The 72089-nt window shown below is 38.7% G+C and overlaps 1 protein-coding gene and 1 long non-coding RNA gene across 2 annotated transcripts; both read left to right on the forward strand.

Annotated features, from left to right (window-relative positions):
- The first annotated feature begins 9778 nt into the window (after positions 1-9778).
- SLC30A1 (solute carrier family 30 member 1) lies at positions 9779-17221 on the forward strand. Its single transcript, XM_051998440.1, has 2 exons — positions 9779-10496; positions 12166-17221. Exons 1-2 carry the CDS (start codon positions 9863-9865, stop codon positions 13074-13076), a joined length of 1545 nt encoding a protein of 514 aa, XP_051854400.1. The 5' UTR covers positions 9779-9862; the 3' UTR covers positions 13077-17221.
- Positions 17222-33918: 16697 nt separating this feature from the next.
- On the forward strand, positions 33919-36074 carry LOC127559859 (uncharacterized). Its single transcript, XR_007953217.1, has 2 exons — positions 33919-34111; positions 35701-36074. It is a non-coding gene; the product is annotated as an uncharacterized LOC127559859 (long non-coding RNA).
- The last annotated feature ends 36015 nt before the right edge of the window (positions 36075-72089 follow it).

Genomic DNA, 72089 nt, shown 5'->3' on the forward strand with positions numbered 1-72089 from the left:
TGGATTTGGAGTCAGGAATACCTGAGTTTAAATTCTGCCTCAGACCCATATTATCTGTGAGACTCTAAGCAAATTATTTAAACTTTCTCTGGTTTAGTTTCTTTATATGTAAAATGAGGATAATGATAGCATCTACCTCACAGGGTTGTTGTAAGGACCAAATGATAATACATGTAAAGCGCTTTGCAACCTTATATAAATGCTAGCTACTTATTATGATGATCTACTCATTAGTCAGCAAGAGGCAGATGGTAGCTTCTCACCTCCCACCCACTCTACTGCTGTTACTGCATTTCAAATATTTAAACACCTTTATTCTTCTAGTCTTTTAGAATCTCTGTCATTACTGGAGTAGTAATGCCTGATGAAGAAGGCATTTCCTGTTAGGTAATGAATGAGAAGTTTGAATTAAGGGACCCTCAACCTTGCTAAGAGCCTTCAGCCAACTCAAGTTATTAAGGAACCTCAGGCACTTTGGCTATTAATAAGAATGTTGAAAACATGACTAAAAACCGCAAAATAATTATCTCCTTGTGGACTTAAAAAAAAAAAAAAAAAAAAGCAAAAGCAAAATGTTTATTTACAGCTGGAATTTGATCAATTTAAAGAATTTTTTTTTTTTCCTGCAAGGACAAGACAACTAATTTGCAAGGATGAGAAATACCCTTTTCAGTGGAATGTTCTCTGTGAAATAAGGCACTTTTCAGGATTGGCTAAGAAGGATGCAAACTTTTGCATCTAATTAACAGGCTCTCAAAAGCAAGATTCTAACTTTTGGGAATTATGAAAGAATGAAAGGGAAACAATGGATAAACGATTTGCAAACAAATTATTAGCAAGACAGTGAAAAAATTCAAATTAAGGGATTAGAGATAGGAGTAAAACCTGTTAAACAAAGACTTAAAGTAAAAATTCTTTCTCTTACAATTCCTAGCATTTTAACAGTCAGCAGGGATTTACAAAGAGGAATAGCAGCCCCAAATAAAGTAGACTTCCAAAATTTAGGGACAAAATTAAATCAACTTTTCAGATAATTTGTAAACTGTGTGCAGCTGATAAAAACCAAACAAAACCCAAAGTTCCAAATCTTATCCAGTTGTCTCCATTGAGGCTGTCTCACAATTTAGACCAGGCTGGCTCTGAAATTCCATCAAGACTATTATTAGGCTTTTTTTCTTTTTCTCTTTTAGTCTGCTTATTATCTTTATGACTATTAACAAATGATCTTTCCTCTTTGGATCTCAGTTTCTTCATCTGTAAAGTGAGGGGATAGGACAAGATGATTTCTAAGATCCTTTCCACGTATAAATCTATGATCCTCTATGGCTGGTATCTCCAATGCTGACTGGCAACTCTCTGTAGAGAGTTGACTGGGGTGCTCCTTTGAGTGTAAATGAACTTGCCCAATTTGCATGGTTAGTATGACTTAAAGGTATTAACAGGAATTCAAATCTTCTTGTCTCCAAGATCTTCTATCCACCATGCCAGGCTACCTCTCTATTTAATCATTATTAAGTAATAAATGTTATAATAAAATATAACACATAATTTAATAAATATAAATAAAACATAAATTAACTAAAATATAAGCAATATGAAATATGCTGCAATCTAATTAAAAGTAACAGGTGTGAACTACAGCCATAAAGAAAAAGTGATTAGGTGTGTCAAACAACCATCATTTGTTAAAGGACTGAATATATGCCAAAAATTGTGCTAAGAGCTAGGGTTAAAAAGAAAGCAACCTCCTCCCCAAATCTCAGTAATCCTTGACCTCAAGCTGTGTCTATTTTAAATGTAACATGTCCAGTTTAATATAACATATAAATAACTAGGTAGACACATTATACAGAGAGAATGAAGGATCTGTATGGAGTTGGCAAATAGAAAAATCAAAGAACAAGAATTTTCCAGTTTGATTCCAGCGCTGATTGTCCACGGAGAAAGGGCTTATGTAGGGAGGAAAATACCCAGTTTCCTCATCTGTAAAATGGGGTTGATGATAACTTTACCCACACAACAACCCTGGAAGGTAAATAAAGTTAGATGTTTGTTAAGTACTTTGCAAACCTTAAAGCACATAAATGCTATTACTAGCAAGCTCTTATTACTGTATGATAGAAATCTCAAGAATTAACTTTTTCTCCTCTAATCCTTTGCACTATGCAACTTTCTGCTTTGTAATATGTTGCCCTAAATGGACCAGACCATTAAGAATTACTGTCAGTTATCTCATAGGATAATGGCTGGGAGGGATCTTAGTAACCATCCAGTCCAAATGCCTCATTTTACAGATAAGGAAACTTCTGCTCAGAGAGTTGAACTGATTTTGCTCCAGATGATTCAGGTTGTAAACAACAGAATTAGAAAGTGAGTCTTATCTATTTCTTTTGATTCCAAATCTTATACCTTTTGTAGGACTCCATATTGCCTTCCTTTGTCTCTCTACTTCTCACCTCTTTGAACCACTTCTATAAAAATGACACTTAGGATTCTAAACTAGATAGATAGCCCAGTCAAGGATGTAAGGGTTGTAAGAGAATCCTAGGAAGAGGTCATTGTTTCCAGCTTTAACATATTATTAGCTTTGTGATAGGGGTTGTTAATTTTTTTGAACTTCAACTTTTCATAATATTAGAACTTGACAAGGATTTTGTCGGTTATGTGCCATGTAACCTTTAAACTACTAGAAAAGTTTGAGTAATTATTGTCTCCCTCATTTTATAGATGAGGAGATTGAGGTACATTAAGGTTAATGACTTGCTTAAGGTCACACAGTTAGAGACTAAGATGAGACTAAAATTCAGGCCCAGTCTCCCAGTTCCCAAGTGTCTTATTCTTTTATTATATTCTACTGAAAGACACTATTTTTCTCATGTGATGGTGTACATAAAAAAAAAACTTGTATATAGGCATGTAAACTAGAACGACTTACGGAATGTCCCTAAAAACTGACAACTTAACCTTCGACATTACTTTTCTATTTAACATCTTTTGTATTGTTATATACACTGAGGATTTCTGTGTGAATCAATCCCTTTAATATTTATAATACTATTAGATGCTTGAATGCACATGTTTCATTTTCACACAATGTGTAGGCTAACACTTCTATTTACCCTTACCTGGAATTCTTTGGTTTAAAACATAAATAAAAACCTTTTGTTTCAGGCTTTTCATTGAACATTCCACTCTGTTATTCCTGTTTCCCCTTTGTAATGAACACTGTTTCCTGCTTTGACCCATTTTTTTCTTATGGTTTCCCTTCTAAATGCCTTTGTGTTTTTTCTGTACTTTGTTATTTTATTGTTACTTGTTTGTTCTTTCAGTCCAGGGCCTATTCCCTCTGGGGACAGCCAAAACTCAAATGGTGACCTTTAGGTCTGGTGGCCTGAGATGTGTGTTTACAACTGCCCATGTGCCCTTCAAAAAGAGAACCCTTACCAACTGACCCTCAGAAACTTTCTTTCCATGCAATTTAATGGTCAAAAGTAGAATTTTTAAAGACTGCTTCAATTAACACCCCAAATTTAACTACTGTGTAATTTTCCAAGGAGTTCTGAGGTTTTCCATGGTTTTGTCTTTCTCTACAACAGCTTTTCACTTTTAGTAGTTGTCATCCTAGGATTCAGATTTTTTTTCTTTTCAGTAATACAATCTTTTTAAATCCAGTACCAAAATTTCCATCCAACTGATCACTTGACCAGGTGGGCAGTATAGTGGCTCCCAGAACTCAAGTAATAGGGTTCTCATACATTTTTGTTTGTTTACAGTCAGTAGGTCAATACACATTAAGTGCCTACTATGTGCCAGGCACTGTGCTAAGCATTGGGGATACAAAAAAGAAGCAAAAGGCAGTTCCCACCCTGAAGGAGCTCACAATCTAATGGGAGAGACAACAAGTAAAACAATATGCAAAGAAGTTATACACAAGTAGGAAATATGGGAGAGGGGAAAGCCCTAGAGGTAAGAGGGGTTTCTGTAGAAATAAGATTTTATTTGGAAAGCCAGACAAGGAGGGAGAGCATTCCAGGCATGGAGAATAGGCAGAGAACATGCCTGGAGAAGAGAAATGGAGTGTCTGCTGAGATTCAGGAGAACACTGAAGCCCAGAGGTTGTGAAATAATTCTGATAAGTATGGACAATCTGTTCATCCAAAGGGGCAGTTTCTTTTTCCAAAAAATGGAACATTCCCCTCATATTTTTTGGGTGATGCTTAATGAGTTTTCAGTAAGTTAAGGAAAAGTCAGAGAAGAAAATGGGCCCTGGGAACCCTACTCAACCAGGAGGACTGCTCAGTGTTATAATGAATTGAATTACTGGTTACTTTGAAAGTAATCTGGCTTTTAACATATTTGGGCTGTGTCAATGAGACAACTATCTGACAGGCAGTAAGCTAAGTGAGCTAGGATGTAGGGCTGTGGCTTCACAAATTTTAGTGAGAACTCTTTTTAACACAAGTCAGCAAGAACCTGCTCTGCAGTTTATAATCTTAGAGAGTTGCCTAGAGCACCTGATAATTTGGGTGATTTCCCAGTACATATTGGCGCAAGATCTGAACCCAGGTTGGCATTCTAGGCCACATATTTTTAGTGTGCTTTTTTTTTGCCCACCTCAGGCCAAATGATCAATAGGACTGATTGAAAAGAGAGGAAAGAGCACTGGAAGTGAGGGAAGAGGGTTTGGTCTCCAATCCTAGCCTTGCCAGTGACTACCTGGTTGACCTTAGGTAGGCTGTTTACCTCCTTGGGCCTCATTCATCACCTGTTAAATTAGGGAGTTGGACAAATGGAGATCCTGAATATCTGGAGATCTATCATCAGAGGACATGGAGGCAGCCAATCGCTTAGTGTTAATCAACCTTTTCTATGGGTCCGATCCTGTGCTAATCACTAGGGAAGCAAAGAAAGGCCCAAAATGCCATCACTGCCACCAAAAAATAGCCCCTGCTCTCGAGGAGCTCACAATCTAATGGAGGATTCAACATGCAAACGACTATGTACAAATTATCTAGAGTGTACATGATAAATTGGAAGCAGTCTTGAAGAAAGGCACTAAAATGAAGGAGACTGTGTAAGGCTTGGTAGCGAGTGGAGGGAGCCAGGGAAGCCAGGAGGAAGAGATGAGGAGGGAGATGTTCTGGTGAAGAGGCAGACAAGCATTCAGGAAACTGCTAGGAAATGAACATCACTTAATGCAGAGTGCAGGATGGTGAAAAAAGGCTGGAAAGGTAGAAAGGGATAAGGTTATGAAGGATTTTATAAATGAGAGGACTGTATATTTGAATCTGAATGGAGTTTATTGAATAGGAAGGACAGACCTTCATTTTAGGAAGATCAATTTGATGGCTGAGTAAAGGCTGGATTAGAGTGGGGAAGAGATTTATAAGTCAGTGAAAATACCTAGCAGGCTTTTGCAATAGTCTAGATGTGAGAGGGGCCTTGACCCAGTGTGGTGGGAGTGTGAAAGGAGAGAAAAGGGCCTCTAGCAGAGAAGCCCTAGCGTATCTATCTAGTAGGGAGGAGTTTCTACTGATCTTGATAAATATTCAGATATAGGGTGTGTTTTATCAGGAATGTGATAGTCACATTTCAGAAAAGTCCAGAAGTAGTCAACAAGCACTTTCCTAAATTATTAGGTACCAATTATTATGGTAAGTGCTATGAAGTTAGAGAAAGGCAAGAACATGCATTTTCCCTTCATGAGAATTCATTCTAGAAACTACATTGAAAATGGAACTTAAGGAGATTGACAATTGAATGAAATTCTATATCTAGGAGGTGTGAAGTATATAAGCTCAAACTTTTGTGTGTCTTTACAAGTTTAATATTCTTTCAGTTTAATTTTTTTTGGAAGGGTGTTACTCATTTCCTAGGTTTTCTTTTTTGTTTGTTTTTGTTTTTTGCTTCTCGTAACTGCTCTGCCCAAACTTACCTCTTTGCCTAGAGGGTCCAGGTTGCCTTAAAAGAGAACTTTTAATTAATGGTTCAAAACCCCTTGCTAGAATCTTGGGACAGTATCAGTAATAACCAGCAGGAAGACTGGACTGGGCCTTTGCATGTCAGGTCATAATATCCCAGAGGCAGGTTTTATTATAACTACAATAAATAGGAGGAAAGGGCTGGGGAGGAGGGAAGGCATAAAAGTCCATAATCTGCTTACTATGACCCTAAAACTCATGCAATCTCTAAAGGAGTATTTCTGGGAATTAAAAACATAGTTCTAATTAAGACCCTTTCTAGGGATACAACTTTCTAAGTTCCACAGACAAATCCCTTTCTATCTCTTTTTTTTTCCTAGGGTTTCCCCTCAGACACTCCTCAGAATTTGCATTTCAATTTGATTTGATTCAATTCAACAAACAGTTATTACCCCATTACTAGACACAGGATGATGTAGTCTGTAGAATGCTGACTGGAATCAGGAAGACCTGAATATGAATTTCACCCCAGACATTCCCCTTCCTTGTGACTCTTGGTAAGTCATTTAAACTCAAGCCTCAATTTCCTCATAAAAATGTGGATAATAATAGCATCTACTTCAAAGCTATGTTGGAAGGATCAAATGAGATGTTAACTGTGAAGCACCTTGCAAGTCTTAAACCACCACATAAATGTTATGCACCGTTATTATTGCTATTTACTAGTTTTTTAAAACAACGTCTTAGTTCCTGACCTCTAGGAGCTTAAAATCCAATATGGAGGATAAGTCCTAGACAATACAAATAACATAAGTTAAAATGGGATTCAGACATAGAAGTCAAGCAGAATCACAATAAGATTAGATAACTATATGTAGGACAGATTGGGGAAAGTAGAGATCAAATTACTAAAACTTATCCTTTGAACTTCAGCATCTTCACAGACCAAATGATTTCTGAGTCCCTCTTGAATTTAAATATCGCAGTTTAAAAGAGACAATCTAGATGAGAACTGACAAGGCCCTGAACATTTAATTCACTTCATTTCCACATTCATTAAAATACTACGGATAGAACATTTTACTCTGTTATAATAGCTAGCATTTATATAGGGCCCATAATGCGCCAAGCACTTGTTCCTAATACTTTCCAAGTACTATGCAGCACTGGGAATTCAAAGGCAAATATGAAATCATATTCTACTTTCAAGGAGCTCACCCAGAAAATGTAACTTGGAAACAAATAATGTTATCCTGGAAGAATCCTGAATCTAAAGTTAGGAAATCTGGGTTCAAATTCCACCTCTGATGACTACTACCTGTGAGATGTTGGGCAAATCTCTTCATCTCTGTCTATAAAATGAAGGGGTCTCTAGAGTCTCTTTAGGATCTATGATCCTAGGGTAATTGGGGGAAGCAACCATTACAGATGGAAAAGGCTCAGAGCTGAGCCAACAAGGAAGTTGAAAACAGAATGGAGGTGGCTAGAGAAGCACGGTTGTGGGGTGTGAAGAGAGTGGAGAAATATTGTGGAAGGGGAAGACGTAGCCACTGATTAGATTTGGGAATGGGATCCTGTGAGGGACAGAGCAGAGCCAGAGGATTGGGGGTTCCAGCTTGGATAACTGAGAAGGTGGTGGTAACAGCAACAGAAGTAAGGCAGTCAGGGTGAAGGGAAGCATTAGGTAGAAAGGTAACCAACTTCCTTTTGGAGAGGATGCCCTGCCCTGAGACAAGAGGGGTTGGAATTCTTGTTATATCTCCAGGCCCTTGCACAGTCCCACAGTCCCTTGCATAGAGGGGGCATGTGATAAATGCTTGTTGAAATGAAGTCCCAGCAATTGGTCCCCAGCCTATGCTCGCTTGGATCTACTTTAAAATCAAGCTGAACATATGAACAAAACCAAAATCGATTACTTGTCTTACCAAAAAACTCGTTAGATCCATTTAGAAGACAGATTTATAAACTTATGGAATTTTTATCAGGAAGGTAATTAGATTGGGGTCTGGGAGCCTGGCTGCCTTTCACCTGCATGATTTGGAGTAGCTTCACCTCTGAACCTCAGTTTCCTCCCCACGACAAATGAGAGGGTTGAATGAGGCCAGAGGATTGAAGTAGCAGGATTTAGTAGCAGGAAGTCATCTGGACAAAGTGTTTCATTTTATAGATGGGAAAGCTGAGGCCCCGAGATAAAAATGGCTTGTCTAAAGGTGGCGCGCGCGCGCGCGCACACACACACACACACACAAAGTGTTTCATTTTATAGATGGGAAAGCTGAGGCCCCGAGATAAAAATGGCTTGTCTAAAGGTGACGCGCGCGCGCGCACACACACACACACACACGCACACACACACACACACACACACACACACAGTGTTTCATTTTATAGATGGGAAAGCTGAGGCCCCGAGATAAAAATGGCTTGTCTAAAGGTGACGCGCGCGCGCGCGCACACACACACACACACACACACACACACACACACACACACAAAGTGTTTCATTTTATAGATGGGAAAGCTGAGGTCCCGAGATAAAAATGGCTTGTCTAAAGGTGGCGCGCGCGCACACACACACACACACACACACACACACACACACACACACACACACACACACACACACACACACACTTCTGGCTTGCACCCAACAAGTCTTAACACTCTTTCCTGTTAGTTTTATACTTTTTCGGTCCTTTTCCCAGAACATTTCTGTCCAAACGTCCCTAATCTGCTAGGTCTCGGGCGGCATCCAGACTCGGAGCCCCCACTTATTACAAGTCTCCCTCCGCAGCCCAGGAGAGAACAGTGCTGCTTCGGACTGACAGCGACTGCCCTGCCCTTTCCCACGTGGACCCGGGTTTGGAGGACCAAAGTCTAGCGGTTGCCTTGGGAGATATTATACCCTGCGTGAGGAAGAGAGGATGAAGACACGAGTATCCCGGGCGCTGGGACGCCAGGACACCCGGGGCGGCCACAGCCCATACCCCGTCTGGAAGATTCCCATAACCCACCCTTGTCCCTCCCACTGCACCCGGCCTTATTCCACACGCCCCCCACGCCACCGGCTGCACCCGGCAACCCCAACCCTACACCCGGCGCCGGGAAGGGAAAGCCCCGCCCCCATCAATTCGAGCAGCCACTCCGCCCCCCTCCCGCCCCTCGAAGCCGTCACCCAATAGTCAATTCTGGAGGGCGGGGCAAAGTGGCTGTCGTGAGGACAGACTGGCGAATGAGAAAGAGGGTGGGCGGGGCGCCGGGGACAGTGTCACGCACGGGTCCGTGTGAAAACGGGGGTTCCGAGTGCAAAGCAAAGTTTTTTTGTAAACCGTCTGCAAAGGCGGGGGGGTGAGAAGAGAACCCGAGACGGGGCCGAGTGCAGCCGCCGCCTCCTCCTTCTCCTCCTTCTCGCTTCTTCTCCTTGCTGCCGCCGTCGTCTCTTCCTCCACTCCGGCTCTTAAGCTCGTCAGTCGCCAGAGCCAGACCGAGGATTCGCGGAATCGAGGAGCCCGCAGTCCGGAGTCCCCGCGGCCACAGATGCCCGGCCCCCTCTCCCGGCGCGGAGCTGCTCCTCACCCGGCTTCGTCGCTGCCTCAGCCCCCGCCCTCTTCTCTCAGCTCGGCTCCGGGCGCCGGCTTCGGCTGCCTGTCGCCTCTGCCACCGCCTCCCTGGAAGGGGGCGCCGAGTCTCGTTTGGGTTTCAGCTCCGGCTCCTCCTTGGGCTCCGAGGGCATCTTGAAGCGCTCCGCCGGGCCCCACACTGTTTTCCCTTCGGCCCGGAGGATCTCGGCGGTAGTAGTTGAAGGAAGGTCGGTTCCCTCGGGCTCCCGGCCGGGCTTATTACCCCGCAGGGTCACCGACACCGGCGAGGCTCCCCTGCTTGCCCGCGGGTTCGGCTCTAACCGCGTAGGGCCCATTTCGGACTTGTCAGATCCCGCAGCCATGGGGTGCTGGGGTCGGAACCGGGCCCGGCTGCTGTGCATGCTGTCGCTGACCTTCATGTTCATGGTGCTGGAGGTGGTGGTAAGCCGGCTGACCTCGTCGCTGGCGATGCTCTCGGACTCGTTCCACATGCTGTCCGACGTGCTGGCCCTCATCGTGGCCTTGGTGGCGGAGCGCTTCGCTCGGCGGACCCAGTCCACACAGAAGAACACGTTCGGCTGGATCCGGGCCGAAGTGATGGGGGCCCTGGTGAACGCCATCTTCCTGACCGGCCTCTGCTTCGCCATCCTGCTGGAGGCCATCGAGCGCTTCATCGAGCCCCACGAGATGCAGCAGCCGCTAGTGGTCCTCGGGGTCGGCGTGGCCGGGCTCGTGGTCAACCTGCTGGGGCTTTGCCTCTTCCACCACCACAGCGGCTACGGGGGCGGGCCCGGCGCGAGCAGTCGCAGCCACAGCCACTCCCACGGGGGGCTCGGCCACAGCCACAGCCACAGCCTTGGCAAGGTGAGCCGGGGCAAGAACAACCGCAGCGGGGGCAACAACAGCAACATGACGGACAGCGAGCGGGCCGCCGACGGCGAGGAGACCAACAACTTGGTCATCAGCTCGAACGGAATGAAGATGGACCCGGCAGGTAGGAAGGGGGTAGGCAGGGGGCCCAGGATTCGCCGTTCCCCCACGCCCCGGCCGGGGGAGCGGGACGAGAGGGGCCAGCACCGCCCCCTGCTGCTGGGCGAAGACGCTGCCGCCTCCGGCCCCTTGCTTTCCCCCACGTGGAGAGGCTTGACATCCCGGGTCTGCTCGGCACACACCCCCTCAGCCTGGGAGGGGTGGCCCCCGGGGTGGCGTGGAGCGAAGGAAGCCTCCGGGGCCCAAGTTTTCCTTTCTTTAGGAAGGCGCCGGACTGACCCCCTCGGGCTGAGCAGGTCAGCCCTTTTTGCGTGCGTGGGGGAGTCACTGCCCTCCCGAAGCTCGCGTTCCCCTGGGTAGTGCCAGCAGCGAAAGACTGCGGGCGAGGGAAAGGATAGATAGTAAATGGGTGTAACGTGGCTGGCAAAGGCCTCTTGGACCAGGGATTTTTAATTGAGTAGGTAAAGGTGGGAGAAGAAGGGAAAAGTAGTCCAGATGTTGGAGCTGGGAAGAGGGACTTCAGGAGGGAGACAGTGCCCTGTGCCAGCCATTGCAGAGAATTCCAGTGTTACTGAATGGTGGGCTCGAGGTCCACCCTGGCTCTGGGAGTACAGGAGGGAAACGGATACTGACAGCTGGGTTATCTCTAGGACTTAACTCTGACAGTAGTTAGTCCTGAACCAAGTGCCGGGCTGGTGGTGATAGGTTTTGTAAAACCTTTGGGGGATGGTGGCTTATTTCTTTCTGGCTGATGGGCATTTTAATTTTCCATACTTCCTGGGAACAGAGCTAACTCTTAACAGTTAGCTTTTCCATTCAACAAGCATTTGGTTAAAGGTTTTTATTAATTTTTTTTAAATGAATGACGTGATTAAGTTCATCCCTAGTCCTCTTGGGAGATCATGTGTTGATTGTCAGTGTGTTAGGGCCCAATTCAGTGATTTCAAAATCAATCTAAAACAAAAGCCATGATTTCTCATCCATTTAAATTATGGAAATTAGTCATTGAAAAAAATGGAGTTATTTAATTCAATCTTATGTGGATTTCTTCCCACTCCCAAATAAGATTAAACTGCCCAAGTATACTTCTTTAGTAGATTTTACCTTTTAAATAGAATCAGAGAAAATTTCAATATATATGGCTTTGCAATTGTTAATTATTGTCAATTTCCCAGTCTCATTAAATATCCTATTTGAATAAATTACACAAACCGAAATTGGTTTTTTAAACTCAAAATATCAAAAAATTGTAAATGACCACGAGGGGAAAAACCAGCTGAAATTGAGTGTCTAATAGTCACTATCTTAGTGGGTTATTCCTATAGTTAGAATTAAGTCGAATTTATAGTGCTCAGATTTAGCTTTTTTTTTTTTCTTGCAAGTTTGCAGAGATCTGTACTAAACTTTTTTTTTTTTTTTGCTAACGGAACTTTTCTTTCCTCTTTATAAGGGAGACAATTAATTTGACAATTTAATAAGTACCCATTCAAAGAAGCTGTAGCCAAGATTAAGTCCACCCATTTTGTATCACTTTACCTTCTAGAGGAACTAAAAACCAACTGGCTGTCCTTAGTTTTGATCTTACCCCCTCCCCCAAAAAAGCAGTTCTAAGAATACAACTTTGGTGTGAATATTTTCTAAATGTGTGGTAATGATTTTGCATCTCTTTGTAGAGGAACAAGCCAGAGACGGTGCAATGGATGTGCAAGTTAATGGGAATCTTATTGGTGATGATTCGGACAATTTAGATTCCGAAGATGAAGAGAATAGTGGACAACTTAACATGCGTGGAGTTTTTCTGCATGTCTTTGGAGATGCCTTGGGTTCAGTAATTGTAGTGATAAATGCCTTGGTTTTTTTCTTTTCTTGGAAATCTTGTACTGAGGGAACGTTCTGTAGGAAACCATGTATCCCTGACCCCTGCCGCTCATATGTAGACCTAATTAATACTACTTATACTTCTACTACTACAGTAAGTGAGGCTGGTCCTTGCTGGGTGCTATATTTAGATCCAACTCTTTGTCTTGTGATGGTTGGCATACTTCTTTATACCACTTATCCGTTACTTAAGGAATCTGCCCTTATCCTTTTGCAAACTGTACCTAAACAAATAGATATCAGAAATTTGAAAATGGAACTTCGAAATGTTGAAGGAGTTGAAGAAGTTCATGAATTGCATGTTTGGCAGCTTGCTGGAAGCAGAATCATCGCCACTGCTCACATAAAATGTCATGACCCTACATCCTACATGGAGGTGGCTAAAAGCATTAAAGACGTTTTTCACAATCACGGAATCCACGCCACTACCATTCAGCCTGAATTTGCTAGTGTAGGTGCTAAATCAAGTGTTACCCCATGTGAGCTTGCTTGTAGAACTCAGTGTGCATTGAAGCAATGTTGTGGGACCGCACAAAAAACCAGTTCTGGAAAGGAAGCAGAAAAGAGTTCGGCAGTTAGCATTTCTTGTTTAGAACTTAGTGACGATTTAGAAAAGCATCCCAGGAGGACTAAAGTTGATAGTATGCCTGCTGTTATGATAGATATAAAGAAGATGCCAAACGAACAACCAGAATCATCTATGTAAGTTTTCAAAACATGTGATGTTCAACTTGTTTTCATCCACAAGAGAAAGAGACTCTCCATTGAAATCTTAAGTTGCCAAGTAGTATAATTGCTGAAGTCCTTGTTTTGGTCACACTGTTTAATTCTATTTTTGTAAGAACATAATGGAATTGCATAACACAAAGTTTTATATTACAACTTTGTGATTATCAATGCACAGTACAGCTATGCTGTAACAATTTTGGAAAGCCAGTTTTAACACTATGTTACATTTTTTTGTTAAAAGTAAATATAAACCTTGTATAACATGATGATACTTTTGATTTCAGTTTTCCCATAGCAAAACTTAATTGGGGATAAATAAATTAAAATTAATTTGTTACTAGAACTTCTCTGTTTTGTCTTTCCCCTCACCCATGTTTTATTTTTAGTTGAGATTTCTTGATGAAACTTGAAATAGTTTTTTTTCCCCTTAGACATTTTAGATTACATTTCCCTTTCCCCCTTTGAAATTATTACATAGCATAATGGTAGCATTAAAAAAAAAACAAAACACCGACTCATGGATGTTGATGGGAAACGTTATTCCTTTTTTTTTTTTTTCCATGTGGAGCAATTCTATCATTTTACCAAGAAAAAAAAAAGATCAATTACTATCTTGTATTAAGTTCTGTTCTTTATTGCTGAGTTGAAATGTGAGACAATTAATGAGAAACTGCATTTTATACACATACTAGGGTATTTGATGAAGAAGAACATAAAAGTTCACCCAACTGAACATCATTTAGATTCTTTTGTAACTTGTTAATGTTTGGAAGAACATTTGAATTGTTTAAAAACTTTCAATACATGCATAAAACAATTGTCTTTTAAAAAATTATGAATATGTATGTTATATAGAAGTATTCACCAGCATTGTTTATGGTATGGTCTTCATTAATTATACTGAAGGAAGACTTGAAGGTTTACTCACAAAGTATTTATGTATAACAAAAGATATTTTAACAGTTGTGAAATTTAATTTATTTCTCTATTGGTTGTCTCAAAGATGCTGTTCTCTCAAGTTATTTCATGGCATCTATCCCCAAATAGATTTAGACGAAAGCTATTATAGTATTATAAACAGTGTTTTTTCTTCCTTTGTGAGCCACTTACTAGAGAGAGAAAAAATTAGGAGGTTAATATCACTTGAGTATTAAATCATTTAAGAATTTAAGTTCATAATTAAGGTGGGACTCACATTTCTATAATGTCTTGTCATTGCTCAGGTCTTCCAACAGTGACTTACTTTGAATATATACTATAACATCTACACATGAGTTGACTGAACTATGACTGAAATTGCTTTTAACTGTTTTCTTATTGCTGTTTCTTTTAAGTACAGTTACTTACACAGTATTTAAGAAGTTTAAAAAAATCATCTCGATTGGAAGAATCATTATGCTTTTTTTTATTAAGTGTATAGTTTTTCTGTAATGAGATTAATATTGATGACATCAGTTATCATACATAGAACTATTTTGCCAAAAGCATAGTGTCCTGACTACTTAAATTGTTTTTATAGGTGACTACTTCTGAAAATGGCTTATCTTTTTGATAGAAAAGAATTCACTATTTAAATACAAAGTTTAAGATAAAGATATTGATAAAGACTGGGATTAGAAATTTCTTTTTTAGTGGATAATTCTTCTAGCAGGCATAAGTTTTTTCCCTTGTAGTATATGCCTGTTGCTGGCAATGGGCTTATTATTTTTTAAAATAGGCCGTGTTAATGGACAGTATATATTCCTTTAAGAATGAGAACGATTTGTGCTTGGATAACAATGGGAACACAGTTTTATAAATTCAGGTTTGCTAAAATGGGCCAAAACTGTAACCTGCCGATTGGGGTCTCTTAATACTATTTTGCTGATATCACCCTCATAATTCAATTGATAATTCCTAAACTGATAGTTATCTTTAATTTTTGTGTGATTTTGAGTCTTTTTGACACAAAACAGGGGGTCTCATTATGTGGGTAAACAAGAGGAAAGCTGCTGATTGTACCGTTATCATGTGCATTCCTGATTTATCATTTTAAACTATGGAATATTTTAATAAGATATTTCAAAGTTGAGTTTATATTTTGTAAACATTTCAGTAAAGATACAAAAAAAAAAAAGATAACTAGAAAAATATCTTAAACATCCAAGAAAAATTTTGTGAACCAAATACATAAAAACGAGTCTATTTCCTAAAGAATTGAGGTTTTAAAAAATATAAGCACAGGACAAGGGCTATGTTTTTCTCAAAAGTACTATAAAAGTAACCTGTAGGTCTAGTTATCTGGTTTTTCATAACTTGTTTTAAAGTAGTTTATATATAATGCATAAAGTGGTACCATAGTGTGTTCCTTCTCAAAGTAGTTTGTTATTCAATAACAAAAGCAGTGGGCAATGACTCACCTTTTGAGTTTTAACAGAGAAACAGTGTTTCTCTTTACAATGCACTTTCTAACCCATATTTTACTATATAAAAAGTTATGTTGAAAAACAAGTGGTTTTTGTTTTGTTTGTTTTTTGTATTTAGAATTCCTAAGTTTTGAATCCCTTTTGCCTTTATGAAAGGAAATGAGGAAATCCTCATTCTTAGGGCACTGTAGCCCAGTGTTTAAAGAAAAAACCCACCCATTTTTCATTTCTGCACCAGTTGTCTTGCAAGCTTTTTAAGCTGGCTTTTGTAAGATCAGCAAGTTTATGATAGGGATCCTTAGATTTTTGTCTATTGTCAATCGTAGGAAAGGAGGCATTTTATGTGCCTGAATTGAAACTAATCTAGAAAAAAAATTCCAAGCCAAATGCAGCCTTAATTAAGGGAGAGTAGATCTCCACTGTGACATTTTAGCTTGTGATTCTTGAATTAGTTGGTTTGGAGTACACATTTGCATTAAGAAAGATATGAATTAGAAAAAACTTTGTATTTGAATGTTTTGGGGGAGGTCGGGGGGGGGGGGGAAATGCCATTTATAAGGCAAGCAATTTGAGAGCAATTTTTCCCCCCTCAAGTACCCCATTGAAAATCACTGTCAGAGTTAGGGTGATATTTTATGAGGGAAACTTTTTGGTAGCTTGCTGTTATTTTGGAGGAACTTCCATTTAGTGTTTATATTTTTGCTTTTCTAAGATTAGAAACTTGAAAACATTATTAAAGGAAATAAAAAGGATATAACATGAAAATACTGTAAGTGGAATAACTGGTTGAAGATTTATTTGAATACTAATACTTTTTTTTTTAATAAGAAAGCTACAAATGTCACATCTTCACCTTTTGTCTTAATGTCTTCACAAAGTATGAAGCAGCAAATGTGGAGAGTAACTTGGTTGATGTGCTGAAGCTCTTCAAACCAGATTGAAATATTTACTTAATACTGAGTTTCAGTGTAATGGTGAATCACAAAACAGTATTAAAACTTGGCGAGATAGCAGAAGAAACTCCTTCCCCCCTTTTTTTTTCTGTTTATTCTTAGACCTGAGTCAAACTTAATTTGACCATTTCTGAAAAGGAGTTGAGTAGCATCATTTTGATGTAGCTTTACAGACCTTATGTATAACTGCTATTTCACTTTACTGACAAAACCTGGAATATTTTAGCAATCATTTTCACTGGCAAAGGGCCTCTTGTATGTCCTACAATTTAAACATGTAAACCAAAAATTTTATGGTCCAGTGTCTTTGACAAAAAGATACTGAAAGGAATGTAGCATACAATTAGTATATATGGTTGTATATAAGAAGTCTTGCTCAAGACACAGAAATTGCCATGTTATCTTTCTGCCTTGAAACAGCACAATGAAAATGCATCAGTGTATGCTGTGATTATGGAACTTTCATAATGTAGTTTTGGTGTCTGCTATTGCCAGCTATCTGGGCAGAATGTGGTGCAGTTTTATGCAGTTGTCATCTCACTAAATGCAGATACAAATATATTTTCTGTGTAAAATTTTACCGATTTTGATGTGTTTTTTTTATATGTTTTATGACTGTACATTGTTTTCCAAAGCTGTTCCTACCTCACCATGAGGCTTTATGGATTGTTATGTATTATAAATGTTCTATATGAGACAGGCGACTGTGTTTTCCCCTCTTTTCTCATTTATTAAAAGTAGACAAATAAACTAATTTTTACATACCTATTTAGTCATTTTGTGCATGCTCTTCAGGCCATAAGCTGAATATAATAAGTGGGTTGTTAATAATAGTACTATGTGAGTTGACAGGGCATATTTGGATCAATAGAAATTGAAAATTTTATCTGTCATTAGAAGATGGCCAATGAAACATCCCAAACACCTTTGTAAGCTTTTTGATTTTGTTCTCATGTAATAAGGAGGGGGTGAGGTTGGTAGGAAATCAAGTTTGCCAAGAATTATAGAGGAAACTGTAACCCATTTGCACACCTGCAAGCATTTGGGGTTTGCTGATCATTAATTAAAAATGATTGTTTCAGTTAAAAAAAGGTTGTTTTTTAAAATTCACCAATTAACGAAATAAGTAACTTGGATCCCAGCAACTGTTTATGTGCCTTATCTCCTACATGCCATAAGTCACAGACCACACATGTCCAATCTTAACGTTAATTGGTGAATTTTTTAAAAAAACTTTTAAAAAATGAAACAATCAGATCTTCCACAATACACATCAGTAGGTGATATTAAACTCTCGGTTGCTACATTTTAAGATATTTTTGGTCAAAAACCAAGTGCTCTACTTCTTGCATGAAGTAATAGTTATTTGTTGAGGTATTAGATACAAATTATTGGGAGTGCTTCTTTAAATGAAAAGATACTAAAATTTTAGACACTGTACACTTTTAAGATAATTGTAATATGTGTTGGAAGATAAGACAGGCACAAAAATGGAATGATGTAGAATGAGATCATTGGTGTCTAGGAAAACTCAAATAGGATATAGAATTTTAGTCTTGGAGGAGAGACGAAACACATACTATTGTAAGTAAGATAAGACAAACACACATTACTAATATGAATTCTGAGTAATCCTAAGCTGTCAAGGGAGTCTATAGAAATGGTTATATGATATGGGTTCTTTTTTTATTTAAAGAGGTAGATTTCCTGAGTGAAAGGGCCTTTCAGGAACAAGCTGACTCTGGTGGCATAAAATGGAAGAGGAATAGTGGGTAATGTGGTTTACATTTGAGCAGATTTCAGAAGGATAGATAGACTCATAGATCCTATAGGGAAAATCTACTGAGGAAGGGATGGGTTGCTCTGACCATTTTTATGTTATGGATCTTTTTTCAGAATAAATACTTTTAAATGCATAAAATGAAGTACATAAAATTAGAAAGGAAACCAATTTTTAATTGAAATGTAAGTATCCAAATAACATCTTCACAGACCTTGGGTTAAGAACCTCCCAAAACACAAAGGAAAACAATGCTAATGAGGAAGAATTGTTGGAGGCCCAGAACACTCAGGAATTCTTTCCCTGGCAATAACCTGTGCATTAGCTACACTCTTAATTCTCCGTCTTTATTCTTTGATGAACCAGTTCTGTTCTACATTGTCCTGTAGAGTCCAGTGCTCTCTTATCATCTTGCTCTGCCAAACCCTTGGATCACTTCCATCAATTCACTCCCTTTGCTGTTCTTTATACATGTCCTGCTGAAGAAAGCTGTAGAAAATCACAGACTCATTGACTAGGTCCACAGCAATCCTAATGGGGCCCTCACTACTGCAAGGCAATCCTTTTACATCTTATTAGCTCATTATCCCACTTAATCCTATCATTCCCACTCTCACTAATCTTCACTCTCCTTGTCTATTGACACCTTCCCTACTGCCTACAAACATGTCCATGACTCAAAAACTATCACTTGATCCATCTGTTTATTAGATCTCTCTCCTTCCTTTGTGGCTAAATTTCTTGAAGTGATCCTCTTCCTTCCTCTCTCTTCTTACCTCTCTACAGTCTGGTTTCTGACTTCATTTTTCTGCTTTCTCCAAAGTTAATTGCCAAATCCAATGGCCTTTTTTCCCCAAAAACTTATTTTCAAAACATATGCATAGTTTTCAACATTCACCCTTGCAAAACCTTGTGTTTTAATTTTTTTCTCCCTTCCCCCCATCCCCTCCCCTAGACAGCAAGTAATCTAATATATGTTAAACATGCAATTCTTACACAATTATCATGCTGCACAAGAAAAATCAGATCAAAAAGGAAAAAAAATGAGAGAAAAAAAGAAATGCAAGCAAACACTTATGATCTACACTCAATCCTCAGTCTCTTTCTGGGTACAGATGGCTCTCTCCGTCATAAGACCATTGGAACTGGCCTGAATCACTTCATTGTTGAAAAGAGACATGTCCAAATTTTCAATCCTCATCCTTTTTGTCCTCCTTTGACTGCCTTGATTCCCTTGACCTTGATTGCTTTTGACACTATTGAGCACCTCTACTTGTCTAAAATTAAACTCATTAACTTCCCTACTTCCCCAAACTCTCTCTCCTTCCAAACTTCCCTGTTACTGTCAAGGATCGAACTATTCTATTCACCAAGACTCACAATTTCTAGGTGACATCTCTAACTCCTCACTCTCACTCTCCCCACCATATGCAATCTTTTTTTCAAGACATGTCCATACTCATCATCTCATCCTGGATAATTTCAGTAGCCTGCTGTTTGATCTCCCAGTCTCCTCTCTCTCCCACTCAGTTGTCAAAGTAATCTTCCTAAGGCACAGATCTAGCCATACCATTTTTTTTCTCCCCCAGTCAAAAAATTCCAGTGGCTCCCTATCACTTTTGTGATCAAATATAAAACCTTCTGTTTGTCATTCAAAATTCTTCACAACCTGGTACTCTCCTACTTTTCCAATCTGCTTACCCTTTATACCTTAATGCAAAGTCCAAAATCTGGTGACACTGGCTTTCTTGCAGTTTCTCGAACAAGACATGCCATTTCCCAAATGGGCAATTCCCAGGGCCTGGAATGCTCTTCCTCCTCATCTGTTTCCAGACCTTCTTGTTTTCCTTTACTTCCCAGCTAAAATCCCACCCTCTCCAGGGAGACTTTCCCAATCCATCTCATTTTAGTGCTGTCCTTCTGTGAATCACTTACTATTTATCTTGTAATTAGTTTATTTGTACATAGTTGTTTACATGTTGTCTCTCTCATTAGGTTTCTAGCTCCTTGGAAACAGGGTCTCACATTTCCTTGTATCCCTGGTGTTTAGTACATGGTATATATGATTAATAATAAATATTTATTCTCCGACTGACTTATTATGTGTCAGGCACTTGGGGTTAGAAAGACAAGTCCAAAACATTCCTGTTCCAAAGAAGCTTAACTTCTATTTGTCAAATTGACTAAGGAGAATTGTGAATATATTTTATTTAGATTTTATTTTTTTGTTTTTTACTGATATTTATTATTTTTTTTGTGACTGGGTTCCCTATCTTATCCAAACTGGAAGTACAGTTTCACAAAGTAGATATGGAGGTTATGAGTTATGGATGGAGGCAGATGAAGGGACTCAAATTTTTTCCTTAAAAAGAAGAGTTCATAATGAAGAAGAGAGATGAGTAGCTGTCAAATGTTCAAACTTGAGGAAAGAGGAAGAGATGGCTTATGACATTACTTGCTTTTTAAAAATTTATTTATTTATTTGAGAAGAGACTGAAAGAGCATAGAGAGTATTAGAAGTATTCCAGCTTTGGAAACCCTCCCTGGTGGTCTAATATTATAGGGATGTGAGGGACCTTAGCCCAGGAATACAGTAGCCCAAGTTTGTGATCACTGCCACACATGAAGTGAGGACTTATATCTGGTTTGGGTCTTTCATTTTTTTTTTTTTTAAATTGGTCATGGATGTTTGAAATTTCAGTGGCTTTGCTTATAGGTTTCCCAACTTAAATGCTATTATTCCAGAATTAGAAGACTCATTAGAAGTTTGAGGAGAACACAACAGCAGGGATGTGGATTTGAGCCATCCCTAGCTTATCCAAAAGTTATGGCTTGGTCTCCAGTTTGGATTTGAACTCAGGGTGTGACCGAGCACTCTGAAGCCTGGTCACGACCTTACCTAGATATTCATGTTGGCTTGGAGGAACAAGGGCGAAATGGGACTTCGAAATAAATGGGAGCATTACTTCACCTATTACTGCTCAGTGAACCCACACATATCAAAGCCATCCCTTGCTCCCCCCCCACCCCAGAGTTTAAGTATAAAGGCATTTGAGCCAATTCCAGTACTCCTACACCTTCCTTTCATTTCCCAAATCCCTAAGTCATTCCAAGCCTAGAATTTACTCAAAGTAAAGGGACTATAAGGATCTCTACATCAGCTCAAACATCTGTATGAGAAGTTTCAAAAATTAAGTCAAATCTCTGGATGTTTTACTCACATGGTAAATTCTTGTTATTGGCACATAACTGAATGAGGAATTACTTTAAAAATTTTTTTTTACTTTATTACACTGGCTGAAATGGAAGAGGACATGGAATTAAAAAAAAAATCTCTTGTTTTTTTAGCATGGGCTGAATGGCAGAAAGTTCAGATAGGAACTCATCCTTTTTTTTTTTGTTTTAAACAAAACCTAAAGACATTTTACTACTATCTTTCAGAAAATAAAACAGATCATCTTTATAAGGGTACTTCTTGTTTCCTCTCCTCCTTCTTAACCTCTATTTCTATTCACATAGCATTCTTCTTTTCCTCGATATCCCTATTATCCAAGGCTTATCCCAGCCATGTTTTATTTTTCACCTTTAATATTTACCTGTCCTGTATCCCATCTCTAGCTATCTTATTTCAAAGTATTGACTAGTGAATCCAATAAATTAGTCAATGTTAATGGAAGAGGAATGAAAGATGGTCCTAATGTATATTTGAGTAGTAGACAACTTCTAAAGGGCAATGTTCTCTGAAATTATGATGAGAATATCAGGCAAGGGAGAAGAGAACTATTTTTGTGTGAAGGTAACTGCTGTAGTATCATAGAAAAGACAGTGAATTTGGAGTCAGAAGGTCTAGGTTAGAAGTCACAGCTCTGCTACCATGTAGCTTTGGGATCTTAGGAAAGTCACTTAATTTATCTAAACAGATTATTTATCTGTAAAATAGGTATTATAATAATAATTGCACCCCTTTTCTTTATGTACTTGTAGACACATCTCATGGTGCTGGAACTATCATCACTTCCAGAATCAGCCTGACCTGTGGGCTGACCTGAACCTGTAGTTCAAATGGTTTTTAAGGGAAAAAATTAAAAATATAAGTATATAGATATACAGATATATGCACACAGGTGTACATATATATGTATATATGCACACACATATATGCATATATGATACATACTACATACTCAGACTTTCACAAACAATAATTACACTACCTACTCCCTTCAATGTTGTAGCAAATAAGATCATATTTATGAAATCATTTTGTTATAAAATGTAATATGCACATCAACTTTTCCTAAACTCACTTTTATGCTGATAATTTGATTATCCTGAGATTAAATCATCTTACTTCTGGTTCCATTTATATGACCATAAGTCATTCTGTTTCCTTTTCCTCTTCCTTGCCATACTTAAAGTAGTCCTTTCTCTGATCAGTGACCATCCCTCTCATATCTCTTTGTTGTAATAACTAAAGATGGAAGAGACCTTGAAGGCTATCTAATCTTGTTTTATCATTTGACAGTGTGGAAATAGCCCCAGAAAAGAGGAGATTATAGAGTCCCACACATGGGTGAGTAAGAGAGCTAGAATGTCAATTCAGGTCTTAATTACAGATTCAGTGGGGTTTATACTTTGCCATTCTACTTGTCCTCTAACTCCTACCTTAGTTAGTCCTCTTCCTTCTACAATCTTTGACTTTTGATCAGGACATTTCCCTTCTTTTTCCCTTCAGCTACAGCATAAGAATCAGAAAAAAAAAATCACAGAAGAACCAAAAAATTTGGATAGCCTTCTAGTCTAACGCTTACACTAAAGGAATCTCCCCAATAACACACTTGACAAACTTCAATGGAAAACTTCCAATGAAGAGAAATCCACCATTAAGCAGGCCAAATCCACTTTTGGATAACTCTAATCATTACAGATATTCCCTTGATATCAAGCTTATATTTAACCTCTCTCCTTTTCTCCTAATTCTGGCCCTCTGAAGTCAATTTTTCTATATAACAACCCTTCAAATACTTGGACACAGCTATCACATAATTTCTGAATCTTCTCTTCTCCAGGATAAATTGGCCCCATTCATTTAATCTTTCTATGAATGAACTCAAGGTCCCTCAGCATTCTGGTTTCTCTTCTCTGAATATTCCTTGGCTTATCAATGTCCTTCTTAAAATGTGACATGAAGAACTGAACATAATACTCTGGATGAGTTCTAGCAAGGTCAGAATACAATGGCACTATCACTTCTCTATTCCTGGAAGCTAATTCTCTAAGTGCAATTCAAGATTACATTAACTTTTTAATTTCCACATTATATTGCTGACATACTGAATTGGCAGTCTACTAAAACCTCTAGATTTTTTTCATGGAACTTTTTTCATGGAACCTTGACTTTTTCTTCTTGTACTTATGAAGTTGATTTTTTGTTACTCAACTGTAATACTTGACTGTTATCCCTATTGCCTTTTAGATTCAGACAATTCATCTAAAGTAGAGGTGTCAAATAATCCTGAGTGTGGTCCAAACTAGATTAAAATGTAGTTCCTATCTGATTTTAATGTATTGATATATTAATAAAAAATAAGCAAATAAGGAAACAGGTACAGAGAGATTTAAAGGGACCTGCACAAAGTGAGCACAGTAGCAATAGTAATAATAGAGATTCATAAAGCATTTGTTAAGGGTTTACTTTGTCCCAGATATTGGGCTAAATGCTGGGGATAAAAATACAAACAGGCAGATCAATCCTTGTCCTATTATGGCCTAACATTTTCCCTGGGGCACAGTTTTATGTTCCAGTGGAGATGAAGGTTAGAGCAGAAGTGGTTTGGTTTGAAGCTAGTGTTCAAGAAGCCACCAGTATATAGAGATTTATAGTTACAAAGAATCTTATATATATTTTATTTTGTTACAACCACTCTATAAAGTAAATAATGTAAATTTAAGGATCCTCATTTTACAAATTAGGAAGCTGAGGCTTAAAGAAGCCAAATGGTTTGTTTATCAACTAGTAAATGGCAGAGATGATTCAAGCCTTTTGACTTCAAATGAATTGCTCTTTCCATAGTACCACAAGCATAGAAGGAGAGCAGAGTCTTCATTTGAATCCAAAAAGGTAGTTAATTCTCCCCTAGGATGAGGGAGAGACACTTATTAAGCATCTATTATGTTCCTGGCCCTGTGCTAAGTACTTCAAAAATATCTCATTTTGTATTTATTTATTGATATTTGATACAACAACTCTGGAAAGTAGATGTTATTACCACCTCCATTTAATAGTTGGGGAAACTGAGGCAAAGAGAGGCTAAGGGACTTCCTAGAGACACACAGAGTCTAGTCTTCATCTTTGCCTAGCTGGGTGATGACCCAGCTGATGACTTATCTAGCTCCTGTTCCTCTTAGTGCTTCTCCTTTTGCATCGAGGAAGAAATTCTGCTAAAAGCCTTGATGGAGTAAGACGTTTGGACTTCCTCCTAAATTTAGTCTTTCTTTATTCTCTCTGTCCCCTAAACCATATCAGCCAATGAAATTCAAGCTTCTCATCTTGATGCCATCTGGTACCATCCTACTTTTATCTCATATTGTTTCTTTCCACATACTTTATATTCTAGCCAAATGGGATTTCCCTCCATCCTCCTTAAATAACTTGTACTTACTAGTCTGCAAATCTTTATCGAACTATTCTTTATGCTTGAAAGGTCCTTCTTTTTTCTGTTTGTCTGTTGAACACCTGCCTAGCCTTTAAAGACAAATTCAAATACTACCTTCTCTGTAAAGACTTATTATATTTTTTCCTATCAGATCTCATATCACTTTCTTTTTTTGCATCTCTTTAAAATTAAGAAAGATCCAATATTTAGAAACCACTACAAGGTCTGCCAGAGCCAGGGAACTTACCTATTCCTTTTCTCACTAAATGGCCCACCTACTCTAGACCTATGTAAACAATTTGGACCGGATTCAGTTCTAGAGAGACCCGAGAAGAAGATTAGGCTATTAGATTATGGCTAATGTGTAAGGTTTTCCTCAAAGGGAATATGAATTATTTCAGGGTAGAATATAAATTTGATATTTCTGTTGTTGAGTTGTTTCAGTCATGTCTGACTCCTGTTGACCCCATTTTGGGTTTTCTTGGTGAAGAAACCAGAATGGTTTCCATTTCCTTCTCCAGTTCATTTTACAGATGAAGAAACTGAGGCAAACAGGATTAAGTAACTTGCCCAGGATCACACAGCTAGTAAATGTCTTCATGAGGAGAACTTTGAGTCTTCCACACTCCAGGCTAGGTATTCTAATCACTGTGTGCCACCTATCTACCTGAACCTGATATATTCCTGCCATTTATTTTACACACACACACACACACACACACACAGAGAGAGAGAGAGAGAGAGAGAGAGAGAGAGAGAGAGAGAAAGAAAGAGAAATGCTTAACATAAAAGATTATCACATATGCAAATAGACAAAACTTAAATGAAATAAGCAGCAATGCTAACTACTTTTATACCCAGCTGGGAGGTAGATGTTTAAAAATAGCTAGACATAAAACTGTTTGAAGGATTGCTAAATAGGCATTTTACATTTCCTCTCCATTTGGACCATCTAAACAACTCCCATTCCAATCCTTCTGATAAAAAGGACTAGCTTTAGATAAAACTTTATTGGTGTTCATCGTCTCTAAGAACACTGACTCTTCCCCTTGCCACCATTCAGCTCTGACCTGATGAGATAAAGCACCTCCAGAATTCACAGTGTTACCTCCAAGCCTAGATCCATCCATCTCAGGATTGATGCTCATTTTCCAGTCAGGAAATAAAACATAGAAGAGGCAGCCTAACTTGAGGGTCAGGCTTGTATATGCGGACATGTACCTTAAGTGCCATGTGTTCATGTCCATATGAAAGCCAGGGTAGGATTCAGGATAGTTTGCTTCATTTCCTTTCTAAGTTTCTGGAAGTAGCTCATAATTATCCTAATAGGATTCAAGGTAGGAAAGAATGAGAGAGTGGGAACTCTTTCAAACTGCTACTGAGTCATTATCTCTTCTGTATCCACAATCAGTAAGGGAGAATCTTGGTAATCTTGGTCATTTCAAAGTGAAAACCCTTTAACTCTGAAGCAGACTCCTATTTGTCAGAGCTAGGAGGAATAATTGAGCTCATTCCATGGTATAGCCCTATTGACTTTGTGTATTATTGTGCATTACAGTTCAGTGTTTAGGTACTTCTTACTGGACTAAGTTTCATGAGATCAGAAATTATGCTTTTTCTTTTTCTTTTCTTTTCTTTTTCTTTTTTTTTGGCAAGGCAACCAATCAAGTAATTTGCCAGTAATTTGTAATTTACAGCTAGTAAGAGTCTGAGGTCAAATTTGAACTCAGGTCCTCCTAACTCCAGAGATTATGCTTTTTTGAAGCTGTATCTTCTCTATGACTTTTTACAAAAGCCTGCTGGTGAATCTGCCTGCCTCATCTTTCCCCACTCCAATCTACTCTTCATTAAGCCACCAAAATAATTTTCCTAAAGCACAGGTCTTATCGTGTGATTTCCCTATTCAGTAGACTCTATGGCCTCTAGAAACAAATACAAAATCTTCTGTTTGCCGTTCAGAGAGTTTCTTCCCCTATCTTTCCGGACTTCTAGACCTTTCTCCCCTCCCTATACTCTTCAATCCTATGACCACTGATGTTGTTCTGTTTCTGGAGCAAAATACTCCATCTCTTGCCTCTAGGCATTTTCTTTTTTTTTTTTTTCTTTTTTTTTTCCTTTAATAACTTTTTATTGACAGAACCCATGCCAGGGTAATTTTTTACAGCATTATCCCTTGCACTCACTTCTGTTCCAATTTTTCCCCTCTCTGCCTCCACCCCCTCCCCCAGATGGCAAGCAGTCCTTTACATGTTGAATAGGTTACAGTATATCCTAGATACAATGTATGTGTGCAGAACCGAACAGTTTTCTTGTTGCACAGGGAGAATTGGATTCAGAAGATATAAATAACCTGGGAAGAAAAACAAAATGCAAGCAGTTTATATTCATTTCCCAGTGTTCTTTCTTTGGGTGTAGCAGCAGGCATTTTCTTTGACTCTCCTGTGGAATACTATTCTTGGTATACTTAGAATACTCCTCTTCCTTATCTCTGATTATTAGTTCTAGCTTTTTTCAGGAATCCTATCTTCTCCAGAAAACCTTTCTCAACCCATCTTCATTATGTACCTTCCATGTTATTTTCATTTTGTGCTGTATGTAGCTTATTTGTACATCTTTATTTACTTACTGTTTCTTTTCTTGGATTGTGAGCTCCTTTAAGTCAAGGACTGTCTTTTGCCTCTTTATGTAACTCCATTTTTTAGCACAATACCTGGCATATATTGGGCATTTAATAAATACAAAAAAGTACTACCTAACCTAGCTCAGTGGTCTGCATAACAGTTAGCATATAATAAATGTTTGTTGAACTGATATGAGTAGGTAGGAGTTCTATCATCTTTTGGGAGAGGTTTTAGTACTCAGGAAACAATTGCTTCATCTTTAATCAAATTGAGATAGCTAGAGAAGTAGCACTTCTCTAACGTTTGGATTTCTTTGAAGTCAATATAAATACTTGGGGTTATTATTATCTAGGAATGAAGCAGCACTGATAGAAGAAGTTGAGCTTTGTGGGAAAAAACTTTAATTGTATTCTGATTATTTTGTGCAAAACCAAAGATCTTTGTCACACTAGAGAATTCGCAGTATGAAAAGATCCTGCGATGGATGGATTGCCTAAATTTCACTTTAACTCTTACTCAGCCTTAGAAGCTTTCAGCTTGAAGGAATTTGCCATAGCCAATGAATAATATCTTTGCCTCAACTCATGGAACTAGAAACAGATACTTTCAGCACCTGGCACAGTGATTTTCCCAGTGAAACTACCTTTTACAAGCTAAAGTCTTGAGAAAACAAGAGACCTGGTTATACACTGGGATCTGCTTTGAGCACACCCGCTGAGCTGCCTTTGCTATTGACTATGCTGGCAAAATTGTGATCTCTCAGCATCATAAGGTTGCAGCTGGTGGAGATGGACAGCTTTGCACCAGGATGACAAATAAAAGGATGAAATGAGGGGGAAGAAGTCTAAATGGAGAAGTTTGGGTGGCTGATTCTGTTCTAAGTGCATAAATAAAAATCAGTCAACTTTTGGATAATCTGCACTGAGAGAAAGAGGAAGTAACAAAGAATGCCATGCAAAAAAAGGTTAGGCTTTGGAAAACCAGAAATAGTGATGAAGCATACAAAAGCGCTGTCACTTGTGTATGATGGTAGGTGGAAAAGGGGGGAAAAGAAAAAGGTTCCTGCTGGAGCTTAGAGTCTCCAAATTAACCAATGCCCACAGACAGCACTGTGTTTATTTGGTATACTAGTACACTATGTTGCATTTAGAATCAGAAGACTTGGGTTAAAAATCAGTGATATGGGGGGCAGCTAGCTGGCACAGTGGAAAGAACCAGCCTTAGAGCCTGGACAAGTGTGTGTAATTCTGGCCTCAAACACTTACTTATTGTTGACCCTGGGCAAGTCATTTAACTCTGGTTGCCTAAAAAAAAAAAAAAATAGTAGTAGGCTGTAGGCAGCACTAATATACAGATAAAAGCCTATTATTAAATTCTCAGTGTGAATATTTACAGCTTGGAAATGATCAAATTCTATAAATCAGAGCCTATTTTATTGATAATTTATATTTAAGATAAGTTAAACAAATTTTAATTTTATAAGTATATCACAGATACATTTTCCCCCAGAGAGATGCTGCTTAAACATTTACCAGCATATGCTTGGTTAAAATTCCAGCTCTTCCACATACAATCTCCCAACCTTCCAACTGTTAGTGCCTTTTCTCTTTAACTAACTTATGTTCATTTTGAATATTATTCTATGTCAAATTCTATGAATATGTAAATTGGAGTTGAGCAAGACATATACAGAGTTGGACTTTCTGCCTCCTGGTGCCCACATGTGCTAGCTTTGCTTCACAGATTTTGTTGCTTTGAGATGAATAAAAAGGCTTCATATTGGCCATTGAGCAGGAAGAGGTGATGACTAAAATAGTTGAACTGATATGGATAGATAGGAGCCCCACAACCTTTTGGGAGAGATTTTAGTACTCAAAAAACAATTGCTTTATTCTTAATCAGGCTCAGATAGCTGAAAAGCATCATTCTTCTCCCCAAAGTAGCATTTCTCTAATGTTTAGATTTCTTTTAAATCTATCAGTTTTCAGGGTCACTATAACTTGGGTATTTATTCAATGGATTTATCAGTGGACATTTAAATGGAAGTAAGCCCACCTTCTGTGCTTTTTTCCCTTCCAGTCTAAACTGTCAGGGTTGATTCAAGCCACTTTCCATAAGGATTGGAAAATGGGCATCTTGCTCTAACTTCTACCTCAGTTGCTATGTAACAGTAAGCACATAACATCTAAAATATACTTCTTGGGTTTGGGACTGCCTCTTTTGTGTTTGTTCTTTCCTAATCTTAGGTGAATGAGTAACCATTCTGGGATGGACATAAGTCTTGGAGGTGACTTTTTTAGTTTTGTCTACAGATCCTAGATTCTTTTGTTCAGAGCTTTCTCACAGCAAAGAAAACTATTCCAGGACTCTTGGAGGAGATGACCACCAACAAGAGGATTATTCCAAGCCTGGACACATCCATCTTAGGATAAAGATATAAAGTAAATTTTGGTTGAGCATGAATTTGACCTATACTTAGAAATGGTCTCGTGAACCTTACCATATCCTACCTCTCCCCTGTCACATTTCCCATCCCTCCTACCCTGCAGTGGGAGCTGTTGTGAACAAACTTGGAGGTTTTCTAGAATTTCTAATTTCAGAAAGGGAAGAGTGGAAAAATCTATAAGAAACTTCTCTTCTTATCCCCACTCAATCCTCACCATTAGGTCATAAGTCATTCAAGGGCAAAGATTGTGTCATTTTCCATCTTTGTATCCTTTGTGAGCAGTATTAAGCCATACACATACCGTGTTTCCCCGATAATAAGACACTGTCTTATGAATTTTTTTGGACAGAAAAAAAACCAGAGGGCTTATTTTCAGGGGAGGGCTTATTTTAATGAACATTGACAGCAATTTTAATAAACAGGTAAACGTGAACAAAAAAAGTACCTTTATTCAATAATGATCATGTCATCTTCTTCAACAACATCGTCATAAGTGTCCATACCCTGAATTCCATCCTGGATGTCTTGCGCCTCTATTTCCTTCAGAAGAAGTGGACCCAATCTGTCATGTCCAGCAATATAGCTCTCTTTAAATGAACATGTCTTGTCCAGGTAATCTGCTCGTAGTGCCTTGGCGACACAGCTGTCAGTAATTTGATCCCATGACTTCTTCACCCAAGTCACGACTTCTTGCAGACAGGGCTTCACAAAGTTTCCACGCTGATTTCTTTCCATTCTATTTTCAATGTAGTCATTGACTTCCATGCACAAATGGTCCTTGAATGGCTTGTTTATTGTAATATCAAGGGTCTGGAGATAGGCAGTCATTCCTGCAGGAATCATTACTTGATCTATTCTTCTCTCTGCAAGGAAGTTCTTCATTTCTTTAGCGGGTGAGTGCTGGCTGAATCCCAGATTATCAGACCTCTTTGGTTACCTCGCATAACAAATGGCAGCATTAAATCAACCCACTTTCTTGGCTTGTGTACACCAGGCTTTTTTGGTTTCAAGAATGTAAATGCCTGATACATGTTCAATCTTATCTTTCTTGCCCTTACTGATGATTAGAGGTGGCTTTCTTTCCATCCAAACAAATTGCCAAAACACAGGTGACCCGTGCAGACAGAATAATAAAATTATGACCATCAGTCCTTCTTTTCACTCCATCATGCCCCTCAATAATGTTTTAACCCCATCATGCTCCCTGAGTGCTCCTTCTATCCTCCATGATGCTCCCTGAGTTCTTCTTTTATCCTCCATCATGCCCCTTTTATCCTCCATCATGCCCCCTCACTCCCGCTTACATACCGGGTTTTTATGTTGTCCTGCCTCAGCTTTCCCCGGCACTGCTCTCAATGGCGCCAGCAAGCAAATCACTGGAGAAGAAGAGGATGATGCGCTCACTGCTGCAGCTCTGATTGGATGCAGCTCGGAGTGCGGCGTGCGTTTCACCCGGGGGGGGGTGAATGGGGGGGGAGGGGATGGTGCATACAGAGGGTACCGTAATATAGCGTGTAGCACAGGGGATCATCTTCACTGCAGTAGCAATCTCAATAGGGCTTATTTTCGGGGGAGGGCTTATTTTAGAGGAATCTTACACAGTAAGGGGAGGGCTTATTTTTGGGATAGGTCTTATTATCGGGGAAACACAGTACTAGTCACTCAATATTTGTAGTCTGGAAATCAGAGACATGTTGGAGATCTGACTTCCCTTCGAAATTTGCAGCTTCCTAAGTATGTCTAGCCCCTAAACATCTGAAATCAAGGAATTTAATTTTCTACTTTCACCATGCCATTATTATATTTACCACCATCAGTATCATCATCATTGAGAAGAGAGCAATCTTCAAATAGTTTAAGAGCTGTTATGTAAAAGAGGGATTACATATGTTTTACATCTATTTCAGAAGGCAAACCTATTATTAATAAGTGTAAATAGGCAGACTTGGATTCTGTGCAAGAAAAATATTCCCAACCATTGGAAATACCAAATCAAGAAGTAGATGGTTTGGGAGATTTCCCTTGAGGCAGAGGTTAGTTGACTGTTTAAGTAGGCTATTGAAAAGAAATTCCTGTTCAAAGTTTGGATTATTAATTCCTACTGTCCCTACAATCATGATAACTACTATGACTAGCAAGACTTTAAAGAAATTCTTTCTCATTTACAATGTGGCAACCTTAAAATTGCCAACTCCCCATTCCATTCCTCCTTAAACCTACCAACTACTTGTTCCCTATTCCCTTCCTCTATAAATCTATCAAGAAGTTCTCTTATTCCCCATTTGAAGTACCATACTTAATCATCTTTTGGTCACCATGGGGTAAATGAGAAAGAAGAATAAAGCTATAACATCACAGTGCTTTCAATAATCCCAAGATCTATTGTATCAACAATTCATCTTTTAAAATACCAGAATCCTTCCAGATGAGAAGCAGCATATCAAAGTGGATTTAGAATTAACCTTAGAGTCAAGAAGACCTAGTTCAAGTGATATAAACTATGATATAAACTATCTGTGTGAGTCTGGGCAAATCATTTAACCTCTTTATATCTTTTTTTTAAGACATATTAGAATAGAGCAGGGGTGGAAATGCATTGGTAGAAGAAGTTTCACACCAGGAGTTCCCTTTGATGATGAAATCATAGTTTTGCTTTAAATTTTTCCCCTAAATATATAATATAGCCAACATCTTTTAATGGAATGTAAAATTTATGAAAATAGACTATTATGCTTTTTGGCTTTGAATTTCCAGTACCTAGCATATTTTCTCATGGTATTATTCAGGCATTTTCAGTCATGTTCAACTCTGCATGACTCCATATGGGGTTTTCTTGGCAAAGACAGTGGAGTGGTTTGCTGTTTCCTTCTCCAGTTCATTTTACAGATGAGGAAACTGAGGCAAACAGGGTTAAGTGATTAGCTCAGAGTCACATAGCTAGGAAGCATTTGGGTCAAGATTTTAACTCCAGAAGATGTCCTCTCACTTCTGGCCAGGTACTCAATCTATTGTACCATCTAGGAGCTCCATAAATATTTGTTAAACTTAATTAATTTGAAAATCATGAAATACTATGGTGTCAGAAGAACCATAATTGTAAGTAAACAAAAAGTCAATGAAAAAGACATGGGGAAGGCCTAAGTGGCCACATGAGAAATTGTATAAAAGATACCATCTAGGACAGAGATTCTGAACTTTTTTGTGGGTTATGGTCCACTTTAGCAATCAAATGAGGGACCCCTTCTCAGTATCATGTTTTTAAATTAATAAAAGACTTATGATTACAAAGGAAATCAAAGTTTCACAAAAATAAAGATATATTTTTCTCATCTAAGTTCATGGACCCCCTGAAATCTCATGGTCCTCAGGTTAAGAACCCATGACCTAAGATGTGTATGATGGAGGTATAGATTATATGACAAGAAGGAGAAATAATAGGATAGCTGTCCTGCAAGATGGTTATCCTCAAGATGTTCAAGAGAATTAGAGAAAATTTATTATATTAACTACATTGGGTGGTTACTCTGCAGGATAAAGACAGATGTCAGCAAGCATTGTAGTAGATAAGATAAAAACATATTTCATCAGCTATATTAGTTGAGGAAATACCCAAACTGATGAGATCAAAGATCCAGTTGAGTCTTACCATGTTGGGCCCAAAATTAGGGAAAGGAGAGTTCCATATGGATAATTGAGATATAAATACAGAATTAGTGGTTGGGAAGATGTAGAGACACTGGAGAAAACAAACCCCTATGAGAGAAGAAAATGAGAAAGAGGTATTATTCGTCCTATGTGAAAAGGAAGCTCCTTCTCATCTACAATTATTGTGTGCACTTTGAATTGTTTTGCCCATTGGGAGAATTCCCTTCTGACCCAATTCCTTTGTGACCTATAGCACACTGTCTGTTGGATTGTTGCCTGTGGTATAGCCTATAGGTGGGAATAGCTGCCCCAAATGGGTGTCTGATCTCACAGGTCCAGTGCTGTATGAAACCAAGCTAATTAACAATGATATGAAAAGAAGGAATTGAAAGAGAGCAGAATTGGAACAGTATATCCGACTAGACCATATCTAGAGACAGTCACCAAGGCTTCACTATTTGAAATATTAACAGCTTAGAAAAATTCAGCAAGTTTGAATGAGTGAGGTAAAGGAAACCATCCTAAATCCCTTTACAGCTGGGGCAAGAACAATGCACTCTGCTGGGTTTGCACTTTTGGTTTGGTTTGTGGGGCTTCTGCCCCCCTCTTCCTCTTGGCAAGCCTAAATCATTAGGCTGCATCCAGGCAGCAAAACCAAACACGATTAATTTTTCTTTCCTCTGGAATGAAAATCCAGCTGAGATGGGGGGAGGAGAGAAAAGTCTTGAAAGGTGTTTTCACCTTAGCCTGATTCTTATTAGATTGATAGGAATGGATTTGTGCCTCTACCAGCTGGTTATTAAAACCCTCAAGGAATGCAGGGAGAGCAATTTCAGCACAGGGACTCAGCAGGCTAGGGGGACGATTCATAAATAGCTTCTTGTTTGAATTATTCTCAGAAGGAAGGGGGGCAGCGGGAGAGGTGACCCTAGCTTTCAGCTGTCCCGGGAACACAGCCTCCGTGGCCGATGGCTAAGGGGACGGGTGATATGGGGTCGTCAGCATGATAGAAGGAATTCATGGAAGTCTCTCTGGCATATGTAGGGCACGGAAAAAGGGGCCAGCTGTCAGACTGAGGGGGAGGGAAATGTCCCTCCCAGAGCCACGAGGTCTAAATGTACCTATCTGTGTAATGGATCTTCTGGTTATATTGTAAGCTTTTTCAATTCATGGCCTTTGTCCCTTTATTTTCAATGCCCAGCATAATTCTTGGCACACAGTAGGCACTTCATAAGTAGTTACTGATTGAAGAAGACACTTGTGGGCATTTACATGTAACATGGGTGTGCGTCATGTTCTTTTCTTGCCTTTCCTTAATTAACTCAAGTTTTCTGAGAATCGCAGAGCTGATACCTACCTCTTTTATTTCTCAGGGCCCACAATCAGGCTATTTAAGTCTTTGGTACTGTCAAAGGGTTCTACAATCGAGATGGAAATGGTTTTATCAATGGAAATAATATTACATATATTTTATATTTAAATTATATTAAATATATTATGCCATATTCCTTGTTAAGGCCTTGCTTCTAAAACCTCCTGTATGTGTTGTCTCCCTTGGTTAGATGTGGCCTTCTTGAGAGTTTAGGGACTATTTTGCCTTTCTATTTGCTCTGCACACAGTAAAAACTTATGCTATTTTTTTCTATCCATGTGGACAATACTTGCTTATCCTTCAGTATTTTCAGACTTGTGGAATCGCATTCAAATGAACATCAAGAGTCCAAAAGGGCAACCTGAGATTGAATGGTGTGGGAGATGGGATTAGCAGTCATATTGTTTTGCCTGACAGGTGGTAGGATTTTAGAAGTCAACGCTAGATAGGGATGTCTCAGTCCCAGGGTTGGGTTTTTTTTTTTTTTTTTTTTTTTTTTTAGCAGAACCATAATTAGACATTCTGGTGCTTGCATTAAATTCAGTGGGGAGATTAGGGAAAAAGAGAAAGGAAAGGGAGTAGAAAAGGCAGAGGTAGACCTTGAAAGAATTAATCTGGGGGAGGCAGGGGAGAGAACCATGCTGGTAGAAAAGATAGCTCATCCCGTTCTCCTCTTCCATTGATCTATACCAGTCTTTGATTCTATTCCCTTGTTCTCTCCAGGGTCTGCTTCTTCTTACCCATCCCCAGCTCTCTAAGCTCAACAAGAGTTGGAGCTGGCAAGAGATTTCCAGGCACAGGGAAGACTATCACCAGGGAAATGGAGGCCCTGGAATTTGGTGACATCTTGGGCAAAGTTCTGGCCACCCTCCCTAGTTACAGCTCTGCTTTTCACTAATAACAGGAAGAGACTCCTTCTCTCCAGTCACTGCAGGATTGAATGATCCTGTAAGGCCATTCTAGGTATGGCCATCCTGCAAATACTTCTGCTCATCTCTTATGTCAACACTACATTCTCAAATCTACATTTCTAATGAGAGCTCCAAAGACCTCTGCTTATTGTCCAACCTCTATTTAACAGACTTTTCAAAACTCTCCTCAAACTCTTTGATGACAGATTTTTTTGGAGCCTCTGGTTAAGCAACCTGATCTTGTTTTCTACACAGCACACGGATTCCTATCCCTGAATCCTTGCAGATATTATTGCCTAGATTCATACTAATAAGTATTATGCCTGGGGTAAATAGCACAAATGTGCCTTCAATTTAATTGAGAGTGAAAAGTAGCAAAAGCACCTGAGACTACTGTGGGAGGAGGTGGTATAAAAAGGGTCAGGTTGTGACAGATAGCCCAGATGTGGCTGCTGCGGGGTAGAAGTGTATCATCTGGTAGCTTTCTAATTTAATTGATTATTTTGCTAATTAGGTGCAAAGCTCAGTTGTTTCTCTGGTATTAAAAATACCTTAGTACAGTTACATCACTACAGTACATTGAGCATGTGCCAACTGTAGAACCATTACATCACCATATCACACTAAGTATATGTGAACTAGAGAACCATTATATCATCAATCATACTGAGTAAAACCCCTGCTATAAGTATCCTTGCTTCAAGTATACCTTACCCAAAGTTCCCCAATATCTGTGGCCCTTTACAGAAAATCATAACAAAGCTAGAACAAAGTACAAGGTATCAGTATTACTGGTCTCTATTACTATTAGTAATAGTAACAGTTCTATAGGAAAATTTATTTGGAATTGAAACAAACTATGCAATGGATGGAAAGAAATCCAGAGATCAATAATGCCATGGTTTCTTTACTCAAAGATTTGAGTAAGTATACTTGAGAAAGTATTATTTAGAGGGGAAAATGCTTGACTTAGATACATATGAAACCAGGACTCAAATTCCATCTCTGACCATTTCTAGCTACACAATCAACCCTTGGTAAATCATTTAACCAAGTCTCAGTTTCCTCTTGTGCAAAATGTGATAGGATGGAGCTCACAGGTTTTTGGTGAAGATCAAATGAGTAATTCTGGGTATACCAAAAGTCTTAGCGCAGTTGAAAGCTTTTAAGACCACTTCCTCACAGACTTCAGTTCATGTTTTGGGGAGAATTTTTTTGGAATGTGTATGCCAAATGACTGGGGTACCCCAACTCCAAAATGAAACTAGAAAACCCAAAGTCAACTTGAATCTAGATACTGGATAGTTAATATGTTAACTTAGGTAAATTGCAAAATAGAATTTAATAAAACAAACATTTAAATGAAACTGAAAAAAAAATTAACACAGGTTATGCAGTGAATAGAGCATTGGATTAGAGTCAGGAAGACCTAAGTCCCAATTCATCCTCAGAAGTTTCTGAGGATGTGACCCTGCGGAAATCACTTAGTCACACAGTCTCTGCCTCAATTTTTTTGACTGTATGATATGTATCTCCAAGGTGTTTTGAGGCTCAAATGAGATAATATTTGCAAAGTGCTTTACACAGTGCATAGAACATAGTAAGCACTTAATAAATTATGGTTTCCTTCCTTTTTTCTTTCTACTGGAGACAATGCTGGACTCAGCCTCAGGAAGACCTGGATTCCAATACTGACTCAGTCACTTACTGACCGTATGATCACATTCAAATATAATGAATAAAACTTGAACTCTTAGGGTCCCTTTCTGCTCTAAATCTATGATCAAAAATATTTTCAGAAACCATTCCCCAAATTAGTGTATTGCTGTTCTCCAGTTTATGAGCAGTTTCCTTTATTGCAACTGGAGATAGCAATTGGAGATTGGACAGTTCTGCTGGCTCACTTCCTAACTTGTTCCCCAGCCTGCTCTTCCAGCCAGCTCTGGTGATCAGCTTCAGTAATAAGAACCCTTTGTTGTCTCCCACTCCAATCTCTGCTCTACATGGCTCTACTTTTCTTCCCTCTCAAACTAAGGGGCCATCACCAGCTATCCAGACCCATGGCTTGACACTGGACTCAGATGACTCTGTAGGACAGAGTGCGGTTGATGACTTTGCACATCCCGGCCTCATTCAAATCCAATTGATTGCAAGCCAAGACATCCTCCTCCCGATGTTATTGGTCCTCTTCAAGAATGAAGGACAAACAACAATTCTTTAATCATTTTCTTACCATGAAGGTATCCTATTGCCTCCACAACAGTGTCTCATAAATGTAGAGTATGGGTTAGCTCCCTGGAGGGCTTCAGGGTCAGCCAGAGTCAGGATAAATCAAAGTCCTTGGTCTTTAGGGAGAGAAGTGAAGGAGGCAGGCAAGCTGCCACAAGGCTCGCCAAAGATGTATCCTGGATTCTGGAGTCCAGAGTCTCCAGCCTCTCTCCTCCTCATTCTGCCACCAAGTCACTCTCCCTTCTCTCACTCCGTGTTTCCCCCCCAATCCTTGCCTATGATTATCTCACTACCAAACATTCAGCAAGCACCAATAGTGAGGAGAACCATGATCCAAATATATTCTAATAGAGCCATTGTCTCACATTAAATAGGTAATTAGCCTTAAGTGCTCTGCATTCTCAGATTCAAGTACACCTATTCAGAGTTTCAGTCCTCCACATTTCCTACTTTCTTTTGTTTTAGAACATAGGTGGTCTGACCTTCCCTGACTCTCAGAGAGATGAGAACCCTAAAAAGGAGGTGATCAACCCCTCTCCCCCACTCCGATTTCTCAGGAAGGGAGATGAAAACTGTTAAGGGTCATGGCCCCAACTTTCAAGTGGAACAGGCCTTAAGTGACCAGCACTGTCTGTCCACCTGAAATGGTGAAAACTGTGAGCAATGAGGAGTGAGAGCCATGGGTGGGACCCCCTTCCTCCCAGCTCCATCTTGTTCACCCTTACAAGGCTACCTTCAGATTACCTGGGCCGTGCCCTGTGTAATGTCCAAGGCTGGTGGGGGGGCCGCTTACAGGCCCTCTTACAGAAAACACCAAAAAGAAGGTGATCACGCCCCTCAAACTTCTCAGGAAGGGAGATGAAAAACACCAAAGGGAAGTAGGGAGTCAAGCCAGATATTGTTAGCAGGTTTCTGGGCTGAAGGGTCTTACTAGAAACAGGTATACCCAAACCCATCCACATGGGAGATATTACACAAGCACATAGCAATAACGCACTGGCTCTCAGAGTGATGACTCTCCCTACAGCTGGTGCAGGCTCAATATGGTGCAACAAACATAAATTGTACATGCAAGTAATGATATAACAATATGAATCAACATGGTGGTGTAAAAGATTTCCAGAAGTCCTAGAAGGAGGGTATGTAAACAGCAGTCACACATACACCTTCTTCAGCAGCCAAGAGATAATCCAAAACCAATCTGTTGTCCATTGCTTCACGTGTCAGGGAATCCAATGGTCCCTGCAAGTTTTTGAAGTCCTGCAACAGTCTTTTTATTTGTGAGGGAATCCAATGATTCCTGAGGGTTTTCAAGTCCTACAACAGTCTTATCATGTCTTAGGGAAAAAAATGATTCCTGAGGGTTTTGAAGTCCTGCATCAGTCTCACTAACTTGGAATCTCCCCTGGGGTCAGACTGAAGTCTGGGGTTTCTTGGAAAGTTATAGAATGAAAATAAGCCTTGTATTTGGAATCAAAAACCCAAGTTCAAATCTGGGCTTTGATACTTTACAACTGTATGACTATGTGCTCTCTCTTGTTTCCTTGTTTCTACAGTGAAGGTTGGAATAAAATATCTCTAAGTTCCCCTTAAGCTTTAAAAATCTATGATCCTATAAAATATAGTTTCTTACAGGTCATGTGTATTTTTGTTAGGCAACATGTCGGGAAGTCCAGGTTTTTCCTCATCTGAACCCTGTTAAAGTTATATAAATATAAACTATTATAGAGGAGATAAGATAGGTATATAAATGTAACCTTGTAGCTGAAAGCCTATTTGCATAAAAATTTTCTCATTGGTGGAGATTGAGCATTCAACATATAAAGGGTAGAAATGGTGAGAGCTTGAGAGTAGAGAATTCTTCCTCTTTTGGCTTCAGGACAGGAGATAAACAATTCCAGATTCTCTCAAGTTGCTGAAAGGAGAGAAAAACAGTGAAAAAACCAACATGTAGAGCAGCCAAAACTTTGATCATATCCTTATCCCTACTTTACTAGAGATTTCTGGGAATTTTGCCTTTGGGTGAGATCGGGGACTCTCAGTTGAACTGAGTTTTCCTGCTCTTAGTGAGAGAGCTCATTTGTTCTGTAGGTTTTAGTGCATATTCTCATCTGTATCCCTTCTCTGATTTTTGTTTTCTATTGGTTTAAATTAATGGGTTTATTTGATCTTCATTATGTGTATTCTTTGTGTAATTGACATTTGGTGATATATAACCCTCATATGGGGTCATATAATTGAATGTGGGGATTATGAAATTATGATTTATTATCAATAAATGTTTGATTTGTATACTATTTTTATATAGCCATACATTCAAGGTCATGTAAAAATTTCTCAGACCAAAAAGGGTCACAACTAAAAAAAGTTTAAGAAGCCCTGTTCTAGACTAACAAGTAATCCCATTTATCCCATGTCTTCCAGAAATGCTCCTCTATTATCTCCATTCCAACACTTACTTTCACTCTACTGGCTTTTTCCCTCATGCCTACAAATAAGCTCATTAAGAAAACCTCACTTGTTCCTTCCATCCCTGCTATATTACCTTCAGTCTTCTGCCTTCTGTGACTAAACTCCTTGAAAAGGATATCGATTATAGATGTCTCTAATTTCTCTCCTTTCATTCTTTTCTTAAACTCTTATAATCTTGTTTCTGCCTAATCATTCCCCCCCCCCCCCAAATGCTCTTTCCAAGGTTAGTAGTGATTTCTTAATTGAAAATCATCTTTTCTTAACTTTCATTTTCCTTGACCTCTCTGCAGCATTTTGACATTGTTTTTCACATTCCCCTCCTCTTTGGATTTTCAAGGCACTCCATCTCCTAATTTTCTTCCTATATAAATGACTGCTCCTTTTCAGTGCCCTTTCCTGTATCCTCACCTAGAACACTCCCTCTAAGTGTCCCACAGATTGCTGTCCTGGGTCATCTTCTCTTTTCCTTCTGTACTACTTACAGAAAACTCATTTCCTCCTAAACCCTCCCACCTTCTACCTTTACTTTGCATGATCCTCAGACTTGAAACATACTTGTTACCTTCTTCTTCTTCTTCTTCTTCTTCTTCTTCTTCTTCTTCTTCTTCTTCTTCTTCTTCTTCTTCTTCTTCTTCTTCTTCTTCTTCTTCTTCTTCTTCTTCTTCTTCTTCTTCTTCTTCTTCTTCTCCTTTTATTTACAAGTTATATGTATGGGTAATTTTACAGCATTGACAATTGCCAAACCTTTTGTTCCAATTTTTCCCCTCCTTCCCCCCACCCCCTCCCCCAGATGGCAGGATGACCAGTAGATGTTAAATATATTAAAGTATAAATTAGATACACAATAAGTATACATGACCAAACTGTTATTTTGCTGTACAAAAATAATCAGACTCCAAAATATTGTACAATTAGCCTGTGAAGGAGATCCAAAATGCGGGCAGACAAAAATATAAGGATTAGGAATTCAATGTAATGGTTCTTAGTCATCCCCCAGAGTTCTTTCACTGGGTGTAGCTGGTTCAGTTCATTACTGCTCCATTGGAACTGATTTGGTTCATCTCATTGCTGAGGATGGCCAGGTCCATCAGAATTGGTCATCATATAGTATTGTTGTTGAAGTATATTATGATCTTCTGGTCCTGCTTGTTTCACTCAGCATCAGTTCGTATAAGTCTCTCCAGGCCTTTCTGAAATCCTCCTGCTGGTCATTTCTTACCAAACAATAATATTCCATAATATTCATATACATATTCATAATATTCATATATCTATTCAGCCATTCTCCAATTAATGGGCATCCACTCAGTTTCCAGTTTCTGGCCACTACAAACAGGGCTGCCACAAACATTCGTGCACATACAGGTCCTTTTCCCTTCTTTATGATCTCTTTGGGGTATAAGCCCAGTACAAACACTGCTGGATCAAAGGGTATGCACAGTTTGATAACTTTTTGAGCATAGTTCCAAATCGCTCTCCAGAATGGCTGGATGTGTTCACAATTCCACCAACAATGTATCAGTGTCCCTGTTTTCCCACATCCCCTCCAACATTCCGCATTATCTTTCCCTGTCTTTCTAGCCAGTCTGACATACCCTCAACTTCTTATTGTCACTTCCCATACCCATACGTTGGCAAGGCCTGCTGATTTCACTGTTACAGTACCTCTCAATCTCCTCTCCTCTCCTGTGACATTGCCATCACCCCAGTGTAGGTTGTAATCAGGCTTGGACTATTGTGATAGCCTGCTGGTAGGTCTACCTTTTCCCATTCCAATCCTTCAATCAGTCAGTTAACAAACATTTATTAAAAGTCTGCTATATGCCAGGCACTCTGCTAAGCACCAGGGATGAAAATGTGACTAAAAGCAAAACAGTACCTTCTTTCAAGGCACTTTTAATCTAATGAGGGAAGGCAATGCACAAAAAGAAACTGAAAAGTTAGGAGTGGAAGAAAAAACAGAGAGAAGGTACCTTGTCCAGAAGTATGATAGAGAAGATCCAAGAAGTCCTAAAGCAGTGTAGCTGATAGTACATGGGGACAAGCTTGTACCAAGCCATCTTCTCAAATAGATGCCCTGAAGCCCATGGGTTCCAAAGTCATTCTCCTAAAGTGCAGGTCCCATAATATCACTCCCATCCCCCTCAATACCAGGGCATCTGTAATTTGATGCAAGTCAGCTAGGTTGTCAACCCCAACCTGATCAACTAGTCATGAGATCCAGACAATTAGTCTTAATCTTTCTCCCTTTTCCTAATTTTAAAATGTCTCTCAGGGCAGGGGCTGGTTCCCCCCCCTTCCTTTTTATTCATTTTCCTACCACCCAGATCCTGGTTTCATCATCTCATCTCTGCATATTTCAATCACTGCAGCCGCCTGGCTTCTTCCCTCAATCCCATTCTCTGCCAGATTAATTATCTTAAAACAATGTCTTCATCATAACCACTGACAAGTAAGTTTCCTTATCTATATTATCTCTAAGATCTTTTCCAATGTAAATATCATGTTAGTGTTCTACTCTTCTGTTCAAAAATCTTGGATAGCTTCCTATGTTTTATCATTTCAAATCCTAAATCTTTTACCTGCCTATCAAATTCTATCATCCAACTTTACCCCATTTTATTTAACCTCTTTTGCCCTTACTCTCCAGTATGACACTCTAATAACTTAATGTGTCCCAAACTGAGGTCATTATTTTTTCCCCAAACCTCCTTCCTTCCAAACTGCTGTCAAGAGTACCACCAGGCTCTCAGTCTCCTATGTGTTATTTTCATCTTCTCATTATCTCTTATCTATTCTGTTGCCAACACCTGCCAATTTCATCTTTTCAGCATCTTTCTTATAGAGATTTTCTTTCTTGTGATACTGTCACCCCTATGGTGCAAACCCTTATTCCATGTCTGGACTATTGCAATAGCACACCTGCCTCAAGTCTCCCCCAACTCCAATCTGTTCTTCATTTAGCCATAAATGTGATTTTCCAAAAGAGCAGGTCCTATCATGTCGCTCTTCTCAATAAATCCCCACTCAATAAACTCTGGTGGCTCCCAATCATCTCCAGGATCAAATGCAAAATCCTCTGTTTAGTATTAAGCCCTTAATACATAGTCTTCCCCTGACATATTTCATCTTCTTACACTTTCCTCCCCAACATGTACTCTTTGATGACAATGGATTTTTGGCCATTTCACAAACAAGACTCTGTATCTCTCGACTCCTGCTATTTTCTCTGACTGTCCCAATGCCTAGAATGTCCTCCCTTCTCATCTCTGCCAACTGGCTTCCTTCAAGTGCCAACTAAAAGTCCATCTTCTATAGGAAACCTTTCCAAATCCCACTTAATTCTAGGGTTTTACTATTTCCAATTTACGTTGTAGATACCTTTCTCTATATATTTGTTTGCTTGTCATCTCCTCCATCGATGACAAGTTCCTTCATGTCAGGGATTGTCTTTTACTTCTTTTCTATCACTTAACACAGTATCAAGCACATAGCAGGCACTTAATAAATACTCATTGCCTAATAATTCAAGTTTTTCTCACTTTCTCAAACCTATTCAGAGATTTATTGACTGCTGTCAGAGGAGGAAGGAACCCTAGAGTTATCTAGTTCAATTCTTTAGTTTTACTCAGAGGTAGAATGACTTGTTTCTCATAGTTAAGTAGGTAGTTCTATTTGTGTAACCATCATTTCATATTTTTCACTATTTTAGGTTTGCAAAAAATGATAGTTCCTAGAGTGTCTGGGATCATGCTTTTTTTCCTGTATTTTTTTTTTTACTATATTAATTAAAGTCCTACCTGTTTTTCATTATGGCATAAAAGTGACTCTGAGTTTTTGAAGGTGCTGCTTGACATTTTCTCTGACTGCCAGATTGACTGAATATCAGATTCGAACTCAGATCTTCCTGACTCTAGTTCCAAAATTCTTTCCATTGTGCCACCTAGAAAAAAGAGAGAACCGGAACCAGAATGAAAGAGGAATACTATTTCTTCCTACTGAGATTACTTCAAAGTTTGACTTGTATCGACAAGTTTTTGCATGTTGCCTCCTTCATTAGAATGTGACTTCCTTGAGACATGGACTTTGTTTTTTTTATTTTCTTTGCATCCCTAACATTTATCAGAGTACCTGACATACAATAAGATTAATAAATTTGGAACTATGTCCAAATGGCTATAAAACTGTGCCATACCCTTTCATCCAGCAGTGTCACTTCTGGGTCTGCATGCCAAAGAGATCATAAAAGAGGCAAAAGCATACACATGTGCGAAAATGTTTGGAGCAGTTCTTTTTGTAGTGGCAAGGAATTGGAAATTAAGTGGATGTCCATCAGTTGTGGAATGGCTGAATAAGTTATGGTATATGAAGATAATGGAATATTATGATTTTATAAGAAATGCTAAGTAGACTGGTTTCAGAAAAGCCTGGAAAGACTTACATTAACTGATGCTGAATGAAGTGAGCAGAATCAATAGAACATTTTACACAGTAACAGCAAGAGTATGTGATGATGAACTGTGATAGACTTCTCTTCTCAGAAATATAGTGATCCAAGAAAATTCCAATAAACTTGGCAAAATGGTATCTGCATCTAGAGGGAGAACTATGAAGACTGAATGTGGATTGAAGCATACTATTTTTACCTTTTTTTTTCTTTCTTGTGGTTTTTCTCTTTTCTTTCTTTCTTTCTTTTCTTTTTTTTTTTTTTTTACAACATGATTAACATGGAAACATGTTTAAAAGAACTGCACAAATTTAGCCTATATTAGATTGCTTGCTATGTGGGGAAGGAGAAGATAAGGGACGGAGAGAAAAAATTTGGAATTCAGAATTTTATAAAAATGAATGTTGAAAACTAAGTTTACATGTAGTGGAAAAAATAAAATACTATTGCAAAAAAAAAAAAGTTTGTTGAATGAATGACATATAGAGAGATCATCCTGCCTAGTTCTGGGCACATAGTAGTCATGTTAATAATACTTAGGAAGGGAAGGGATTGAAGAATTCATTTAAAGATAGAGGAAATTCCAGTTTCCAAAAGTACTAAACAGCAGAAACTGGTGTTTATGAATAAATTGACCTCATCCGAGGAAACTTGGTACCTGTCCTCACTCAGAAGCTCTTTGGATATATATAGCTTATATCCTACTAGACTGAAAAGTGCTTTGTCCTTGGGAGAAGAGAGACCTGAAATCAAAGAGAAGCAGATTTCTTCGAAATCCCACACACTAAGCATCTCCCCGGGCTAGGATGGGCCTTCTAGGAAACTGGAGCTATGTCCAAAGTGGGCAGAGGCTACCCAGTCTCTCCCTATTCTGGTTTCTTTCTGTGTTTCTGTCTCTTATCACCTAACTTTTTAAAGTTTCCATTTTCTTACTCTGCAAAATGGGAAAATAACTTGTGAGTTATTGTGCACAAAATGTCTTTAAAAGACTTAAAAGACTATCTGGGGACAATTAGATGTCTAAGTGGATAAAGCACCAGCCCTGAGTTCAAATCTGGCCTCAGACACTTAATACTTCCTAGCTGTGTGACCCTGTGCAAGTCACTTAACCCCAATTGCCTCAGAAGGGGAAAAAAGACTATCTACAGAAATGTGCATCATTATTTATGGTCACTGATACATAGTTGTATCATAAGACAAATCTAGAGGGGATCTTATGGACCTAGTCTGAAGCTTCTTAAACTGAGTGAGGGGGGGTGGTCATGATTCCATATGGGGTTGTATACTTGAATGTGGGGGTTGTGAAAAATTTGGCAACAGTAAAAGGTATCAAAGATCCCTTTAAGATTTAATTATTTATGTAAAAATAAATAAGCACATCCATCTCAACATGCAATTTGTTTTCATCTTTAATAAATGGTAAAATTATGCTAATTATATCATTATATCAAAGAATTGTTTTAAAATAAATAAAATATGAATAAATAAGAATAAAATCTTTATGACTTATCAGTAAAAGTCTGATTTTTATACCTACTTACCTGAGATCACGTAAAAATTTTGTGGATGGAAAAGGATAACCAGTACAAAAAAACTTAAAAAACCTTGATCTAATCTACCTCTCCCCCCTCATTTTTACATTTGAGGAAACTGAGGCCCCCAGAAAGGTAGTGAATTATTACAATTCATACCAATAATCAACAAATAGCAAATAGCTGGGCCAGTTACTCAAGATGGCTATTTACAAATCAGATGCTCTTTTAACTATACAGTATTGCTGTTTATTGTGAACTTCCCTGGGAGAACTGGAAACTGGGAAAGGAAATGAGTGGGCATAGAACTGTGTTTCTTGGGTGTGTATGCATATGGGTGTCTCCTGACTTCCTTCCAAGACAAAACAAAACAATTATGGATTATCCATTGGTTTTTATTATCCATTCTATTAATTTGCATTATGATTTGTAGATAGGAAGAGAGATGGGAGTATGGAAGGCAAAGGTACTTATTAACTGTGTAACTCTGGGCTAACCATTTAATCCCTCCTAATTCTGTTTCTTCATCTCACAGACTTGATGTGAGGGTCAGCTGAGTTAAGATATGTAAAGCACTTTGCAAAACTTAAAGCCCTATATAAATGTTCATCATCATCATCATCATCATCATCATCATCATCATCATCATCATCACAGGAGGAACAGATATCTAAGTTACTGAAATGATAGGGCTTATCACTTTCTTCTAGGGATGGCTCAATCAGAATTGTCAGACATCCCGATTCCCATTGCTGGGGCTTCTGCAGCATTTCCCCGCCTCCCTCACTGATCCCCCCAGCTGTTATCATCGTCCCCTCAGTTGGTATCGGCAATGCATTGCCAGAGCCGACTGGGTCTGACTTGGTCTCCATTGCCTGGGTCTGATCACTGCGCTGGGAGCCCGCACCAGCCCGCTCCGTGGCTAAAAGTCCCTTAAGACTCTCAGAGGAACGCCGGGACCAGCCGGAGCTGGGCACGTTAGAAGGGAAGAAAGGGATGGAAGAGGCAGAGAGGCAGATACGGGGCCAGGGGGAAGTTTGAAGGAGAAGCTAGTAGACTTGGGGGGGGGGGGGGGAGAGGGAGGTAATAACGCAAGGGGAAACGTGATCCAAGCTCAGGTGAAGCGGAGGAAAGATCTGGGTGAGTGGAGTGTGGTGGGAAAGGGAAAGGAAGGAAGGGAGGGGGATCGGATTAAAGTTGAGGGTCGACTGTGAAATCAAAAGGCGAGTATTGATTCTCCGCTCCGAGAGGAACTCGGTTCCTAGGGGGAAAGAGATGCTCTGGACGCCGTAGGTGATATTGGTGCGGCGGCGCGGCGGCGGCGGGCAGGCAGGCAGGCTGGCTGACCTTCCAACGTTCCTTCTTTTCCGACCGGCCCAACGGCCCTTTAAATCGTTAAAGTCAAGCTGGCCGGGGCTGAGAGTAGGCGTGAGCGGGCGAGGGATTCCCAACCTGCCGGGCGTGTCTGCCAGGTGCATCTTCATGCAAAGAAGATACAAAGAGGTATTTTTATTCTCTGACGGCTGGCCGCCTTCCCGCCCCACTGGGGAGCTGCTGGGATGGTTCTCGTGATTACAACTGAGTGACCCACGCAGAGGGAACACATTTTCTTTGAAGAGACAGAGACAAGAGACACAGAGAGACAGAGACACACGGAAAGAGACAGAGACAGAGAAGGGAGAGAAAGGGACAGAGACAGAGAAAGAGACAAAGACACACAGAGACAGCCAGAGAGATACAAAGAGACAGAGAAAGAGACAGAGAGACAGAGATACACGGAGAGAGACAGAGACAGGGAAGGGAGAGAAAGGGACAGAGTCAGAGAGAGAAAGACACACAGTCAGAAAGAAACAGAGACAGACAGAGACAGAGAAGGGAGAGAAAGGGACAGAGACAGAGAGAGAGACAAAGACACAGAGAGAGACAGAGAGATACAAAGAGACAGAAAAAGAGACACAGAGACAGAGAGATACAAAGAGACAGAGAAAGAGTCAGAGAGATACAGAGAAAGATACAAAGAGACAGAGAGACAGAGAAGAGGAGAGGAGAGGTAGAGAGGGGGAAAAGGAGAACCGTAGAGAGGGAAGCAAAGACAGAGACAGAGTGATGAAGAGACAGAAAGCAGAGACACACATTCGCTTGCATGCGGGCACACACACACACACACACACACACACACACACACACACACAGAAACACAGAGACAGAAACAGATTTCTCTCTCCAGGGAGTTTGAAGAGCTTCATTACTGAAAGGTTTTCAGAGTGGAGAAAAGGATACCTCTACTCAAACTGTCCATTCATAATCAGTCCTATACAAACACAATTAATGCAACAATCAGATAATAACACAAGTATTCATAGAGTGTATAGAATAGTGGTACAAGGGAAAGAAGAAACAGAAACATACAGAGAGAGAGAGACATACAAGAGAGGGCTTTTCTAAACCCAGGAGACACACAATTCTATCTGGATAAGTAGTATCTTCAGGTCCCCAGTCTGAGGTCATTTGGATCATGGACATTTTGTGTGTGGATTGCATACTTTTCTTTGTGTCAGAAGGTGTGGCTGAAATAGGAAGAGGGATTGATAAGGTCTAGCAGGAGAGGCTATCTCTCTCTCTTTCTCTCTCACACAAACACAAACTCTCTCTCTCTCTTTCTCTCTCTCTCTCTCTCTCTCTCTCTCACACACACACACACACACACACACACACACACACACACACACTAGCCCTAAGACCTGATAAAGGGGACACATAATTAGCAATTAGCCAGAAAAGACCAGATATCTGTAAGATATTGGAAGTGATATTGGATAGATATTAGAAATGACTAGAGATGGGTGAGGTTAGTCTGAGAAAAAGGTACCAGGGTACAATTCCAGTTTACTAGGAAATGACCAGGGAATGCCTAAGACCATCATTGCTCTCTCCCTTCAATCTTGTACACAACCTGACATCCATTCCTGTCATAGTAAACAGTTTCTCAGCTAAACTTCTCAGGAAGTTGCCAAATTTACACATATTTGAAGTTATTCTACCCTGATTAGCATTCCCAGCCAAATAATTACCAATCTTGGTTTGGTTAGTAAAATAATCATGATAAACAGACTTCATCTCACTCACCTTTCCAATGACATTATGAACTCCTCAGCATTTTTAAATTTGGAAGGCTGAAGCTTAGACAAGTGCCTTATAATGCTCAAGGTCACATATTAAATCAGTTGGGAACAAGAACTGACTATTCAATTTCTGGCAATTGTTGTTTATATACAAATTTTGGATTATTCTGGATATGATCCTGCCCTAGGACCTGTAGATAATGGGAAAATTACACTTTAGGACCCTACCATACACACAGAGAGTACATACTTATGGAGAATTAAGTTTTCCAGGTGTTGAGGAGTTGTTGAGCAGCTGCCCTTCCTAAGGAAAATAAATGGGAAGAAGTGGATAGTCAGAGGAATTTAGCTTAAATCTGTTACCCAATGTTTTCAGCATTGAAGCTTATCAGTGGCCAGAAGGAAGCAACCCAGGGCGTTTGAAGAGCCTCATTCCTGGGAGGTTTTCAAAGTGAAGAAAATATACCTCCACTCAAACTCCCCACTCCCAATCTGAAGTCCTATCTAGATACAATAAATGCAATGCTCAGATAATAACATAAACATTCATATAGTATATGGAATAGTGGTGCAAGTAGTGCAAATGAAAGAGTGCTGAACTTCCAATCAAAAGTTCTAGGTTTATCTTTAACACAGATTATATTACTTGCCATCTAGGGGAGGAGGTGGGAGAAGGGGGAAAAATTGGAACACAAGGTTTTGCAAGGGTTAATGTTGAAAAATTATCCATGAATATGTTTTGAAAATAAAAAGCTTTAATAAAAAATTTTTTTTGGAAAAAAAAGTTCTAGGTTTGAGTCATAAATTATTTAGGCCAACTGCTTCATTTTACAAAGGAGGAAATTGAGGTCAGGTATCCAGGACCTTCAAAAACCACCTAATCTTATAGATGAGAAAAGGCATAGAGTATAAGTTCTTTGACAAGGAGACACACACCCATACCCCAGAGGAAAAATTTATGGGAGGTCCCCTGGCTACAGAGACAGCACCCAAAGTTGTCTGGAACAGAACAGGAATTTAATCTTAGGTTATCTAACTCCAGGTCTGGCATCTAACCCTAGGCAGCTTGAAGTTAACATTGCTATTTAGCAAATTTATCATTGATATACTTTCAGGAAGCGTCTCCTAAGGGCAGAGCATTAGGAGAGTCACAAATTTTAAAATGCCACCAACTGTTTTCATGGAACATATCAGCTGGAACATCCCCCAGAAGCAGATTCTTCTCATCGACCTCAGACGAGACATTTGAACTCCCTGAGCTTTTAAATTCCATCCATGTAGTGTGAATTTCTTCCTCCAAGATAGATCAGTAAATCCAAATCTTAAAGAATTGCCTTCACTTACCTATGGTAGGTAGTCAGAGGCAGCTCTCTATCTACATAACCACCCTGCTTCTCTTCCTCATCCATACCAGGTTGCTTAAGCCCAAAGCTTTTTCAGACTTTGCTAACAATTTACAACTCCATGGGAAAGGCTGGAAATGGGGGTAGGCAGGTCAAAGAGACAACTACCAATCTCACACCCTAAGACTTAGCATTCTCTTTATGTCATTCTTTTTTGTAGAGATCAGAAGAGGTTTGGAATTGGAAAACGGGGCCTTCTTGATCCTCAGAAGTACTTGGTAACTATTGAGTGTGTACTTTTATATGGGTAATGAGCTTCAGAGATTAAAAATCGTGAGGTATAAAGAGGAGTATCTTAATAAGTGTGAGGTTCCCTGAAGACCCCAAACTTAATAATCAGGAAGTTGAGGCTAAAAATTAGAAAGTATTGAGCTTTGGGACCCTAGAACCTTAGGAATGTCAGGCATTTGGCACCAGGGACCAGGAATTTTCTTGCTGGAGATGAGAAGCTTTGCAGGCAAGATTTGAGGGAATAAGACAAATGACTACCTCTCGGTAGCAGTCTTCTTCCTTCATCCCTCCCCACCACTCCCAATCACGGATGCCCTGGAGTCTAATATCTTGACTTCTAGCACTAACTGGGACTGCCTTTTGCCTCTCTTCCCCTAGGACTGCCTTTTGCCCCTCTTCCCCTAGGACTGCCTTTTGCCCCTCTTCCCCTAGGACTGCCCTAGGATTGTCTTTAACCCTTCTTCCCCAGTTTCCTTGCTTTGTCTTTTCTTCCCACACTAGCTTGCAAGTTCTTTAGAATTCTCATACTAGAATGTAATCTCCTTAAGAGATACAGTGACTTATTCAGGGTCCTAAAGCTATTATCTGATTCCAGGACCAGCACTCTATCCATTGCGCCTTGTAGCTACCTATATTCACCTGAAACTCAATATACCCAAAACAGAATTCATAATCATTCTTCCCTTACCTATTTCTCCTTCTAATTTTCCTATTCCTATCATTTTTCTAGTTACCCAGGTTTGAAACTTAGGAGTCATCTTCAATTTCGCCCTCTGAGGTCTTGTATCTCTTTTCACTTGTTAGGTGCTTCTTCAATATTTCTTTTGACTCCTCTCTGCTCATAACCACCCTAGTCCAGGCCCCCATCACCTGCAGTCTAAAATATTCTTTTTTTCCATTTCCTATCTTTTTTTTATTATAACTTTTTATTGACTATACATATGCCTGGGTGATTTTTTACAACATTATCCCTTGCACTCACTTCTGTTCCAATTTTTCCCTTCCCTCCCTCCACCCTCTCCTCTAAATGGCAAGCAGTTCTATACATGTTAAATATGTCACAGTGTATCCTAGATACAATATATGTGTGCAGAACCAAACAGTTCTCTTGTTGCACAGGGAGAATTGAATTCAGAAGGTAAAAATAACCTGGGAAAAAAACAAAAATACAAACAGTTCACACTCATTTCCCAGTGTTCCTTCTCTGGGTGTAGCTGATTCTGTCCATCATTAATCAATTGGAACCGAATTAGACCTTCTCTTTGTCGAAGAAATCTGCTTCCATCAGAATACATCCTCATACAGTATCATTGTTGAAGTATATAATGATCTCCTGGTTCTGCTCATTTCATTCAGCATCAGTTCATGTAAGTCTCTCCAAGCCTCTCTATATTCATCCTGTTGGTCATTTCTTACCAAACAATAATATTCCATAACATTCATATACCACAATCTACCCAACCATTCTCTAATTGATGGGCACCCATTCATTTTCCAGTTTCTAGCCACTACAAACAGGGCTGCCACAAACATTTTTGCACATGTGGGTCCCTTTCCCTCCTTTAGTATTTCTTTGGGATATAAGCCCAGAAGTAACACTGCTGGATCAAAGGGTATGCACAGTTTGATAACTTTTTGGGCATAATTCCAGATTGCTCTCCAGGGTGGTTGGATTTGTTCACAACTCCACCAACAATGCATCAGTGTCCCAGTTTTCCCCGCATCCCCTCCAACATTCATCATTTTTTTTCCTGTCATCTTAGCCAATCTGACAGGTGTGTAGTGGTATCTCAGAGTTGTCTTAAGTTGTATTTCTCTAATCAATAATGATTTGGAACACTCTTTCATATGAGTGGTAATAGTTTCAATTTCATCCTCTGAAAATTGTCTGTTCATAAATTGGAGAATGGCTTGATTTCCCTTTAAATTAGAGTCAATTCTCTATGTACTTTGGGAATGAGGCCTTTATCAGAACCTTTAACTGTGAAGATGTTTTCCCAGTTTGTTGCTTCCCTTCTAATCTTGTCTGCATTAGTTTTGTTTGTACAAAGGCTTTTTAATTTGATGTAATCAAAATTTTCTTTTTTGTGGTCAATAATGATCTCTATTCTTCTTTGGTCACAAATTCCTTCCTCCTCCACAAGTCTGAGAGGTAAACTATCCTATGTTCCTCTAATTTATTTATAATCTCGTCATAAATCATGGACCCATTTTGATCTTATCTTGGTATATGGTGTTAAGTGTGGGTCCATGACTAATTTCTGCCATACTAATTTCCAGTTTTCCCAGCAGTTTTTGTCAAATAATGAATTCTTATCCCAAAAGTTGGGATCTTTGGGTTTGTCAAACACTAGATTATTACAGAACTTTCTAATTGATTTTCTTGTATCCAGAATCTTCTCTTTCTAATCTATCTTCCATACCAATGGTCTACAAACCAAACAGTAAGACCACATGCCCCAATATGTGAAAGAGTACCATTCAGATGTAAGTGAAATTGAAGGTTGGAAGGGAGTATGACAGTGAAATATAAGAGTAGCCCTTTCAGTTGTAAATCAAGGAATTCTATACCTTGGAAGGGATTCTGAGACTTCCAGAAACTCTATTTTATGTGAAAAATCTAGTAGAGACAATGATCTTGCCCTCAAAGAATGCCTCACTACCTTTATCTCTAGCCAGTCATTTTTGTAAGAAATTTTGGGAAAGTACTAGAATGATCATCATAAGTAAGTATATGGTCCCTCACTGAGGAAAATCGGCTCTGAATCAGGAAGAATGATTAAATAGGAGAAAATATACCTCTCTTACCTAAGGGGAGTGACAAACTTTAACACTGATGTTCTGAAAGCTCCTGTCATTCCTAGGCTTTCTGTTAGGAACAGTAACATTCTAGATGAAAAGGGAGCTATAACAATGAACAAATGAAAGATCCCCTACCTTCAGTCTGAGATTCTGCTGGTTGATACTATTTTCTTTCAGCTAAGTTGTTATAATGCATTTCTAGGGGACAAGCATTCTAGGAATGTAGAATGGCTTACGCAAAGGAGCAGTGGGAGACCATACCTGAGGGAAAGTAATATAATTACTATGGAAAATTAGTTTTAAAAGTTGTTTGTCCTTCTAGCTGAGGACCAAAATGACCTCTAGATGTTAGGGTCAAGGTAAAACTTGTCAAACTGTGGTGGAGCAAGACTAAAATATGAGCTTGGAAGCCTCTACTACAGGTTGGGCTCCAGTCATCCTGATCTATATTTGGCCTCTGGCTTTGGAGAATAAAGTGAGTTGGATGACTTTCCCTCTCACTTAAACTCAATTCACTTGCACATCATGGCATTTCCTCTGGGATGTCAAGAATCTCCTTGAGAATGAAGGACAAAACAACAATAACAAATAGTCCATAGGAACTTTTGGAGTGGAGATGTTTCTAAATCTGCAAAATCTCAGTTTCTTTTTAGCTGCTGCAATTCTTCTACAGCACCTTTTTTTTTTTTTAAATTTTATTTTATTTAGTAATAACTTTGTATTGACAGAATCCATGCCAGGATAATTTTTACACGACATTATCCCTTGCAATCACTTATGTTTCGTTTTTTCCCCTCCCTCTCTCCTCCCCCCCCCCCCAAGATGGCAAGCAGTCCTATATATGTTAAATATGTTGCAGTATATCCTAGATACAATACATATTTGCAGAACCGAACAGTTCTCCCGCTGCACAGGGAGAATTGGATTCAGAAGGTAAAAATAACTCGGGAAGAAAATCAAAAATGCAAATAGTTCACATTCATTTCCCAGTATTCCTTCTTTGGGTGTAGCTGTTTCTGTCCATCATTTCTCCAGTGAAACTCAGTTAAGTCTCTTTGTCAGAGAAATCCACTTCCATCAGAATACATCCTCATACAATATCGTTGTCGAAGTGTATAATGATCTCCTGGTTCTGCTCATCTCACTTAGCATCAGTCCATGTAGGTCTCTCCAAGCCTCTCTGTATTCATCCTGTACAGCACCTTTTTTGATGAGGTTATGTCATGCTGGATGATCCAGTGCTATTAATTTCCATATCTCAAAGTTCTTTAGAGAGATCTTTAGAGTGCCTTCGTGTCACTTCTTTGGACTAACTATCTATCACTGTCATGGGTGAGTTCCCAATAAAATAGCCTTTTAAGCATGCATACATTTGGTATTCCAACTACATGGCCCAGCCCATTGGAATCAGAATTATGCTCTCTGCAATAAGAGTTGGAATGTTTGGCAATTTAGCTTGAGAAAGGACCTCCTTGTCGGGCACCTTACTAGCCAGGTGAGCTTCAGAACCTTCCTAAAACAATCCAGATGGAAGTGATTCAGTTTCCTGGCATGATACTAGTAGACTGTCCAGGTTTCACAGACATAACAACAATGAGATCGGCATAATGGCTCTGTAGATCTTCATTTTAATAGTTAGTCTAGTACCTTTTCTTCTCCCACACTTTCCTTCAGACCTTCCTAAACACTGAGCTAGCTCTGGCAATTATGTGCATCCAACCTTATTATCCTTGGAAAGTATACTGCCAAGGTTAGTAAACTTATCCAAAAAATCCAAAATTTCTCCATTTGCAGTAACAAATGGTTCTATGTAGGTTCTATGAACCTTCTGTGAAGGTTCTGTGACCTTCATGATGGTGAAGAGCTGACTGGTGAAGAACTTTTGTTTTCTTTGTGTTAATTGTTTTTAATAGCTCTTTATTGACAAAATATATGCATGGGTAATTTTTCAACACTGACCCTTGCAAAAACTTCTGTAACAACTTTTCCTTTCCTTCTCCCCACTTCCCCCAGATGGCAGGTTGACCAATACATGCTAAATATGTTAAAGTATATGTTAAATACAATGTATGTATACATATTTATACAGTTGTCTTGCTACACAAGAAAAATCAGATTTAGAAAAAAGGTAAAAATAACCTGGGAAGAAAAACAAAAAATTCAAGCAAAGTGTGTTAATTGTTAAATGAAAAGTAGCACCAGCCTGATTGTTTCATCTCTCCCTCAAAGGCTGCACTGAGGACCTAATTATCTGCCAACAAAAAGTGTTTTGAAAAATTCTAAACAGAGAAGGCCAATGGAGATTTTGGGTCCTGTAAGGAGCCTAGGAAACTCGCATGACCCCCACCCAGCAATGTATTGCTCATCCAGCAGAAACTGCATGGTTGGTGAGGAGCAAGCCCCCAACTACCCACCTAACTAAGACACTGAGATCTGTGGGTGGTCCATCCAGCCTAGAAACAAGTGATGTCCCACTGCACAGTGACCTTCATGAGATAGTTTAAATGGAACGCCACTGGAAATTGAACAACGGGATTGCACAATGTCTCAATCATGCTTTTGCAACTCTAAGACATAATCCCAGTTTTCAGTCACAAGTATGGAAAGAATATAGTTCAGATTTTAATGCAAACATTAACTTTGCTCTTTGATAATAAATATGACCTTTCTGTCATCTCCACTAGCTCTTACCTTCATACTACTTCTGTTCTTCTTTGTAAAAAGAGGGGAAAAAGAGCATTGTGGTCTAGATTTAAAATAATTTAGATTACTTACATCTTTTGAATTTGAACAGTTAAGATCAGGTTTTTATTGCCTGACATTACAAACAGTGCATCTGTTTTTGTTAGGCATATTGTTAGTTGGAAAATGGAGAGCTCTTGAAAATTATGGGCTATGAGCATGAAAAGCATGAATCCTAGCTCTGCTATTTCGAACAAGCAAGTTAGGCAAGTCATGGAACCTATCTGAATCTCAGTCTCCTCATCTATAAAACAAAAGATCTTTATTAGATGACCTTAAGGTCCCTTCTGAAGGCAGCTAGGTGGCTCAGTGGATAGAGTGCTGAGACAGGAATCAGGAATATCTGAATTTATTTTTTTTCTCTTTTTTTTTTCTTTTTTTAAAAATTTTTTATTTAATAATTACTTTATATTGACACTCGTTTCTGTTCCGATTTTTTTTTCCCCTCCCTCCCTCCACCCCCTCCCCTAGATGGCAAGCAGTCCTTTATATGTTGGATATGTTGCAGTATATCCTAGATACAATATATGTTTGCAGAACCGAACAGTTCTCTTGTTGCATAGGGAGAATTGGATTCAGAAGGTATAAATAACCCGGAAGAAAAACAAAAATGCAGATAGTTCACATTCGTTTCCCAGTGTTCTTTCTTTGGGTGTAGCTGCTTTTGTCCGTCATTTATCAATTGAAACTCAGGTCTCTTTGTCAAAGAAATCCACTTCCATCAAAATATGTCCTCATACAATATCGTTGTCGAAGTGTATAATGATCTCCTGGTTCTGCTCATTTCACTTAGCATCAGTTCATGTAAGTCTCGCCAGTCCTCTCTGTATTCATCCTGCTGGTCATTTCTTACAGAACAATAATATTCCATAACATTCATATACCACAATTTACCCAGCCATTCTCCAATTGATGGGCATCCATTCATTTTCCAGTTTCTGGCCACTACAAACAGGGCTGCTACAAACATTTTGGCACATACAGGTCCCTTTCCCTTCTTTAGTATTTCTTTGGGATATAAGCCCAATAGAAACACTGCTGGATCAAAGGGTATGCACAGTTTGATAATTTTTTGGGCATAATTCCAGATTGCTCTCCAGAATGGTTGGATTCATTCACAACTCCACCAACAATGCATTAGTGTCCCAGTTTTCCCGCATCCCCTCCAACATTCATCATTATTTTTTCCTGTCATCTTAGCCAATCTGACAGGTGTGTAATGGTATCTCAGAGTTGTCTTAATTTGCATTTCTCTGATCAATAATGATTTGGAACACTCTTTCATATGAGTGGTAATAGTTTCAATTTCATCCTCTGAAAATTGTCTGTTCATATCCTTTGAAGGAATATCTGAATTTAAATTTGGCCTTAGCCACTTACAAGCTATGTGGACAAGTCATTTAACCTGTTTGCTGTAATCCACTGGAGAAGGAAATAGCCAATCACTCCAGTATCTTTGTCAAGAAAACCCCATAGACAACAGTATGGACATCCTGTATTCTGGATTTAGGCTAATGATCTCAGAGGAGAGAAAAGATTCAAGATACAGAAGGACTAAAAATTCCAAGAGGATTTTCATCTGGCCTACTTAGATCTTTCAGAGTTCCTCCCAAATCCAGGATTCCTGTCATTTCCAAGTAAGGAATTTAAATTATTTCATAAAAGACAAAAGTTAGACACCAGTCAGGTTATTGAAATGGGTGATCAAGGGATATTAATTATACTTTTGATTACTTTTTTTTCCCAATAGTATTTTATTTTTCCAAATTCATATAAAGATAGCTTTCAATGTTCATTTTTGTAAGACTTTATGTTCTAAATTTTTCTCCTTCCCTTCCCCCCTCACTCCCTCCCTCACCAAGACAGCAAGCAAACATATTAAATATGTGTAGTCCTTTAAAACATATTTCTATAATTGTCATGATATAGATCACTTTTCTTGAAAATTTTCAGAGATATATATATAGGATGAGATGAGAGGGATCATTGCATAGGAGTAGGGGGGTGGATAACATGGTCCTTCCTACTTTTAGGATATAAAGTGTTACCTTAGTATTTCACATTTGAAGGTTAGGACCATATAGAAGGCATGGCAAATATAGTTGTGGACAAATGGACCTCTTCCTTGTGTGACTAGAGTCCTTGGACACAATCATGTTATTAACCTCAATTTTCTTATTTGCAAAACTAAACTATTGGACTGAACAATCCCTTAAAAGTCTTCTTCTTTCTTTCAATGAGTATGGCAACAGAGTTAGGTCCCCTCCCCAAACACAACTTTTCCCTCCTCCTGTCTCTTGCAAAGTCCCTAGGCATTGACTGTTCCTCATGGTAAGAAAGCTTTCCCTCTCTCATCTCCCTCCTTTTGCATCTTCTGCAAGAAGCCTTTCTCAGGGCTTTGCCCTTCCCCTTTGCTAGTGTCTTGCTTCTAAGATTACCTCCCTCTGACATCTTATATCTTATATGTATATAGTTGTTTGCTTGTTTTTTCCCCCATTAGAATATGAGATTCTGGAGGGCAGGGACTGTTTAACTTTCTTTGTATTCAGCTTTACAAATAGTAAGCCTTAGTAAATGAATTCTGGTGATGATGACGATTCTCCTTCCTTTATCCCTTTCTTTGCTCCTGTCTCCCCTCACTTTACTCTCCTGGCCTGACATTCAAAAGCATATTCATTCTGCCCTGGCCCCCCTTCTATTCCCACTCCTAACTAGCTCTGGCCTTGGAACCCCATATGGCTTTCTTTCCTCTCACAATGGTTTGGAAATACAAAGGCATTTCCTGTCCCTGAGAGAATCTAGGGTTGGGTTCTACTAGCTTCCTTTCCTCAGGAGGAGGAGACCCATGTCCAACTTTGAGACCCAGCTTAGAAACATTCAACATGTATTCTTTCAATATTCAATAAACACTTAGCTCCTCCTAGGTGCAGAACATAGACATTGGAGAGCAACAACGTTTTAAAAAGAGGCAGTAGTTTATTTTATAAAAAAGTGGAAAAACACAAATATAAGTCAGTATTAGTATAATATAAACACAATGCAATATACAATATTATGCAATAAATGTATGACGGAGTTGAAAAATAAGATGGATTTGAGGGGAAAGAGCATTATTGCATGGAGATAAAGGAAGCTTCTTCAAAAAGTCGATCTTCAAATTGTGTTTCAAAGGATGGGAAAGAATGCAAAAGAAAAAAAGAAGACAAGGAAGATGTTCAGGGAACAGAAGCAGTATGAGAGAAGGAATGAAAGTAGGAGAGTATAATTAGGTAGTCCATTTAAGCTAATGTACAGTGTATTTGGTGGTGATGGTGGTGTATGTGTGTGGAGATAGTGGAGGGATATAATAATACAGTGTATTCAAAAGTCTTAGTGAAGCTAAAAGTTTTAATAGCACCCTCTCCCATTAAACTTAAATAATTTTAAGCTATTAAAGCTTTAAACTGCACTAAGATACAGTTGGAGATTCTATATGGCACTAGATTCCAAAGGGCCTTCCTTGAATATGAACTTTACTCAGTAAGCAAAAGGGATGTACTACTGAATGGTTTTGAACAGGGGGATGATTTTTTTGAATCAACAGTTCAATAGTTTTGAACATTATGGGAATGATGCAAAAGGAAGCATGGATTAGAAGAGGAAGGAAATTGAAGATAGGAAAACTTTGCAGAATGTTGATGCAATAGTTCAGATAGGTATCAATGTGTATCTACATCAGATTGGGAGCAATGGAAACAAAGAGAAGGAGGGAAGATATGAGGCATATTGTCAAACTAAAATCATTAGAACTTGGTCATTTGATATGAGGTAAGGTTAAGGGAAAAGTTAGAGATAATGCCTATGTTTTGAACATAGGAAACTGGGTAAATGGTGGTATGGCAGTCAGAAATAATGACATCTGGATCAGTTCTGATGAATGTGGCCCTCTTCAACAATGAGATGAACCAAATCAGTTCCAATAGAACAATAATGAATTGAATCAGCTACACCCAGGGAAAGAACTCTGAGAGATGACTATGAACCACTACATAGTATTCCCAATCCCTCTATTTTTGTCCACCTGCATTTTTGATTTCCTTCACAGGTTAATTGTACACTATTTCAGAGTCCGATTTTTTTTGTACAGCAAAATAACTGTATGGACATGTATACATATATTATATTTAACTTATACTTTAACATATTTTAATATGTATTGGTCAACCTGCCATCTGGGGGAGGGGATGGGGGGAAGGAGGGGAAAATTTGGAACAAAAGGTTTTGCAATTGTCAATGTTGAAAAATTATCCATACAAATATCTTGTAAATAAAAAAAAAAATTTAAAAATTTAAAAAATTTAAAAAATAAAACAAAAAAAGAAATAATGACATCTGAACAAGAGAATTCGGGGAAAGGTAAATACATTTGGTTTTGGCCGGACAATTGAGTCAGAATTGCTTATGAATCAATCAAGTGGAAAGATCCAGGTGGATAAACAATTGAAGATGCCAGTCTAGAGTTCAAAAGAGAAATTGTGGTTGGAGATGCAAATCTGGGAATCATTTTTGTAGAAGTGAAAGCCACTGGAATAAATGACATTGCCAAAGTTCAGTATTTAAACATAGACACATCTTGAAGAACATTCAGGTTATAGGGACAGGAACCAAAAGAGAAGCCAGTGAGGGAGACAGAAGAAATTAGGAGAACCAGGGGTTTGTTCTGTCTTTGAAACTAAAAGAAAAGAGATCTTAATAGTTGATAGGATCAAATGCTATGGAGAGGTCAGAGAGTGCAAAGATTGATAAAAGTCAGCTGTACTTGGCATAAAGGTGACCTTATGGAGAATGATTTCAGTTCAGTGGACTAAGGGAATTGAGAAAAGAGTGAGTATTGAGGTAGGAAATGTGCAAGGTATAGACAGTGTTTTCTAAGAAAGTTATTAGTAAAAGGGAAGAGAGAGAGAAGGAATGGGAGCTGGAGAAGGTAGAAGGGTCAATTTAGAAAGACTTTTTGTAATAGTGGGAGACCGGAATATTAATATAGGAAAGGAGCCAGTACAAAAGGAAAAAGGAAGGATAAGTAAGGACAAGAAGTGATACCTCTTTTGTGATGTGAGAGAGGAAGGAGAGGGCATGGATAATGAAGAATTTTGAATAACTGAGAAGAGCTTACACTTGGATGTACTAAGCTAATACAAAGTCATCAGCCATAAGTGTCAAGATGCTGGTTTGTTGTACGAAGAAAGGGAAAAGTTTGGATCAGTCATTGCAGAGAATGAGTTAAGAAGAAAAAAGAACAGAAAGGTCTTATTCAACATAGTAGTGAAGGAAATGGAAGTTGTATACCATAAGCTTGTAGCATGTGAAATCAATTAAATTTTGTGACTTTCTTCATTGATGCTATGGAACCTTGGAGCAGGATCAGAGAAGTTGGAGTGAGGACATCATTCTGAAGTAAGGACCTCTAGGTCTTAGAAGGTCTAGGTCAACTTTTTAGGTTGAAGAGTTTTAGCTAGTAAAACATGAAAATGGCAGATCATAGGGTTAAGATTATGAGAATCTAATGAGATAACATTTGGAAAGAGCTTTGCAAATCCTAAAGTGCTATATCAGTACTTAATATCATCAACAGCACTATCACCATCATCATTAAGCTTACATCTTGCCTCCCTATTTAGTTCATAAAAATAACACAAGAAATTTTGCTAAATTTGCAACTTCTCTGCTAAAATTTAGGTAAACAACTGAGAGATAGAAGTGATAGTCCTGACTTTTATTTATTTATATATATATATATATATATATATATACATACATACATACACACACATATAAATATAATATATATAATATAAGTAAATATAAATTATATATATATGTATATAAAATGTACATATGTATATGTATGTATTTATGTATATATGCATATATACCATGCCCTGGTTTGATCAGAACCATATTGAACATCATATTGAATTCAGAGCAAACCATTTTAGGAAGCCTATTGGTAAACACATATGGAAGAAGGAAATTAAGATGGGGCACTAAACACTATGCCATACAGCAATTGGCACATCCTGTGCTTGGCACATAATAAATGCTTAATAAATGCTTATTGAATTGAATTGGTTGGAGGAACTGTGGTTGTTTATCTTGGAGAAGAGATTTAGAGATGTCAAGATAGCTATCTTCAAGTATTTGAAAGGTTGACATATGGATTAGACTTGTGCTTAATCCCAACAAGAAAAACTAGAAGCAACAAGTTAGATTTGTAGAGAGACAGATTGAAGCCCTATATATGAAAAAACTTTCTAGTGATTAAGGCTGTCCATGAGTAGAATGGGCTATGTGGGGAAGTTCTCCTATATCTAGCAGGGCTTGAAGGACCACTTCATGGAGATGGAATCTAAGGGATTCCTTTTTGGGTAAGGGCTAATTAGAAGATCTGTCTTGGAGAATCTGTGATAAGGTAGAGAATAGGACCATGAGACAGATAAGATAGCCAAGTTATGAAGCAATTTGGAAGAGCACCTGGAGGAAGATAGATTATTATAAACATTCGGAGAGAAAAGAAGGAATAAATAAATTGCAAACCTCAACATATAAAAGATTTTTAGAATGGCAGGGGAAAAATGTTCTGGAAGGACAACTTCTGGCTCTGTGAATCAGGGGAAGGGGGAGGAGTGATCTTCAGTGAAAAGGTTTGAAAGAAATGTGGGGAAATTATGAGAGTCTGGTTTTAACTGTCATGAGGTAAATGGGTATAGACTTTTTCTTTCTTTCTATGGAAATGACCAGAGAAATTGGTTGGACCAAAGTGAAAATGAGACTAGTGTGGTCTTAGCCATGAACTGAAAAGCAAGGGAGGATTTCTAGGGGAAAGGATCCATCCCTAAAACCTTATTTAATGTCATGCTTCACCTTGAACTCTGAGATAACTCACTAGGAATCCGGATTCAAAATGCCTCAGGAGACCATAATTTGTTGGTTTAGATCAAACATAAAGAGGTCATAGTTAATCGATGCCTGGGAACTCATTTATTGAGAATATGAAACTGAAATTAGTATCAATAGACTTTTTTTTTTAAGATGAAGCCAATGTTTTATTAAGGTTTCAGTAAACTTACATAATGGAAACACATAAATGAAAAAAAAATTATTCTGATCTAAGCCATTACAATAATTTATTTAAAAGGATTGGCAAGAGGTTGACTCAGTAAAATAACTTAATCTAGTAGAATAATGAAAACATGGTCTGCAGTAGAGAATATATCTCTATATTTTCACACAGAGAACAGGGCACATTATGAAATAAGAACATACAGTTAAGCAAAAGACAAGACAAAAAATATTGAATTTAACTGCATCTTTTCAATTCAGACTTTCTGAACACAGATTGTACCTGAATGTCAAGGGATGGTTTCACAAAATGAGATGAGTGGATGAAAAATATAAGAAAACCATTCCAAGTACACCATCTTCAATTGTCTTTATCACGAACCTACTATTTATCAGGAATGTTTCTGGGGATTGGGAATATATGAAAGGCTCAGTATCTTTGTTATTTCTGAGATAGTTGCTCCAGTCCCTTCTATCCAACTCATGGGAAAGTACATCCTATATGAGAATGTATCTCATCCTTTGTTGCTCAAGGGGATAAGTTTTCTTCTGTGCCTTCAATTATTTGCATGGAACTCCTTTTGGAGTAAGGAATAATTAAAATTTATTATTAATATTAATAATATCCTTTTCTCCCAGTGGGGGGAAAAAAGAAAGAAAAACAAAACCCTTTTGCCTAATAAACATAATCAAGCAAAAAAAAAAATTCCTTATTGGCCATGCTCCTAAAGGAGCATCTGCATATTGAGTCTATTACTTCTCTGTCAGGAGGTGGAGCACATTGATGATTTGCTGTCTCCAATACCTAAAAATTGCACGTTATATAGGATTCAAACAAATGAATGAAGAAACAAGAGCTGATTGGTTAACATAAAATAAATTTTCCAAATAAGGCACATAGATAAATTAAAATGTTCTTCTCAGAATACCAGAAACTAACTGAATCAAACATCATTGAAATTTTCTGGGATTGGTATGACTCAGAGTTCCAAATTAAACATTTAAATAGTCTAATACCTGAACAATACATAGCAAATAGTTTATCATACAAGGCTAGAATTCAAACAACGAAACAATAATTCTTCCTTACAATTCAGTACTTTACAATTTTAGCTAAAAAATAGTCATTGATAATTTTGTTTACACATGCTTTATCATGGGTACTCTGGCCTCATGATTGATCCATATATTGATTAGTCTTAAATCTTTCAAAATTGTTCACTTTTACTATGGTGATGTTATAGTATAATTTTTTTTTCCTGGTTCTACTTACTTAATTCTATATTAGTACATTCAGGTCTTCCCAGATTTCTCCGAAACTTTCTTTTATAATTTCTTAGAATTCTATTACATTTGTGTGTATGTGTGTGTTGGAAGCAATTGTAGGTTAGTGACTTGTCCAGAGTCATACAGCTGGTAAGTGTTAATTCATGTCCTCCTGACTCCAGAGCCAGTGCTCCATCCATCATCAAGCTGCCCAAAAAATTCCATTACTGTTATAGAGGCAGATAGTGCTGTGGATAGAACATTGAACCTAGAGCCAGAAGACCTAAGTTAAAATCTGGCCTCAGACACTTAGTGGTTATGTGATCTTGGATAAATCACTTACCTTCTGTCTACCTCAGTTTCCTTATCTGCAAAATGGGTGATCTAATAACACCTACTTTTCAGGGCTGTTATACAGATCAAATGAATTAATATTTGTATAGCTCTTAGCACAGTGCCTAGCACATGGCAGACTCTTAATAAAAGCTTTTTTTTCCACCTTCTCCCTTCATATACCATAATATTCTCATATATATGTCCTCTCCTTTCTTTGACCTCAAAGGCTAGTAGTGGTATTGTTGGGTCAAAGGGTTAAGAACAATTGATTGACTTTGGAGGTATAGTTCTAAATGACTTTCCAGAATGACTGGACCAATTCACAGCTCCCACAACAATGCATTATCTTTGCTGTTTTCTCAAAGCATTGAAAATACTTTCTAATGTTTCTAATAGGTTCTCAGTCCCCTAGAGTGGGAGTAAGTGTTGTAGATGAGAAATGAGGGAACTAGCTGAAGGCTGGGGTGAGGGTGAGGGGCTCTGAGCACCCATGTTCCCAGTTTTATCTAGATTGAACCTCCGGAATGGGGTTCCCTTTTGTGTCTGCCTCCCACATGTTTGTTCATATGTGGAACATTTTAGTTAGAAGAAGAAATCACTCCAAAGAGAAGGATGGCCCGTGCTGATGGCCAGTTCTTCAGTGTTTACCATCAACTTGCTCAATATATCTAAGGCAGATATTTCTCCAATTAGCATTGGGTTTTGAGGGGCAGTCAAAATGGGTGGGAAGAAGGAGGAGTTGACACAAACCAGATTCATAAAACTCCCATTTGCTGGTTGGTGTTTGGGGGTTAAGTTTTAAAGATCATCTTATAGGAGTTGTGGGCAGTGATAAAAGTACACTTAAGGGTTAGTAATTTTTTTTTTTTTCTGAGACAATTGGGGTTAAGTGACTTGCCCAGGGTCAGGCAGGAAGTGTTAGGTGTCTGAGATCAGATTTGAATTCAGGTCCCCCTGATTTCAGGGCTGCTGCTCTATCCACTGTGCCACTAGCTGTCCTGTTAATATTCTTGAGTGAAGAATAGGGATAAATAAGGGGTGGAAATTTTTTTTAAAAACCAAGCCCAACAAAAATGTATAAACTTACAAATTAGCTTGCTTCACCTATATATATATATATGCATGTTTGTATGTATATTTATTTATTTATTCCTTTAAAAGGTGAAAAATTGAAGACCACTATTGAGATTCTTTTTTAATGTAATCATTTGATGCATCCTAACGGGCAGGGACTTTTTGCCTCTTTTTGTATCTCTAGTGCTTAGCATAGTGCCTGGCTCATAGTAGGTATTTAATAATGTTTATTAATTAAATAAATGATCTAAAACAGTGATTATGTACTCCTTTATTTTGTTAGCACTTTGTAACAACATATTTAGTTTATAGTCCATAATTATAAACATTTCTCACTATTACAATTCTCACACAAAACAAGCTAATTTTGGGCTATTTGTGTATTTTAAATTTAATATCAAAAGTACTCAAACCATAGAACTTGAGCCATGGATGGGACCTTGGAGAACACACCTTCTAATATTATTATCTTACCAATAAAAAAACTAAAGCCAGAGAAGGGAAGAAGTTCCTTGAATATTGGATGGAAAATAAAATGCATGTGATTTCTCCCAGATCTCCCAGCTCTTCCATCTCCTTCCTCCCACCCACCTCCTTCTACTACCCCTGCAGTGTTGGGTTGGGCAAGCCCAGCCTAGGAAAACAACTGGGCTGGTCTGCTGGGGCGGGGGTGAAGGCGGGTGGCGGGATCTCTGAATCAGGTCAGAATCTGAGCTATCTCATGAGCTCTTGGGGGAAGGGGGAAAGCAGAAGGGGGAAGGGAAGAGGGGAGGAGCTCCCAGACCCCTTGGCCTATGGTCTGGGCCAGGGCAAGGAAGGAAGTTGGTGAGACATGGTTCCTTCTAATGAATCCTTGTGAAGTTTCATTTCCTGCTCTGCTTTGAGTTTTGACATCAAAAGCTTTTCCTCTCCAGCTGCTCTGCTCTTGTCCCTCCCCACCCCAAAAGTCTTGTCTCTATTTACATTTTGGAGACTTTCAGCAGGAGGGAGAGGCTAAATGATGCTTTACCTGCCTTACAACCTTCTGAAGGTTGTGGTTTTTGACTGGGGAGACAGGGAGGGGAGGGAACTGGGAGATTGGCTTCCCCCATACACACAGCTCCCACTTTCTCACATCCCCTTTGTTCTAAAGCTCTCCCAGGATTTAAGATGGTTCTCAGTTCTACTACAGAATAGATCCGGGGTGACCAGAATCTATGTCCAACCCCTGGCCAGCCCGAGGCAGGTGGGGTGGGGTGGAGAGGCAACCCCAGAAGGCAATGGAGTGACACAGCCCTACGGATAGGGGAGGAACTGGAGTCGGAAGTCTCCAGCAGCTTCAGTAGGTGTGTCCACCCTCGGCTAAAGAGAAAGATGATAAAGAGACTGGAATTCGGAAAACTAGAGTTCAAATTTGCCTTTCATACACTGTGATCCCCTCTCCCGCAGCAAGTCATTTAACTTCTCTCTCCCTCAGTTTCCCCAACTATAAAATGAAGATAATAATAATAACCCCAGAATTGTTTCAATGCTCAAATAAGTCAGAATTTTTTTTATTAAAGCTTTTTATTTATAAAACATATGCCTGGGTAATTTTTAAACATTGACTCTTGCAAAACCTTATGTTCCAAAATTTCTCCTCCTTCCTCCCACCCCTCTCCTAGATGGCAGGTAATCCATGTTAAAAATGTTAAAATATGTATTTTAAAATTTTTTAAAATTAATATTAATAATTAATAATAATAATAAATTAAAATGAATTAAATACAAATATCAAAAAGGAAAAAAACCAAAAAAACAAAAAGCAAGCAAACAACAACAGGAAGAGTGAAAATGCTATGTTGTGATCCATACTCAGTTCCCACAGACCTATCTCTGGGAACAGATGGCTTATCATCATAAGATAATTGAAACTGGCCTGAATCGTCTCACTATTGAGAAGAGCCAAGCCCATCAGAATTGATTATCATATATTCTTGCTGTTGTTGTATACAATGATCTCCTGGTTCTGCTTACTTCACTTATCAGGTGTTCATGTAAGTCTCCCCAGGCCTCTCTAAAATCATCCTGCTGATTGTTTCAATTGTCAGTATTTTTAACGTGCATAGCACAGTGTCTAGCACATAGGAGGTGCCTAGTAAATGCACTAAGCTGCCTCTGTTAAGCCAAGTCAACCCTTACTTTCTGATTTCCAGGTCAAGGCTTTTTTGACATTGGTACTAATGTGTGAAATTCTCCTAATAAATCGAACCATCAACTTTTTTGCAATTTAGTTTTAGAAAATTGCCTCAGGTATCCAAAGAATAAATGACTTGTCTAGTCACAAGATGTAATATGCTTCAGGTAAAAGGAAATATAGAGATTGCCATCATGATTTCACAAAAAGCAACAGTAAAGAGAGTTACTGTCAAGAGAACTAACAGAGAAATTTCATGATTTTGATAATAACTTAAATAACAAAAACAATACCAATAAGACTAATAAAAACATAATTACAAAACAAATTTTGTAGAAAAAGTGAAGAACCAAAGAACTTGAGACAATTTAAAGGACATGATTGTTTTCCATATCCATAATTTGTGACAGCACTATTTAGATGCACTTGTCAACTGACATTCTTACTAAATTGTTATTATGTAAAATAAGAAAAAAATTCCTTGTGAAAGGAAAAAATGTTACAAATGTTAAAATGAAATTTTAAAAAGAAGCAATACTAGCTCTGAAGTCAGGAGAACCTGAGTTCAAATTTGACCTCAGACACTTAACACTTCCTAGCTGTGTGATCCTGGGCAAGTTACTTATCCCCAATTTCCCCAGGGAAAGGAAGGAAGGAAGAAAGGAAGGAAGGAAAGAAGGAAGGAAGGAAGGAAGGAAGGAAGGAAGGAAGGAAGGAAGGAAGGAAGGAAGGAAGGAAGGAAGGAAGGAAGGAAGGAAGGAAGGAAGGAAGGAAAGAAGGAAAAAAGGAAGGAAAAAAGGAAGGAAGGAAGGAAGGAAGGAAGAAAGGAAGGAAGGAAGGAAGGAAGGAAGGAAGGAAGGAAGGAAGGAAGGAAGGAAGGAAGGAAGGAAGGAAGGAAGGAAGGAAGGAAGGAGGGAGGGAGGGGAGAAAAGAGGGAGTAAGAAGAAAGAAAGAAAGGGAAAAAAAGAAAGAGAAAGGGGAAAAGGAAGAAAGAAAGAGAAAGAAGCAATATTATAGTAAGGAAGTAGGGTTAGAATGAAAGAATCTTATATTATATTATAAAAAATAAAAACAATCTAGAAATGGATAAAAATGTAAAAATAGATCAATGGAAGAGATCAGCTAAATAAGCAGTATTAATATAAGTTAATTACACATATGTGATATATAATTAAATTATTATATAATATAAAATTAATAACAATAAATTAATTAATATAAGTATTAAGATAAGCCCAGGAGAATAAACTACTGGGGAAGGAACTCATTATGCAACCAGAAAGCTGGGACATCTTCTCCATTTACTTTTTTTTTTTTTTTTACCCTTACAGAGTATTTTTCTTTCTTTTTTTTTTTTAAATTAAAGTTTTTTTTTATTTACAAAACATATGCATAGGTAATTTTTCAACATTGACCCTTGCAAAATCTTCTCCATCTACTTTTAAAAGAGGCTTTCTCTCCACTATATCTACTTCTATATAATCTCTGTTTCTATCTTCCCCTTAGTATTTCAGTCCCCTCTGCATTAGTGCAATCACTATTAATTTCTGTTACTACGAATCGATCACTATATTAACTAGTAATAACAAATTTATAACACCTTCCATGTCTACTGCTCGTTTCATTTTCATTTTTGCATCTATTACACAGTCTCTGTCTCTCCTCTCTCCCTCTCAGTCTCTCTGTCCCTTCTTGGCGCTCACTCCACGGCTCCCCCTTCGCTGGGTGGGGTCTGTGCACTCTCCTCCATATACCTGGAAACACCTGCCTCCCCCACCCTTAGGAAAGGGCACAGCACCACCTGGGTGGAGGATGAATGACGAATGACTCATAGTTTCCTCTCGCCATCAACACTCTTAAGGAAGAATAAATATCACCCTCCAGACGAGCTAGAAGCCAGATACGTGCCTTTGGAAGGGACAGGGTGTGTCCTGCACTTGCCGGCAGATTTCTCCCAAAGGTGCAGAGACATAAGTGTATAGTTCATGGAGGCGGGGGACGGGACTACAAGTCTCTCTCTAGCTCGAGATTTCTAAAGCTGAGATCCATGGCATCTGTGACTAAATAGATTTCTGAGGTTCTGCGAACTTGAAGAGAAAAAAAATGCATCTTTATTTCAATAGAATTATTTTCCTTTGCAATTCTATGGATTTGTTTTGTACATTGAAAAATATTATTTTGAAGAGTCCACAGATTGCACTGAGTGAAATCTATGAGCAGTAGGGATGGTCGAGGGGTATAGGACACACACAAAAAGGTTTAGAATCCTCCTTTCAACGCATGCTCTTATATGTCCTGTCCCCATTCTAGTTCAAAGATAGAAGAGAGGGGTTCATGGAGGGAGAAACTCATTAAAAAAAAAAAAAAAAAAGAGGGAGTGTGGATCAGGGCTACCTCCGCTTCAGAAGATTGCCTGGACAGCGCTAATATAGAAACATGTTTTACATGAAGTTCCATGTATAAATGATATTTATATACATATATATATATATACACACACACACACACACACACACACACATATATATATATATATATATATATTTTTTTTTTTTTTTCGGTGAGGCAATTGGGGTTAAGTGACTCGTCTAGGATCAGCTAGGAAATGTTAAGTGTCTCAGACCAAATTTGAACGCAGATCCTCCTGACTTCAGGATTGGTGCTCTATCCACTAATTAATATCATATTGCTTGCCTTCTCAGTGTGGGAGAGGTAGGAAGATAATTTGGAATTCTTTTTTAAAAAATTAATGTTAAAACAAAATTTTATTTTTATATATTTTAATAAAAATTAAAATTTTAAAATAAATATTAAAATATATATTTTTAAAAATTTTAGGATTAAAAAATGTTTGTCTTGAGCTTATCCACCCTCCAGAAGAGATTGGGCCAGAAGGTGACAATTATAAAAAATTGTCCCTAGACTCTAAAAACCAATGTTTTGTTAACACAGGTCCCAGGATCACCTTCAGTAAAATGGGGATCCCCCCCCCAGAGGCAAGACACACCAACAGGAGCTGGGCACAAGGCATAATGATTTTTCTCTGGACCAAAAGCTCTTGCTGGGGCTGAATACATTGAACCTGAATTATAGGCAGAAACTAAGAGAATCAACTTGAGCAGCAACATAACCCTCCCTTCTCCACAAAAAAGTTCTTTTCTATAAAACATATTCCAGGGGCATTTCCCGTACAGGATAAAGTACCATCCTATCCCATTTTCCAAATTTGAAATGTGAAAACAATATTGAGAAGTCTCTGCCTTGTAAAAAAAAAAAAAACCCTGGAGAGCTG

Source organism: Antechinus flavipes, chromosome 4, assembly GCF_016432865.1.
Source record: "Antechinus flavipes isolate AdamAnt ecotype Samford, QLD, Australia chromosome 4, AdamAnt_v2, whole genome shotgun sequence".
Taxonomy (NCBI): domain Eukaryota; kingdom Metazoa; phylum Chordata; class Mammalia; order Dasyuromorphia; family Dasyuridae; genus Antechinus; species Antechinus flavipes.

Coding starts and splice junctions, on each gene's coding strand:
- SLC30A1 (XM_051998440.1), top strand. CDS start 9,863: ATGGGGTGCTGGGGTCGGAACCGGGCCCGGCTGCTGTGCATGCTGTCG. Junction 10,497..12,165: donor AATGAAGATGGACCCGGCAG/GTAGGAAGGGGG, acceptor ATCTCTTTGTAG/AGGAACAAGCCAGAGACGGT.